The 71,467-nt window shown below is 45.4% G+C and overlaps 1 protein-coding gene and 1 long non-coding RNA gene across 2 annotated transcripts; one reads left to right on the top strand and one right to left on the bottom strand.

The window, feature by feature from the left end:
- Positions 1-23,648: 23,648 nt before the first annotated feature.
- Positions 23,649-41,453, top strand: C14H8orf48 (chromosome 14 C8orf48 homolog). Its single transcript, XM_071569518.1, has 7 exons — positions 23,649-23,753; positions 23,871-24,082; positions 26,258-26,374; positions 32,284-32,516; positions 35,139-35,291; positions 36,387-36,481; positions 41,221-41,453. Exons 1-7 carry the CDS (start codon positions 23,749-23,751, stop codon positions 41,222-41,224), a joined length of 819 nt encoding a protein of 272 aa, XP_071425619.1. The 5' UTR covers positions 23,649-23,748; the 3' UTR covers positions 41,225-41,453.
- LOC139678588 (uncharacterized) lies at positions 41,387-52,216 on the bottom strand. The gene is made up of 3 exons (XR_011699052.1): positions 52,051-52,216; positions 44,907-44,951; positions 41,387-43,473 (listed from the first exon to the last, which is right to left on the bottom strand). It is a non-coding gene; the product is annotated as an uncharacterized lncRNA (long non-coding RNA).
- Between the last annotated feature and the right edge of the window lie 19,251 nt (positions 52,217-71,467).

Raw genomic sequence — 71,467 nt, 5'->3', positions numbered from 1 at the left:
AGCGATGATCAGATCTCTGGAACACAAAAGCTGTGGCTCAAAGAGCACAGGCAGCTCCCAAACTGATTCTGCCCTGGGCAGGGAAAATAAACACAGGACTGCACCAGGACCCTGCCTTGCCAGGGCTTTGACCCACGAGCCGCTCAGCAGAACTCCATGGGGAGTCCATGGAAGGGCTTGGAGCTATTTCTGCAAGAATTCTGTCAGATTTTCCAGACATTTTCACTCTGGATCATGTGGCACTTCCAGGAGGGATTCACAGCAGCCAGCCCTGCACCACCCACTGCAAATCTGGGCTGCAATCTGGTGGAGCCCCGCTAATATCTCCTCTTGGTGAGGTCAGAGAGCAAAGTCCTGCCAAAGAACTTGGCTGTAACCAGGACAGGGGTGTTTATACCATTAATAATACTAATAAAAGTATTTGGGGGCTGCTGAGTGAATTCTGAACAGATCTGCAATCCAGGGCACAGGGATGGTGGTTCTAAGGGGAACAGGTACAACAGGAGCTCTGATGGCATGAGTGTTCAGGCCCTGCTCTGATTTTGAAGACACATTCCCACCTGTCATGACATGTCCTGATCATGGGCTGGGCAGCATCAGCTCAGCTGTAGCAGCTGAGGAAATCAGAGCATCAATAACATACAGCAGAATAAGCCAGGGGTGTTGAACCCCAAGAGCAGGAGGAAAAGCATCTTCCTGGGGCTCACAATCAAGTGGCCACTTTACAGACCCCACTGGGAGTTTGAGGAAGGGATTTCCAGTGGAATGTCAGCTGGATGTCTGCCAGCTGACAAAGATGGGGAATGACTTCTGTAGGACCTTTCCAAAATGAAGCTTTTTAATGAGCTCAGTGATCCGGATGCTTCACTTTTCCAATGAACATTCCATGGATAAAATCACAAATCGAACAAGCTTGTGCCACTTTGCACATTGTAATTTACACAGGAGCTGTGTAAATAGGGTATTATTCCATGGAAAAATGTATCCTTGTACATTCAGGAAGACACAAGGCTCTCTGGAGGCAGCTGCCCAGGGCTGTGCAGCATCTCCCCTGTCACACACAGGCAGGGTTTGCTTTTCCAGGTAACAGCATTTTCTTCTCATAGCTCCTCTTTCTCTATCATTCAAATGAAGATTTGGTGTTCAAAGCATCCAAGTTAGTTTTGAAATGACAGAATGAACACACACTGCTCAGTCCAGCTCCTGGAATTCCAGGGGTCTGCAGATGTCAGTCTCTGAGTCACTTGGCTGACAAAGAGAACCCACGCAGAGCCCAGAAATCCTGACAATAAACAGATGGATGCTTTTGATTGCCTCCAGAAGTGAGCAGATGTGCTTGCAAGCACAAACATATGCCTTGACTCAAATTAATCATACTATTCAGCTGAGGTTTGTCTCACGGTTTATCTCAAGCACATGAATTAAATATTTTCTGAGTGTTTAGGATGCTGTAGGTCAGTCTATGTCAGCTTTCAGGCTGGTTCCTCCAGTGATGAAGTGAACACCAAACCACATCCTGGCTTTGGGGGCAGCACCTTCAGGTCAACACAATTCATTTGTCTTGTTTTTAGCAAAGCCAAATAGTAACAAAATGAAGAACTGGCAACAAAACAGCTGCACCTCAGACTGCCATCAGCTGTGTAACTCAGAGCAGCACTTCAGCAAGGGGCTGGCTGGACAACAAACACCATTTGCACTCCTTTAATGGATAAATTAATCAGGATAGTGCTCCTGTATTGAAAAATAAACAGAACTCCATGGGGAGTCCATGGAAGGGCTTGGAGCTAATTCTGCCAAAATTCTGTCAGTTTTTCCAGACATTTTCACTCTGGATCATGTGGCACTTCCAGGAGGGATCCACAGCAGCCAGCCCTGCACCACCCCCTGCAAATCTGGGCTGCAATCTGGTGGAGCCCCACTAATATTTCCTCTCAGTGAGGTCAGAGATCGAAGAACTTGGCAGTAACCAGAGCAGAGGGGTTTATACTAGTAATAGTATTAATAATAAATGTCTTCTGAGGGCTGCTGAGTGAATTCTGAACAGACCTGCAGTGCAGACAGGGATGATGGTTCTGGGGAGCTGTGTGGGAACAGGTACAACAGGAGCTCTGGCAGGAGCAATGATTGCACACATTTTAATGTCACCTTAGTGCAAACCTGGACGAGCAGAGTGAAATGATTCATCTCTGCTCAGGTACAATGTCATGGTAAAACTGAAGACAGGTTAGAACCATCCTCCCATTTGCAACATGTGGGGCATGTAGACCCCAGTAGGATCACATCAGTGGCTGCCTGATAGTCTGGATGCTGATCCCAGCTCCTGAGGAAATTCCATGCATGCTCAGCCCTCCTTTCTCCAGGTGCTGCTGGAAATGATTTCATTTAACCACACATTACATTTCTCCTCTAAGCTTGTTCTGGAGGAAAATGTCAATGCACTGCTAAGAAAAGTCACACCAGCTTTGGGGAGTGCTGGGAAGATTGTAAAGGAATGGGAAAATTCCAGCAGCCCCTGTCGTAGGTACCCCCAGCTGGTGAAAGGCAGGATGCACTAATCAATGAAATACTTGGCACCCAGAAATCATACACAGAGATGATAAATCATACACAGCTACTCATGTGATGCCTTGAGAGACCGCAGAAAACTGGACTCTGAGCCCAGTTAGTGTGGGATAAGATAAAAAGGTAGATTCTTTGGTGTCACGCCTAGGGCCTTCAGTAATACCTGATGACACGCCCTCCAAACCCTGGTTTCCATGGTTTTCATAATATTGTTCACCCAATCCCTTCTTTACCCATCTCTTGGTCCAGCTCTGTCCTGCCTCTGGCACACCTCATCAGGATTTGAGTCTGGGGGACAGTGGGACCCCTTCTTCATCATCTTTCTTTTCTTTGTAGCATTCAGGAATACCTGGAGGTCTTCCAGTGTTCTGGCTTCAAGGTCGTTGGCTTATGTTTATGTCTTGTAGAACAGACCTAAAGATATTATTCAGCCTTCTACCTTGAAAAGAAGTCTAAATAACTAGTGGGATTTTAGGCATTGATATGGGATAGGGGTTAGAATACATAAATATTGAACTTAAGCTGCCAGAAATATTAACACACTAAATCTGCATTTTACTACAGTTACAAGTACTTCTAAAATCTTTAAAAATGAAAAAATCAAAAATCAAACCCCCCTGAGGCACCACATGTTTCAATAATAGAAGAATCCAGGAGCAAAGATACCCATCCAGTAGCCCTGATATTTGCCAGAGTTTCCCTGGGTGATAACAGAGCTGGCTGTCATAAAGGAAAACACATTTATTTCAGTGTCACAACCACAGAAAACAGCAGCAAAGGTCCCACATGTGCAGGAAGTGTTTTGCTAAGCAGAGTGTGTTATTTCTCCTGGGTTATAAGTGAGTTTTTGTCATCAGTGCTCCTGTTTCTTCTGCTGAATAAACAATCCCAGCTGATTTCCCTGCTCCAGATGATCTGTCCAAGCAAATAATCTTTTCATTTTTTTCCCCCTTGCCTAGAAGGAAATCTTTCCTTTCCATTAAAAGATGGTTTCGTGGGAATATTGGTCGATGGTCTATGAAATGAGAGGAGTGAGAAAGAAGCTCTTTGATGATAATTTAGGTATAGATTTATCTAGAGTCTTCTGCTTTATCCCCTCAGTGACTGTCACTTCACCAGACACAGAGAGAACAAGGTCATTGTCACCTGAGTGTGTCTGTGAACTGCTTCTTTCTGCTGGAGAGAATCAAAGCTGTTGATCTGTGTGTCACAAATGCTGTAATGACATAACCTCATGGAAATGTATCCCCTGATTATTGGGAAAGAATCCCCATTTGAGGGAGAAGGAGACTATTTTGGCATTTTAAGGCTCTGACTGAGCCCAGGGGACACACTGCTGACAGCTGTGAAGTGCCCAGAAAGCTACAAATGTGGTTCATTGTTAGCTGTCACTTTGAGGAGGAGCACAGGACCCTGTGGGTAACACCCCGAAAAGATGCTGAGACATATTCCAGGTTGGTCCCAAAAAAAGAGCTAGGCTGGCACAACTGAGGGGTGGAGCAGAGATGGGATAAGGCAGCTGGGCATGAGGGAAGGGGAGCTGTGTAAGCAGCTGTGTGGCAATGAACCCTTAGACATCCAGCCTGCCTTGGCTCTCTCCAGAGCCAGACTAAGGGCAGGGAAACCTCTGGAAGGTGATCTAAGACCCCAAGTTGTGCTGTTACCATGAGCCGCCCCCAGAGAATTGCACAGCCTTTGACCTCCTCAGAAGACCTGACATTTCACTAAATTAGGCCCTCAGGTTGAGCTGAATCTAAAGATGAAACTTCCCCCATCCCATAGCTCTGTACACTGCTGAGCCTGATGGGGTCCTGGTTCCCTTTCCCTCTGTGCTGGGGAATAATTACTATAAATATTAGACAAAACTTCAAAACTATGAGCAAGAACAATCTATTCTGAGCTCACATGAGTCCCAGATGATTATCAATATACTTCTTGTTTCGTAGGGAACAGGCATTCCAAGGTGCTGAGCTATTTAAGGCACCATCTCTTCCCATAACAAAGGAATGGGGGTGTCAGAAAGAGCAAAACAACAGCCTGCTGAAAAACAAGGTCTCTTTAAAACATCTCTGCTTAGCAACCCAGAGATGCATCCAAAGTCATTGCTGCAAGACATGCTGAGATCTTCTCCCTGATGGCAATGCTGGTGGATTCCTACCTTGCTTGTGCCCTGGTGATGAATCTCTAAGCAGACACAGGCAACTCGATAGTCCTTATCTTTTTATCCTCCCTATTCTTATTCATATGATTGTCTAATCCTTACTTGAAGCTCCCTAAGCTGTTTGCCTCAATAATTTAAGTTTTACTCATACTCTGGGGTTTGAAGAAGCAGAGCAGAGCATCTCCTGCAAGAAAAATCCAAAGGAGGTTTCTTTGTGGCTGAAATTCCTGGAATTCCACCTCTTCTGCGTGGGGCCTCTGCTCCCTGGTGCTTTTCTCACCAAAGGGGAGCTGAAAACAGAAGATATTTATGTGCAAGTGTGCGCCTAAAGGAATGCAAATCTGTGAAAACTTCTGAGTTCATCTAAAATGCTGATGGAATTATAGATTCCCCAGCCCGTGGAGCAGTCAACATGGTGGATACACTGTGCTCAATGCTCCTTCCCAGAGGAGGAATGTGGCTGTACATCTGTCCCATTTTCACAGTCAGCAAGGAGTGGACTTCACTTTTCGCTGTTGTTACGTGAAGAAAATGAAGAAAATGGGAATTTCATTGAGGGTGAGGGTGTGGATTCCATTCTTGATCTCTAGAGGTGTTAATTCTAGGTGTGGGGTGGTGCTCAGGTGGAAATACTCCAGCAGTCAGAGCACCCCTCCAGGTACCGAAAGGAGGGAGACAAAACTGAGCAGCACTGAGTCATATCACAGGGAACAGAGAGGAACATGGCAGAAACCTCCCACAGCTTCCAGGAAAATGGACATGGCAAGCTCTGCCAGGAGAGGAAAGATGTGCTGAGCAGGGACAGCTCTTGGGAGGAAGGGATCACAGCTGTGTGATCCTACAGGGAATACAGATCTGTGTGATCCCACAGGGAATAACAGCTGTGTGATCCCACAGGGAATACAGATCTGTGTGATCCCACAGGGAATACAGATCTATGTGATCCCACAGGGAATACAGATCTATGTGATCCCACAGGGAATACATGGATGTGTGATCCCACAGGGAATACATGGATGTGTGATCCCACAGGGAATACCAAACTGTGTGATCCCACAGGGAATACCAAACTGTGTGACCCCACAGGGAATACAGAGCTATGTGATCCCACAGGGAATACAGAGCTGTGTGATCCCACAGGGAATACAGATCTGTGTGATCCCACAGGGAATACGTGTCTGTGTGATCTCACAGGGAATACAGAGCTGTGATCCCACAGGGAATACAGAGCTGTGATCCCACAGGGAATACACAAGTGTGGGTTCCCACAGGGAATACCAAGCTGTGGAATCCATATCCACATGTGTGCACACCCAGCATTCACACACCCTTTCATTACCATAACTAATGAACTGCTCCTGTGCAAAGAGGGCTCTAAATGAAGTCATCTTTCAGGCAGCCTAATTGGACAGCTCTCCTCCTCACTGTACACCAAGGACAGGTTCTTTCTTTGCCCAGGGAAACAGGAGCAAGGGCCAAATGAGGTGTGACAGTGCAGCTCCTGCTTCTGTCTCTTACATCTCAATGACTCTGGGCAAGCTGGTCTTTTGTGTGTCTACTCCCCATTCTGGAAAATGGGCACATGGCCATCAAGAAAGTTTAACTAATTAACATTTTAAAGTAAAATAATTTTAAATGCCTCACAAAGACCTTCTGAAAGTCTTCTAGATGGAAATACTCTGCATTTCTTGGCTCCCTCCACCACAGGATATAAACTTGTTCAGATGTCACAAGAACAACTCCTAGTAAAGCACCTGCAGTGTAATGGCAAGGCCAGGACACAGAGAACCTGACCTCAGTACCCCTATAGAGCAGGAGCCCTGTTCCCACCACGATGTCATGGGGGTGAGAAAAGCAGGAAAAAAATCAGGAAGCCGGTCTGGAAAAATTTGATCCCAAAGATCAGATTATTCCTGAACCCTACACTGGTGAGCAGGGCAAGTAAAGGTTACACAGATCCACCCTCAACTCTGCACAAATCATAGAATTATGGAATTATGGGATGACTGGGGTTGGAAGGGACCTTAGAGATCACCCCCTGGGATACCTTCCACTATTCCAGTCTGTTCCAAGCCCCATCCAGCCTGGCCATGTCACTTCTCTTGGGCCAGCAAAGTGCTGTTAAAGCTCCTGAGCTGCTGTAGGAGAGGATCCTGACAGGCAAGTTAAGAGCTGGGGAGCTTGTTTACTGAATAACAGCCTGAGGTGAATTTGAGATCTCTCAGGAGGCCCCAGTCACATAATTGCAAATAGTTATTTTATCTGAACCTCATAAGTCTAAGTTGCAATGATTAAACTGAAATTCCCATCCCAGACCTGCTGGAAGACAAGTCCTAATAACAACTGCTAAATCTCAATATCACATTCAGCCACCTCAGTAATCTGCTTAAAAGAGCAAACATCTGCAATCACATTATCAACTAGCCTAGGGGCTGAAATCTCCCAAGTGGGTATGCTGAGTTAGAGAGAAATTTTGCTTAAAAAGGAAGCTCATATCATCAGGATGACAAATCCCAGCCAAAGAAAGCAATGATGTGCTGTAAAGCCACTGTGATGAACAGCAACCTTTTTGGTCTCTCTTCAATGCCTGAGCAATTAAAAAGCTTATAATGGATTATTTCTCTCCTAATTGCAGGTCCAGTCTGTTACTTAAAACAATTGCTTCAGGTTTATCACAATGAGCATAGAATTCTTCGTGACAAGTACAGCTAATAATAATAATTCTTATGTGGTTCTGGTAAACAAACTAAAATAATCCCCAACACTAACACAGCCTCCCATATTTCATTGTGATAACAATGCTCTGGAGCATCTTATCCATGTACAATCCTCATCCAAACAGTATCAGCCATCCCAGTGAGCCAGGGCAGGTTTTCTTCCTTAATGAATCAAGAGAGAGAAACCAAACATTGAAGCTGACCTTGCTGGAGGTTTCCAGGTGGCTGAACAGAACCCTCTCAGCACTATGTTACATCCATAAACAAACCAGAGGCAGGCTCAGTTTCCCGTGGCTCACAGCACTGCTTGGGCTTCAATTTCTTCTGTCAAGAAAAAGTTGCTTTGGAGGATGACAGGAAAGAGATTCTTTGCAATCAGCTTGGAAAGGTTTCTATGTCAGTGGGAACTTTGGTCAGAAGGGGGTAACTCAGTGGTTTAGGGAGAATTTGATCCTGAGTAGATGTCAAACCCAAAGACCTCTGACAAATGGGCAGTTGGGTGGAAAGGAAACAGAAACCGGCCTTGGGGGGAACGGCTTCTCAGAGAACACACCACAAACAATGTGGGGGTAAACCAAAAAGCCTTTATTCAGTGGGGGAGCAGATCTTTGAAGGGTCAGCTCGGGGAGGGGCTTGGAAGGGGGTGGAAACTTAGGAGGGATTGGGTCAGTAACGAATAACCTCTGAGGGACAGGGCTCAAGAACTCAGTTGCGATGGGTCCAGGGGCAGGGCAAACTCAATAATTGCCAACCTGAGTAGCAAATGGAGAAACACCCACCAGTAGTGGCTTAGGGATTGGGGCTGGATGTGCGGCAGAGACGGGCACAATTCCGTCAGACCACCAGTTGTGCCGGGGCTCCGGGAAGGCTCCCGTGGCTTGGATCTGCCGGTGGGCTCTGGGCGCCGCAGTCCCGGCGCACCGCCCGTGCCAACACCTCCGCTGCCGCCCGTGCCGTTCGCGCCGCATGGTGTAGGCACTGTGGTGCTCCCCGGCTGTCGCTGGGTGAGGGGCGTGCAGCCGCCTGTCGCGGCAGTGGTGGGACTTGGGGGATCCCACAGAGGGGGACATGCCCCAACGGAACTGATCCAGCCCTGCAGAGGTGGCACTGGCGACTCCAGGTGTCGAGGGTTGTCAGGTGAAACTGCAGGGGGACACGCAGGGGAAGAAGGAACATGGGGGATGATACAGAAACCACAGGGAGAAACTGTGCAAAATCTTTCAACAGTTAAACTCTGTGAGCTTCAAATTCAAATTCAATTCCCGCCTATTCTGCTGCTTCTCTTTCCTCCTCCAGCCATTGCCTGTAGCACTGTTCCCATTCTTCATATAACATTTGGTTCCCTGCAGAAAGGGAAGGGGCAGAAGGCACAGGGATACTGCTTTGCCCACTCCACAGAGTCTCTGCTCAGTGTGGCTGCTCCAGGCAGGACAGGGATCTCCATGTGATGTTCCCTGTGATGCTGCAGTTTGTCTGGGTTGGGCCTCCACACTCAGGTTGTTTTAAACGAGGTCTCAAAATCTGTGGTGAGAGGTTCAGTTACAAATTCCAGCAGGCTCAGCAACACTACCAAGTTATAGGAGTTCAGCAAGTTTCCCATCCCTGAAAGTGTCCAAGGCCAGTTTGGATAGGGCTTGGAGCAGCCTAGTCTAGTGGAAGGTGTCCCTGCCCATGGCAGGGGTGGAATGAGATGAGCTTTAAGGTCCCTTCCAGCCCAACCATTCTGTGGTTCCCTGATTATATGTTGCCACCTTTCAGCTGGACTAGAGGCACTGTATGTGCCCACACAGAGGTGAGGTCATGTGGTTCAAACTACATCCAAATGGTCTGATATCACTTGGATTACTTCCTCAAAGGCACCTGACATTTAACCTTCATCCCAACCACTTCTGTTTTGGTATTGGATGGTGAAGGTGCAGCACACACAGGTCAGTGGCCAGCTCCAGGCCTAATGCCTCATTATCTTTTTGATAAATGACACTCATTAACCCTACCATGTCTCTGCAACTTCAAAGGATCATGAAGATGTGGACAATCCAGGACTGCAAAGCACATTTTCAAGGACTCAGTTTCACAACTTCAGTTCCCTATTGTTTTTCAGTGGCTGTGAAATACAGAATGAGGGGGCTCTACATAAGAGAAGCAATTGAAGCCTTAATGCACACTTGGCTGAGTAAATTACCCACCAACTCTTCTGAGCATCCATCTAGAGACGGGCAGAGATGAAGCACAGAGAGCAGCACAGCAATAGATCTTTCTGTAACAAAATTTAAGACTCTCGGTGGGAAGCAGGATGATTAAAGCTTCAGAAGCACTGGTTTCCTTCCTATCAGAAATGCATTGGCAGGAGAAGGGATGCTTACAATTAAACTGTTGTTCATATGTTGTAGTTAATAATACACATGGATTGAAGTTTCAGCAATAAAAGTTGGCTATGAGAGAATATGGGGTTGTTTAAATCTGGGGTTTTACTTTAGCAGGCTGTAACAGACAGCTCAGAACCGATTCTGGCTTTCAAATATGGAATTTCTCATGTGCACAGGGAGTAATTATAGATGATGGAGAGGTGTCCTGTGAACAGAGTAGATTAGTAAATCATGTTCTGTTACTGACTTCTCCTTACACACTTCTCCTGGGTGTGCTGGTGTAAAGGTAAACTGGCAGGAGAATTGAACCCAGCTCAGGAGAGATTATAAGTCAGAGTTACAATTTAATAAAAATATTATAATAAATAAAATGACACAAAGAGAAATTGCTTTTAACTCACAAAACCCAGAAGTGTAACCCAGTGCCCTGGGGCACAAACACAAAGGGGGTTTGTTGGCCCCTGTGCTGAGCCCCACGTGGTTCTCCTGAGTCCAAAGCAAAAGGAGGTAAAAAACCTGTTGGTGCAGATGATGTCACAGTCTGGTAAAGAGTGGTATTCACAGTCTGATTGAGAGTGGTGGCCTTCTGCAGTCAAGGTTCTGGTCCTCCTCTGGATCCGACAAGTGGTTCCCCAAGGACTTCAAACCCCAAGATTATGTACTCTCCAGCCAAGGTGGGAGCCCCCAGTACCTCCCCCAGGGCAGGGAGTTCCACACTGGGTGATCTGACTCTGTGAGTCAGGGGGTATTTTGGAATTGTTGGTGGCCCATGAGCAGACATGATACCTCAGGCTGGGTGTGAAGGTGCTAACAACTCCCTGGAGGGGAGTTATCACAGCTCTTATCTCACGGGTGTCTTTCACACCCAGCTCACAGCCTGAGGAGTCGGGTGTGCCCTGGGCAGCTGCTGCAAATGGTTCATTGGGAACAGTTCTTGGGAAATGAATAGAGGGTGTGGAATACATAGCTTTGGTCATCCACACAGTGATAAACTGGTCCCACCTGCTAAACTAGGACACTGGGAAGTTCCCTTCATCTCCCTTGCACAGTCCACGGCTCTGTAAACCAGGTCACTTTGGATGTGTTGCTAAACCAGAGCTTGCATCAGGACACTGATCTCTTTATGCTCTCACTGGGTCTAAGACCAAAGACAGTTGCCTTTTTTAGCCCTAAACCTGGCCCAGGTGGTCTGGAATAGCCTGACACATCTTTCCTCCTGCACCAATCCTGCATCAGCATCACAGGCACACAGGCACCCCCAAAATTCCTGATCCTCTTTACAAACAAGGATAATGAGCTCTTTAGTGACAATGTTTGTGACCAAGAGCCAGCCCAGGACAGCCCCAGGGACATCAGCTCTGTTCTGGGCTGGGGTTGGGCCAGAGCAAAACAGGTTCTAAATGGGAACACCACAAGGCTTCCCACATCCACCAGGCCTCCCAAAGCAAGCCATGCCTGTTACACGTATTAAAAGTCAGGAATTATTGCAAAAATGCTGGATAAAGGGCTGGCCATGGACTGCTACAATGACTTCTGCTAAAAACATGCTGCAGGTCAGCTACAGCTCTGTTTTGCCATAAGAACAGAAACAGTAGGTAATTTTAAATGACTTTTTTACCATTAGGACAGTGTGTTATATCCCAGGAGGTGAACACAGATGGCTCTCAAGACCTTTGTAATATTTTCTCATCAAACCAGCAGAATAACAAGCACTCAAACTGAATAATAAAGAGATACTGGAAGCCCTGTCCACAAGCAACACTTTGTTACTTGCTGTCGCTCTTGTGATAAATATAAATTTAATTCGTGTCAAGAACATAACGAGACATTCTGTGTAGCTTGATGCAGTAAAGATTTAGCAACAGAATGTCTATGAGCTTATCAAATAATGCATAAAAAGTAGAAAAAGAAAAGAGCTAAAGTTAATAACTGAGTAGCCTTTCAAAGTAAAATAAATACAGTGCAGACCAAAGATAATCCAAGAATACCTAAATACAATAGAGAAGTAAACACAATCAGGATAAGGAAGGCAACGAGATAAGGCTTAACTAACAAGATTGTCTCTAGTTAAATTTTAAGTTAAGAATCAAACCAAAGAAGACCCCAGCTCCCATGACCACCAAGAAGTAACACGCAGAATCAGATGAAAGGATCTCAAAGCAAAGAAAGAAGAAAATAATTTATAGGAACTGGTTAAAAATAAACCTGCTTTGACTGTATAAAAAAGGAGCCTGTGAGCTCAAATGGGTGTCACTGATGGAGAAGAGACTCCCAGTGTACCCAGCGCTGTGCTCTTCACTCTGTAGCTTTCATTACTTATAAAATTAAACTACCCTTTATACCGAATGATTGGCTACTTGGGTGGTCGTTTATAACACTCTATGAGTCAATTTTCCTTTATAAATAAAAGACACTAAAATGTATTTTTTTGTAGTAGTAAGACTGACTCCATTATTGCAGCAGTGGCAAGAGGCCTGGCAGTGGTATGAGGTCTGACAGGACCACTTTGGTCAGGAAGAATTCCAGGGCAAGTGTTTTAGGGATGGCTGCAAAGGTCATAATTGCCAGCTGTGCCTGTGGAAATATCTTGCCAAGCCTGGCAATACATAGGGAACACCAAGACAACACAGAGTATCTCACATGGGCACTGCACTCCAGAGCAGGGGCTGTAATTGCAACAAGAAGAAAGGTTCCCCACAGTCCAGCTCCCCATGCCATTTTGGGAAAAGATCCCAGCACTGGAAAGAAATGAAAAACTTAAATTCTTGAGTTATTTCCATCTGTACACCAAGTGGAAAGTGTTCACAGTGACTTGGCAAAAACACTCCTCTGAAAACCAAGAGGGAAGGTTGAGTTAGTGCTGGAAGTTGTTGGCATGGCTGAGGAGAGACAGGAAATCCTGCCTTTGGTACCAACTCCAGGCTGGAGTGGGCACCAGCTGTGCCAGCCCCACCACCTGCAGTCCCAAGCCAGGGCCTTGGGGAATCAGGCTTTCTGTGAAACAGCCTTTGAGCAAAGCAAGAGATGACAGAAATTTTACTGGACTGGATGGTCTTGGAGTTCTCTTCCAACTGTGATGATTCTGTGGTTGGGACCCACAAAGAGGATAACACTGGGAGGAGCTGCTGACTCCCTGGAAGGCAGGGAGGCCCTGCAGGGACACCTCAGCAAATTCCAGGGCTGGGCAATCACCCTGGGCACTCCTTGAGGGGCAGCATGTGAGGGCACTTGGTGTGTCCAACTGGAGAAGAGGAGACTGAGGGGAGACCTCATCACAGGTACAACTTCCTTGGCAGGGACAGAGGAGGGGCAGGCACTGAGCTCTGCTCTGTGGGACCAGGGACAGCACCCAGGGAATGGCTGGAGCTGTGCCAGGGCAGGGACAGCACCCAGGGAATGGCTGGAGCTGTGCCAGGACAGGGTTTGGTTGGATCTCAGGAAAAGGCTCTTCCCCCAGAGAGTGGTGGGCACTGACCAGGCTCCCCAGGGCAGTGGGCACAGCCCCAAGGCTGCCAGAGCTCCAGGAGTGTTTGGATGATCCTCTGGGACACAGGGTGTGACTCTTGGGGATGGTCCTGTGCAGGCTGAGGGTTGGACTTGATGATCCTGGTGGGTCCCTCCCTGCTCAGCATATTCTGTGATCCTGTGACTCTGTGAAAGCAGTGCTGGTGGAAAACAGTCTCAGCCTGTCCTTCTATGGGCAGCACCTACAAGAGTGGCACCTCAGAGAGACCCACAGCAAGGGTGGCCCTGCCAGGAAGGAAGCCCCTGATGGAGGCACCCTCAGCTGACACATCATCCAGCCAGCCAAGAGATTTTGTCAATATTTCATTTGCCTGGGGAGGGAAGAGAATCAAGTTTAAATAACAGCCTAACTTTTAGGTGTTAATAAAGCTTCTGGAACTCCTGGGAGTCTCCCAGCCTGGATCAAGGTCATCTTATCTAGACTTTTTAGTTTTATACATGAGCCTGCTCTTGTGTTTAATGTTTCCCTGGTGCTGCCAAGGACTAAAGTGATAACCCCTGCTGCAAGGACAAGCAATTTTCTTCAGGCAGAATACATTTAAACACACATAACAACTTCTCTTACATGCTAATGGTGCCACAGTTTCACTGCCTCATCTTACTCTGTCAACTTGGGGGCTGAATTATGGTTTTAATATCTTGGTCTCTGCTCTGACTATGATTTGTTCTTTGTTGTTTTTCTGATCTGCACTTTGGAGTAATACATTGCTAGAGACACTTGGGCTTGTTAGAGCAGAGCTTTGCAAACAGAAAATCTCTTCACTCTTACAAATGATGAGTATCTGGGGCTGTACGTGATCTAACCATGTCCAGAATCTGTGAATCTTTCAGAGCATTTGAGTATAAATTCCTGACAGAGTAAAATTACAACTTTACACTTCATTTTTTAATTAAAACCATCAGCATATCCCAGTATGTTTTCCTCACTTACATAATTTCATTACAACCTTCTTTCAAAATGCATCTTCCATCCATTCTTTACAATTATTTTGCTTTGAATATTTCATGATAAACACACAAAATGCAACACTGGCTCCATTTGGCCCTTATTTCATAAGTTATTCCCAAGGGACTACACACATGGATACAGCTCCACACATAAATAAGAATGCAGGAGATCAGAGTCTGGATTATTATTATTCATAACCAAGAGAGGACTATAAATGTACTTTGCTTTTCAAAATTCAGCAACAATCGAGCAGAGTCTTCTGAGTTATCACAGGACTCAGCAGGTGTCCTGTGAATGAATTTGAAAGCTCAAGGCCCCACATCTTTAAGAGTTCCTTGGTTTGGAGAAGCTATAAAGGTAAATAGGAGAAAGAAGTAATAATGGAAAATTCCCTTTAATACAAGACAAAGCAGGGCATGTGTGGGGATACTCTTAATGAAGGGAATAAAGCTTGACAAGGAGCTGAGAACCAGCCAAAACCTTCAGTGCTTCTGGGCACACAACTTTCTCCAGCTGAATCCACCCATGGATTGTGCAAATCATCAGGGGTGAGAAAATGAAGACACCAAATCCAATGGTAATCTGGCTGTGGAAAGGTAAATGCTTAGAAGTTAAAATGGAAAATAACTAAGGCTACAAGTTTTTAGAGCTCTCCAGCTTAAGTACAATTTTTGGAAGTATGTTTTGTTCAGGTAACCAAAACTTTAATGACACTTCACCCATTAGGTATTAAGAAGACCAGTCCATTTGCTTCAGTTGTTTTTAACAACTGAGGAGTCATTCTGGCTTTTTTTCTGGTGTAAACACATCACATCCCACACTGTTTCATTTCCTTAAAGATTTGCTTTGCCTGTTCCTAATTTTATGCAGACTTTAACTTCCAAGTGTTGAAATCAGCAACGAGAGAAAAAAGATCATCTTAGAATGTAATGGGATCAATTCAAACTATATTTTAACTTTATGACTGTTCATTTTCTTATGCTGACAATTCCCAGTTACCAATCTCAGGCAAGACAACCTGACATTTTTAACCATCTAAATACTATCATTTTGAAATAACTAAGGGCTTCTGCTTGTTATTGCTTAAGATTCAACAGAGGATGCCTCATAAATGAGCCTTTAAGGAAACTAAGTCTATTATTCCTGCTAGCTGGGGCAATGACAACCATCATGAAAGTAAAATTACTGCCATTAAATCAAGAAAGTAATTAGAATCAAATCATCAAGTTCATTTTCTGCTGGAGCCTTGGTCTACTGGCATGGGATAGAGTGATTTACTGCAGAGTATGTGCCAGGGCTGAGCCAGGGCTGTGGGTTCAGGGCAGTACTGACACTGGAGCTGCCTGAAAGCAGCTCAGGGGGGCTCAGTGGCACTTGTGGAGCTGGGTCTGGATCTGGGCTGGGAACACAAATCAGCAAATCTGGCTCATGCCTATGTCTGGAGTCAAAAGGAATCAGATCTAATCCAAGCAGACCTGGAACCTTCAGGTGAATGTATCAAACACAAAAGGCCTGGCTTTGATTCCCCCTTCCTTCTTCCAGAGCCCTCCATCTCCAAGCTCTGACAGCAAAGATCAGTCTGACATCAAATGGAAAGGACTATGAGTGTGATTATGCTCAAGCATCTAAAACAGAGAGAGAATGAATCTCTGCAGTTCCCATAATGAGACATTAACTCCATTTGACAGTATTTGTGAGTTGCTCTGAATGCTGAAAAGCCTCTTTCATACGCAGACACTGGAAATCTCCTGGGCATGTCATCACTTAACCTGTCTGCCAAACTCAATGGCAGCTTCCTGCTGTCAATCTTCTCCCTCTGTAGGTGGCTCAGCAACTCAAATGGGGCATAATTATTTCATAAACATCCATCAGTGAGCTTATTGAAGCTGGGGAGAAAAAGCACAGGACTTTCAAAGTTCTGATCTTGTACTTGAGGGTGCTGTGAAATGGTGATGCACTCCAAGTGGTAACAGAAGCAATTAGGCCATTTTTCATTATCAGAGTTTAATAACAAAAAAGATAATGAATAACAAGATGCCTCTTGTCACAGCAAGGAGTGCCACGATGAGAATGCAGGAATCCCAGCTGTCACTCTGTCTGACCTCAGAGGAGTCATTTGCTCTTTATGTCTCTGATCCCCCACCTAGAGTGTGGCAGCACTAATCCTCATTTTATCTGTCTTTGGAGAGTAATCAATGTTTTGAATGTTCTTCAAAACTGTAGGTTGAGTCAGTACCAAATGTGGTCCCATGCCTACACTTAATAAGGACATTTTAGCCACATGCTTGCTTGTATGTCTAATAGGAAGTTTTAAAAGCCCAAAATAATTTGAGATTAAAAAAATAGCTCACCAGAATTTACACATGAGGGCCATTCTATTAATGGAATTTCAGAGTTAGCAATTTTACAATTGTGTTTTCTTTGTAACCAACACACACTAGAGGGAATGATAAATTTTCTCAATAGCTGCAGAATTATTCAGCACAGAGTCTTGAGAAATGTTCCAGAAAGCACCAAGAGGTTTCTCTTTTACCTCCAGCTCCCTGATGTTCCACAGGAGCTGGAGACACTATCCATGTTTCAAGATAGTTGTTGTTAAGAATATGGACAGGTTGACCAATACAGTGAAAATTTAAGATTATAGAGGAGATAATTTATTGAGCCCTGTCTTAGACTAGGACATGGAAGTCCTCAAACACAGAGGGAAGAGGCACAAACTGGCTGCCAAACTTCAGATGTGTCTATTTTCTCAGTTCTCAAACAGTCTCAGAAAACGAAGAAGGAAGTTTTTTCTCCAAAGCTACAATGACCCAAAGCAATTCAACCCCTTACCAATGAGGAAATGCTCAGAGCAACATTGATGTTCCTTTTTCCAGGACCACGATATTTCTCAGAAACAACTTGAACTGCAGAGACTGTAAAGGTCCTCTGAACAAACCACAAAATCACTCCACCTTCTCCAGTAGAAATAATATTCCATGAATAAAGAATTAGGAGGAAAACAGAAAAAGCCTTGCTAATTTGACCACAGCACGTGCAGGGCACTCCAGTGCTGTAATGAGTGGGATCACAACAGCTCTCTAAGGAATGAATAAATCTTGTGTTTTCACAACATGATGGGTTAAACAGTGTCAACATGAAAAGCTGCAATTTCTAAATTAAAGCATTTTCTGAACTGTCAAAATAACTCATCAATTGATAGCATATTCTGAAAGATTCCCAAAAGAAACAACTTATCACCAAAGAAAAATTATTAATAAGTCTAGTATTGATCTGCTAAAAGCCTTTAGCATTCCCTTTGAAAGCTCTCCCCACAGCAACACACTGGGAATTCACCAGTATGGCCCCCAGGGAAATCATTAAAGCAAAAATAATAAAAGGAGAGAAGAAAATGAGGAAAATCTCAAGCATTCACTCTATGGATTTCTGAGTTCTCCTCTTTCACGTGAATTAATGTGATGTTCAGGAAAAGAAAAAAGCAAGCTGTCCATCTAAGGGAATGCATTATTCCTTGGAAGCACAGGGATAAACCACTGGTCTCCAACACCCAACTATTTAAAGCACCTACAACAACCCTTCCTGGGGAAAAACTCCAATGAACTCATGCAAATCTGCACACAAAGATCCAGGATTAAACCCCACCACCTTTGTGTGGCCCTTAAAGGAAGAACTGGGAACTTTCCTATGCTCAGATTACTGTTATAAGCAGCACTGGATTTATTCAGACACAAAAGATGCAGACTGTTGTGAGAGATGTGATGTGGAGATTCAGTCCCAGCCCACGTGTCTCTGGTGAGGAGTTTGGATGATTCCACATAAATGGAAATACATCAGTGTGAACAGATATTTGCTAATGCTGCCTAAGGGAACTTTGTTGCATTTTCTGGTGTTCTCCCATAAGGTTATTGGAATTCTTGCTGCTGAAAGGAGAGGGGACTCACAAGGAAAGCTGCAGTTTGCACTGGAAGGCACCAGCATGGGAGGGTGGACATTTGCTCTTTCCTACCTCATCAGGACTCAGGTGAGGAAGAAGATTTCTCCATCTGAAAGCACAGGGCAAAATCAGGAAGGCAGAGTGTGGTCATAGGAACTGTAATGTAGCTAATTGTGGTTTCCAACATCATAATTAACTACAGCTGCCTACAAATATAAATTCTACACCCCACTCCCCCCTCCTGTCTAAAACTCAGTGGGCAGTTTTACCAATTCATTTGTATGCAGAGTTGTGGTCTGCCGTGGACACCTGCCAATCTCCAGCAACTTCAGGCAAAGACCAACCCATTTTCTAATTAGAGGTGGGAGTTAATGGAAGCTGAAATGACCTCTTTAAATACAGGAGGCCTCAAACAATGACTTCCTGGGATGCTGCATGGCCCAGAGCTTTTCCTTTGTACTCTTTGCACATCCTCCAGCTCACGGATGATTTATGGTGTCTCGGTGCTCCTTGGCAGTACTTCCAATGTCTGTGCTGATAAAGAGGAAAACCTTTAGTATATCTTGAACTTGCTTTCAAATTTTGTAAGAGTTCTTGAATTTGTCCTTTATAGTTACAGATTAAAAAAATAGAACCTCAAAATACCTTTTCCTACAGGATAATGAAATGAGTATCTCATTAATGAGTCACATGGACTTCCTGCACCATCAGAAGAAGCTTAACTCCACTGGCCTCACTCCACAATTCCCTGACTGGATACCAAACCTCCTTGTGACAGCCCAATTACTTCTGCTGGCAACATTAATGAGAGGATGGTTACTTGAGAAACACACCTTGCAAGTATGAATTCCATGCAGTCCTCTGGTTAAAAGGGATATTACAGCTTTAATAGGAGACATCAAAAAGCACTTCCCCACACAAAGGAATTCAGCAATTGTGTTTAAATTTAATATCACATATGATAAAGAGATGAGCTGGAGTAAAAGTCTATCACTGCTTCTCACACAATATTATTTATGGCTCTATATGGGCCTAGCTCCATGACATTAGCAGACAGAAACCTTAATACCTTGTGACACAACTGGGTTGAGCCATCTAATATCTCCCACAAATCCTTTAAAAACAAATACTCCTTCAAATAATTATGCTGTTCCAACATATTAACTTCCCAGACACCAGTAAGGGGAACAGTAATAAAATGTCCTGTTTTAGGGAAGGCCAGTGAAAAGACTTGTCTCTATTCTGGGCTTCAAATCAAAAGCCTTTAATATTAGGATCACACCCTGCACTGAATAAATGTCAGAGAAATACACTTGATGGAACAATGTATTTTCCATGCTCTAAAATTATGAAATTTAAAAAAGGACCTAGAACAGGAAACTACAAAGTTGTTAAACTCTAGGAGTGGGAAAAATCAAATACCAACCAAGTCACTAATAATTTAATGTCAACTGTTTCCAAAAAAATGGAAAATGCTAAATAATCAAGTATGAAGCTGTCAGGGAGGTATTCAGTGGGAACTGTGAGGACCTTGGTTATTCTCTGTGTATGTTTATTAGAATTTTAAAGACAAGGTAATGTTTCTCTCAACACTATTTCCCCACTATTTATCACCCAGAGTGTGAAATCTGTCAGCCTGCCTCTCAGATCCTTCCCAGATCCTCATCTCACTCAGCTCTGGGTTCCTGAGAAGGAAAAGAAACCATATCAATGCAAGGTGAATCTCTGGGTTGGAGAGGTTTAGTACAAAACGCAGTCCCTGATCATTGCTATCATTTGTATGGATGGAAAATGTTACAGAAATGTTTATCATCTGTAAATTATTCTAATTTCTTGTAGCAAACTAGAAGAAAAGGGCCAGGCCCAAGCAGCCACTGTGCAGAAGAATCTTAAAACACGTGAACAATGTGTAGGCAGAGCTGATTATTCTGCTTTGCTTTACACTCCACTGCATCAATGCATTTATTTCCTCTCCTGCAGCACTGTGGATGTAGCTAATTATGCTGGCCAGTCGTTCTTTGTATTTTATGTGCAGATGCAGTACAGAGTTCTCTCTTTCAAGAGACATGAGATTACTGCTAATATCATGTGCTGCACTTCATGAAATGTGAGAAAGACAAGACCTGTCCTAAAGATTTCTGCCAAGCTCAACCTTGGCCAGTCAGCCCAAATACTGCAGGAGGTGCTTAGGAGGCTAAAACACCTCAGTGACCTACCTGTGCCAGGTAACACCTCAAGATTAATCTTTCTTGCCAAAAAGAGCTTCACTCAAAGAAAAAAAACTGAAATAGGAATATTAAAGCAACATCCCAGGATACAGGGGAGCTGCTTTTATCATGATGTAACCTATGGAAATTACACCTGAAAATACAGGTGGATTTCATGCCCTGAATAACAAACTTTTTTTCCTTTATTTCCATGAAGTGCCACAGAACAACAGCACCCCAAACCAAGGGTACTTCAGCTCAGGCAGCACCTGCAGCATCACAACACCTCCATCACAGGATCATCAAGGCTGGAAGAGACCTTTCAGACCATCCAGTCCAACCATCAACCCAGCACTACCACTGGAACCACTGAGCATCCAAACCACATCACCCAGCGCCAGATCCAGATGTCTCTTAAACACCTTCGGGGTGGTGACTTCCAATGCCTGACCACATGCACAGCACAGTTTTGTTCTAATATCCAATCTGAATCTCGCCAGTCTCAGTTTAAGGCCATTCCCTCCTCTTTCTCACTGCAGGCACAGAGAACAGACCAGACCCATCTCACCACAACCTGCTGATGGGGAGCTACAGAGAACAGTCCTGTTGCTTTGGAAAGAAGGAATTGCAGGTATCTTGAGAGCCACCCGTGCTCATCTTCTGGAATATAATACACTGTCCTAATGGTAAAAAATGCTATTTAAAAATGACCTGCTGTTTCTCCTCTCTTTTCTGTTCTAATGGCAAACCAGAGCTGCAGCTGACCTGTGGCATGTGATGTTTTTAGCAGGATTGCAACGCTCCATGGCCAACCCTTCAGTGTTTTGCAATGATTTCTGAGTTTTAACATGTGCTGTTGCGATGACAGTGATCACTCCCAGCTCGCTCAGGCACTCCTCACAGGACAAGTGTTTCGAGCCTTTCAGGAGGTTCATTTCCCTCCTCTGGACACGCTTCAGCCTCAATGTCCCTTTTGGAGTGCGAGCCCAGCGCTGGGCGAGGTGCAGCAGGGGCACAGCTCCGTAACGCCGGGAATGCTGCACAGAAGGACCGGCACCGCAGGCGCGGGACGGCCCGGGCTCCCCGCTCCATCCGGGCTCCGGCCCGTTCCCATCCCGGCTCCCATCCCCGCTCCATCCCGGCTGCCGTCCCCGCCCCATCCCGGCTCCCATCCCCGACCCTTCCCCGCTCCCATCCCCGCTCCATCCCCGCTTTCATACCCGAGCCTTCGCCGCTCTCATCCCGTCCCATCCCCGCTCCCATCCCCGCCCCATCCCGGCTCCCATCCCCGACCCTTCGCCGCTCTCATCCCGTCCCATCCCCGCTCCCATCCCATCCCCGTCCCGTCCCGTCCCATCCCCGCCCCATCCCCGTGTCATTCCCGTTCTATCCCCGCCCCATCCCCGCCCCATCCCCGTTCCATTCCCGTTCTATCCCCGCCCCTTCCCCGCCCCTCCCGGCCGGGGCCGCCCCTTCCCGTCCCAGGTGACGCGGGTCAGGCCGTGCCGGGGTGAGGAGCTTTCCCTGACGGGGTGAGGCGGGGAAGAGGGGCCGGAGCAGCTCCCGGATCCCGGCCCGGGCTGTGCGGAGTTCTCGGACACGGAGCGGCTGGTGCGGGACGGGGGGAGGACACGGAGATGCTCCGGAGCTGGAGCTGCACTGGAGCCGGGCTGAGGAGGCTCACCTGCAGAGGAGAAGGCTTCAGGGAGACCTGAGAGCCCCTGCCAGGGCCTGAAGGGGCTCCAGGAGAGCTGGACAGGGACTTGGGACAAGGCATGGAGGGACAGGACAAGGGGAATGACTTCCCAGTGCGAGAGGGTGGAGTTAGATGGGATATTGGGAAGAAATCATTCCCAGTGAGGGTGGGCAGGCCCTGGCACAGGTTGCCCAGAGAAGCTGTGGCTGCCCCATCCCTGGGAGTGTCCAAGGCCAGGCTGGGAGCAGCCTGGGACAGTGGAAGGTGTCCCTGCCCATGGCATCCTGGCATGGATGAGCTTTAAGGTCCTTCCAACCCCCCTGAATGAGCTTTAAGGACACTTCCACCAGCCCAGGTTGCTCAGTGATTACAGCAGATACAGCTTTAAAGCTGTCTGTCAGCAGTTTTATTTGATACTTACCATTTAGTACAGTTGTCTGTTGGTATTTTGACAAACAGCTGTTTTCACTGTGCAAATGAGTATCACATCAGATATTATGAAGCATTTCTAGCTCAGCCTGTTATTATTACTCACTGAAATTAATTTTCTTACTCCTTAACCATCCCTGTGCTGCTGGTGCAGCTGCCACTTGGGTCAGCTGGGGCTGGAGAACTTAATTGACCCTGTTTGCTATTCCTGTTGTTTTCTCCAGTAAACCTGACCTTAATAACCCCTGACTCAGCAGTGGTGTGATGAACCAAAACTTTGTGGTTTTTAATATCTCAAGTTTAGATCAGAACAATTCTTTTAATTTTTGGCACCAGAAAACCTTTGGGCCTAGAGATTTGGGACTGCAGCTGAGTTTTGGAAGTCTGGCCTTAGGAAGGAAGGTGGGAATTTGTTTTAGGGGCAGAAGGTCTTTCCAGAATGTGCAGAAGGACTTTGACAGTAATGGGGCAGGTAAAACAGGCAGCAGAGCATGTGCAGTTCAGTAGGACAGTGGCCAAAGACAGCACCTTTAAAACAAAGCTGCCTAAACTCCAAGCACAGGACAGAAGGTGCCTTTTTCCACCTCCTGTTACCACGTGGGGTTCCCATCTCTCTTGTGAAGGAGCTGTGACCTCTGCCAGCATCTTTCCAGAAGGATCTTGCCCCTGTATTTATTCTCCTTACTTAATGAGAGTGGGGAAGAAATTCGAGCAAAATTATTTGGTATGAAATTATTTAGATCCTTAAACTCACAGGAAGAAGGGATGAAATAAATCTATTACATGATAGGTTTCTGTCTGAGGCCTGTTTTGTGCCTGGAGCCTGTATCTGGAGAACTTTATCCCTCTTTTTACTTTGGGAGCTTGACTCTTCATTTGAGAGCACCAGCTGAGTTATGCTTCTTGTGTTTTGTCTTTTATTTTCTAGAAGAAATCTAGGCAGAGCAAGGAAGTTTTGTATTTTGGAGTGATGAGAGGCTTCAAAATCTGAATACAAATTAAAATTTTTTTTAAAGATGAATGATTGTGTCCAAGTGTTAGTGTAATTCCCTACAGGTTTGAAGGGAATGCTGCTCAGGACTCATGGCTAGTGCCATGATTGTCACTGTGCACTTACCCTGTGGATCTGAATGTGTGCTCTGGAGGTGTTGCCTGGATCCAGGGACTGAGGTGGGACTTTATCCACCTGTTCTGGCAGCTAAATGAGGTGTGAGCTGAGCTGTGACACCCCTCCTTATGTCCCATGTTGCTGTGAGAAATGCTGTCACTCCCCCTGGGAAATTCAACTTGTTTGCTTTTGGTTTTATTTGCAATGTCACCCCAGGGCAACTCTTCCTTCAGAGAGCTCTGGGAGCCATGAGAAGGGGTGGATGGAGTTGAGCCAGAGTTACAGCAGCTCTGATTTGGACTATTCAGAAGATACTTTTGAGTCCTTCAGCGAGGAGGAGGAGAGTAAACCATCTGGGTCCTGCTGTCCCACAGAGGGCTTGGAGGGCTCTGCTGTGTCAGAAAGCACCACAGGCCAAAGCCATGAAGGTATGCAGAGCTTTCCCTGCTTGAGACCTCTGTTCCACAGCTTCAGGTCTGTGTATTTGGCACTTGAGTCAGCAAAAATAAACGTGTGAAAACTGCACACAGTGTTCCTGCTGTGCAAAGCAACAGACCCTCGGTGTGCTCCCCACATTTGCCAGATGTGTGGAATGATTTGACCTTGGAAACCCTTCCTTTGTAAACTTGTGATGCTGAAACTCTGTTGCCATCTTAAAAAAAATACTCTGCATGTTTTCTTGACTGGCTTACCACATACAAAAAGTAGCTGGGCCATAAAATAATTTTTCCAAGGGAAAGTTCCAGGATTTAAAATACTGAGGAGGGCTGGATTCCCCATCCAGCCTGGCCTTGAACACTTCCAGCTCCTGTGGGCAATGAAGAGGCTGCATCAGATGAGGGATAAAGCAGCAGGACAGCAGCTAAATGCCTTGTTAGGTTTTCTTTCCTTTCGGTGGGGTTCTCTGTCATGCTTCTATGTTGTCCTTTTCTCCAAGTTTGGTCTGGTGAATATTGGGAGCACTTGAAGGGATGAATAATTTTTTAATTTAGTTTAGGAGCTTGCAGCAGAAGCCACTTTATGGCTTTAAAGATTAGCTACAACACTTTTTATGTATTTTTAAAGGTAGTGTAAACAAGATATGTTTTAATGTCTGTTAATTTTGTGATCTCATTCTGTTCAGTTCAGCTTGATCAGCTGGCATATACCAATATATAATTAACCTTATCTGTATTTTAAAATTGGAAAGCTATTTCTTTTCCTACTATAGACAAGTCCTATTCCTCATCTATCCATTTTACTGTGGATTGGGGTTTTTTTCACCCTGCAGCACCTTCACCATTAGGAACACCCAGCACCATTATCATTAGGAATCCTTTTAAAGTACTGCTTAGGCTTGAAATTTCAGCCATAGAGGCCAAACTTTGCTGTTAAATACACAGGCATGAATGTAAACCCTGCTTATAATAGCACAGGATTCAACCTTAGATATCAGTGCTTCAAAAATCTGAATAAAGAGGTGATCCTTGTATTGGTGTCAGTTCATGATACATTCCTATAATTGAACAGTGGCTGATAGATTTGTGTTTTGCTTAAAATTTTTGTAGTTTTAGAAATTATATGTTTTAATCCCTTTTTTTTCCCCCAGAGATATAACAAGATTCTTTAAATTATTCCATGTCTAACGATTAAAATCCTTATTTCTGACATCAAGGAACACATGCCAGGAGGAGTCCTTGCTGTGTGCACAGAGGGTTTCTTTAATGAGTGTTACCACTTTTTATCTTTCCAAGGTTAATATTTCATAAAATCATGGACTCTTCGGAATACTCTCAGTTAAATGAGAAACTAGGGAATAATTCACAGATAATTATTTTTGGAAGTTGGTTGCTCTGTTTTACTGAGAACAGCATATATAAATAATAAAACCCACAGAAAGCCTGTGATGCTGCTGTTCCCATAGGGACACGTTATTTCCTTGTCTAAGCCCATGGAATTTGCTGTTAGTACCCACAAAACAGAGCAGAGAAGTGAAGAGCTCCTTAAGTATTTTGAGCATTGTGCCCCTTGCTGTCACTGGCAGGGACTTCTCAGACCTTTCAAGTATTTTGTCTTTTTCTTCCACATCTTTCTGGTTTCCTCAGTTCCTGCAGAACTGGAGTTCTCAAAATGTCAGAGTATTCTGGATTGGAAGGGACCCACAAGGATCGTCAAGTCCAACTGGAACAAGCTGGAAAACAGGGAGCTGTTACAGATTTTTATTTCCTTTGTGCCACATCGTTTTCCACTTGCATCAATACCCTGAGACAGGTCACCTGAGCTCCCAAGAGTGTGTGGCCACAAACAAAGAGCTTGTGCAGGGCTGGAAATAACTGATCGGGCTGAAGGAGGAAGGAGATAGGTGAGATTAAGTTGTCCCTACAGATCAAATTGAATGTGTTAGCAGACTCTTTTCTCACTGGATCCTGGTTCAATGGGATGATTAGGAATGAGGTATTTTATGGGACAGAAGCTTGCTCAGCTGACATTCCTGGTCTCCTCTGTAGTCCTGTGGCTCAGGGTTTCTTTTCCTTTGAAAGGAGGATTATTTGCCTCCCACTTTGCTTTTCTGCAGTCCTGCTTTCCTCACAACGTATGTTCAAAGTTGCCTTTTTTCACTGCAGAGTCTGAAGGAGTGGATTCTGCAGCTGTGGCAGGAGATGCCTTGGGAAAATGGAGTGATCTGAAAAATAAAACAGCTGAGGTTAAGCAAGAGAAATCTGTTATCACAACACATGCTGGTGAGTTCAGTAACTTCAGCAGAGGTTGTTTTTGTTCCTTTTGAGAGGGAGTGTAAACTTTCAACTACACCTAAATTTTATAGACAGGCTATTAAGCCAGATAATTAGCCCAGCTTAATTAGCCATGTAATTAAATAGTTTCAGGCTTTCTTGGAAAGCAGTTTGTTTTCCATACACACATGGCTTTGCTGCTCCTGATGTAGTGACGTTATCCTAGTGATGCATTATCACAAAATATGGATAAATACATTAAAAAACATATCCATATTTTATATTTAACTACAATCCTCAAAATTTCACTGGACTGTAAAGTTTTTTTTTTCTCTCCAGCTTTCTCTTTCAGTTCCAGTGCCAGTAGAGATACTAGAAGTATGGAATTTATTGTGTGAAGTGTTTTACCCCCTGTCAATCAAGTGTGTTGGTTATTAAATTATCTGTTTGCCCTGTTTTAGTTCCTTTCCCGAGCTGAGGGAGGCAGCAGGGCACCGGTTTTGGCAAGAACAATGGAAGAGCTTTAACCAACACAATGAGGGAGTGGGAGGAGGAGGAGGAGGGGAAGGGAGGAAGGAAGAGGAGCCTTTCCATATACTGGTTACACAAGCAACTGTGAGAGCAGATGGTGGGATGTAAGTCCTGCTAAAGTCTCTCTCAAAAGTGTGTCAGAGATGCTATTTTTAATTAAAAAAAGAGCAAGAAAGCTGTAATTGAGCAAAAAAATAATGGAAGCAGACGGGGAATCTTCCTCAGTCTGTGTGTTCATGGGAAGGGAACAAGCTCAGAACTTTGTAGGTCACCTCTAGGACTGATTAACCAGGAGATCCTCCTGCCTGGCCACTTTGTGGCACAAGCATCCTCAAACCACCCATGTATCCTAGAAAAACAGGCCCTAAGGTTGTTTTTTTAGGCTATTCTTAATTGTTTAGCTCATTGCTAGCAGTGGTGAGTCAATGCTGCGAGTTCCTGACTCATCTTCTGCATTTGTCTTTGTGCTCCTGGTTTCCCAGGGCTGCCATGCAGGCAAGTGAGAAACCTCTTAGGAGAGCAGCTCATGCGTAGTAGAGAAGCTTCTCCTGGCCAGCTCCTCAGAGCTGGGATTCCTAAAATACATCAGAATCCTGTGACTGATTCATGGAGAAACTGGAAGGGCCCTGATGAGTTCAGAGTCAATGAATGAGTGACGAACCACAGTCTAAGGCTGAGGATGTTTTCCAACTCCACAGGGCTTTCCCTTGAAAGTTGCACTTCGGTTTTATTCATAGAATCACTCAGATTTTTGTGGTTCTGCACAAGGGAATGATCTGCCTTTGGTTTATGGATGTTGCTGGGCAAGGAGAGTCAGAGCAGCAAGTTCTGTTCTGTTCTCTTATGCTGATGTGTGAAGACATGTGCTGTCTTCTTCCTGTCCTGTCACTTGTCACTGTACCAGCAGTGCTCCCAACCACTCTCAACATGAAGAGCACAAACTATGGTTCATGCTCATCCATGTTATCCCCAAATTCATCAGCATCAATGATTCTTAGCCGTGCACTACGTTTATTGTAGAATATCAACATAGGAATCAAACAAGCACAGCAGCTTTTGTGTGCTGGTGTCTATAAATGCCTCCTTCTCTTTGACTTAATCATTCAGTGCTCAGTAGCACTGATCTTACTGCTAATAGGGTTAAATATGAGTGGAAAAAATAGTTCTGGTTAGCCTCAGGGAATGTCCTGGAATGTGATTCTTATTCTTCCTAGTTGTTTTTTTGGGGGGCTGAAAGAAAAAAAACCCTGAATTCTGGTCTTGAGAGGAGGGAGGAATTATTGTCATAGTTCTCATTGTCTTTCTTTTCTCTGTCCTTCTACCCCAGAGTTATCAGACAAAATGCATCACAATATGACTATAAATCACCAATTCCATATAGATTATCCCAAAGATCATTAGCCATCTTTAAAATCTACACAGGGAACTGCAAAATTCTTTAACTGGAGCTACCTGAAAATTCCAGTGGGGCTTTTGAACCCCATGACTGGTGCTCTGTTCACAGGTTTGCTCTCATCTGTGGAATGTGTCTACATTAAATGCTTTGCTTGTTTATTTTCCTGCAGTGTCACCACTGCTCTGTTGCTGTTGAAAGTGTTAAAAAAAGCCTTGGCTGTTAATGTGTGTTATTTGGAGGCAAAGAAATGTTTGAGCAGCATCAGTTTTGTGGCTGAAATACAGTTCAGTCACTATTATTTAATCATTATTGTTACTAGGATAATGGTGTCAAACTAAAAGAGGCCTTGAGATTGCAAACTTGTCTGCTGATTCTGTGGTTAAGTAGAATTAATGCAGGCTAGACGTGGAATTTCCAACCAGCAACACCTAAATGGAAGCCCTGCTTGTAAAGGGAGCTCAAGGAGGTCATTAATGCTTTGATGGAACTGGGAAGGAACAAGTTTCTTCCAAAAGACCTGGATTCTGCAGGGATCTTCCCAATGCCTTCTCACTAGTGCTGCTGGAAAGTGAGGATACCCTTGCCTGGCAACTCACAGCCCAGAGCTCCCTGTGCCATGGGCAGAAGGGCAGGGGGGGATTCTGCCCCTTTTACCCCTCAGGTGAGACCCACCTGCAGAGCTGCCCCAGCCCTGGGGAACAACAGAAAAGTATGTGGAGCTGCTGGAGAGTCCTGAGGAGGCCACAGAGATGCTCCAAGGGCTGGAGCCCTTCTTCTCTGGAGCCAGGCTGGGAGAGCTGGGATGGGTCACTTGGACAAGAGGAGGCTCCAGGGAGACCTGAGAGCCCCTTCCAGTGCCTAAAGGAGGGGGTCCAGGAGAGCTGGAGAGGGACTTGGGACAAAGCCTGGAGGGACAGGACAAGGGGAATGGCTTCCCAGTGCCAGAGTGCAGGGATAAATGGGATATTGGGAAGGAATTCCTGGCTGTAATGATGGGCAGACCCTGGCACAGGGTGCCCAGAGAAGCTGTGGCTGCCCCATCCCTGAAAGTGTCCAAGGCCAGGTTGGACAGGGCTTGGAGCAGTTTGGGCTGGTGAAGTGTGTCCCTGTCCAGGACAGGGGGTGGAGCTGGATGAGCCTTAAGGTCCCTCCCCATCCAAACCATTCCCTGATTCTATGATGATTCATAGATGCTGGAGGAGCTTTATTTGCTTTAAATTGCTGTTTGTGATAGTCTGACATTTCAGGCTGTTGATGTCAGTTCTGTGTCACCTGCAGGGCTCTTCCACACACAGTTTGCTGCTGAGGCTCTCAGTGTGTTCCCCTGCACTGCTGCACTCAGCTTGGACAGATCAGTTTGAATAATCCTGGAGATGTTATCTTGAGATGCAGAGGCAAACTCTGAGTACTGCCTTTCACAATTATCTCTTTCTCCTTTTTTTCTTTTAAAAGAGAGTATTAGTAGAGCATAACAACAACAAAATGCCTGCCAGTTTTCCTGTTAAATCAGAGTTAGTTTCAAAAGGAAAAGTCAAGACTTTGACTCCCTCCCCTGACAGATTTAAAATGTCATACTTAGGGATGGGAGTTGTGCACAGAAAGCAAAGTCTATGTAGGTCACTTAGTTACCAACCTTCCTGCAGGGCTCGGGATGCAGACAAGGGGATTAACTTATCTCTTGGTACACACCGAGGGTTCTGTCACCACAGCAGCTTCTCAGTCCACTTTGGGGCTTTGCTTCCTGAATAACTCCATGTTTTGTGACCTTGCAGCTATGTGAGATGTGGCTCTCACTTGAAGCCTGTCTTGGTGTCACTTCTGCTGCTCGTGTCACCTGTTCTGCCTCCTTCCTCTCAATGGAGAGAGTGTGGGAATGCTGGATTCAGGGCAGCAGGAAAATGTTCTTCTGGGTCAGTAATGGGCACTGGGGGCATTCTCTGGGCACAGGGCAGTGACACTGAAATCTGCCACCACAAGTGGAGCAGGAGAATGTCTGGACCAGGGATGGAAAGGAGGGAGTATATGAGAGGCAGCAGAAGTAAGACCAACCAATGCAGGGAGCTCCTGCACCTGGGAGAAAATCTGAAACTGTGGTCAGTGTGCAGAGAAAAGGCAAAACTGTTCACAGGTTAACTGTGTGCTGAATTTTCTCTTTTTTGTTTTGTTTTGTTCTTGTTTCAGTAAAATTATAGTCCTTGATAATTTTTATTCTTTTTAAGCTTACTGTTAAACAGGAATTCATATTAAAAAGTACCTTCAGGACTGAGTCGTGCAGCGAGGCTTAAAAATTGCTGTTCTCTTTGCTTGTGTTTCTTCTGGTGTCTGTGGGTGCAGATGAGCAGATGGGTGGGTGTGTGGCAGCACAGAATTCAAGCATTATTAGAAACCAATTCTTCATAAAAGTGCACTTCTGGATGTCAGAAGAACCTTAAAGGAATTAATTAGTCTGGGATTAAGTTGTCACAGACCCCCAAGGGTTTTATGGGTTTGAGCACTGAAATGCTTTTGTTGTGGGTTCCCCCCCCTGCACAATGCTAACTTTTTTATTTTTTTATTAACTCTATGTGCAGCATAAATAAACATGCCCCTGTTTTATTAGTGTTTAAACCCAAAAAGATTTACACTGTTGTACAGGGATTCCACATTGCAAGTGTAAGGAAAGTCACCTGATGGCTGAAATGGTGGTTCTCACTCAAATGTTTATGATCCTACAAAGAAAATTTGGTTTCATTAAATTGCATTTGAAGGTATTGCTGATTCTTATTCATGTGTTTATAAATTATCAGTGTCTTTATCTTCAGTCAATTTGATGCAGCATCTTTTGAGGAGGAGTAAGTTGCTCTGAGATGTACTCAAAAGATACATTTTCCGTGTTCTCCATGGAGCAAAACTCACAGATTCCTGCTTTGCTTGGTTTTAACTGTGGATCTCCCTGTCCTTTATAAACATCAGCTGCATTTCTGGAGAGATGCTGAGTTTCCCTGCAGAATTCCACAGCTCTATCTTGCCTGCTCAGGACTAAATTCATCACAGTGCATTTAGGGGAAGTTTTACTTTCATATTTTTGCAAGGATTTGTGTTGGAGTTATGCCAAGGTGTCCCATGGGACTGGAATGGGAATGGCTGTCAGACAAACACCATGAAATCTGCAGTGCTTGTCTAGGAAAAATGAGTTTAAACCTGGAAAGGAGTAAAACAGACAGTGTGGAGGGATTGTTTAAATTATATTATCAGGCCATCATTCTGTGCTGATGCCCATGAAACACTGTATTGATTTTGGTTTAAGCCTGTGGAAAATCCCCCACAAAGCACTGAATGAAATTGGAAATCCATCCTAACCCACCCATCTGAAGTGTATTTATTTTTATATGCCGATGGGAAGGATAAGAAAAGATGAAGGAGGGAAAGATGGTTTTTAAACAGGATCTTATAAAGAATTCAGGAAATGATCATTGAAGCTTTAGGGGAAAGTATTTTGCAATGTAGTTGCATTTCCTCAAAAAAAAAAAAGTGTCTGGCTGTAGATTGGAGAATCTGTTTGAGGTGTTTCCACAGTGACTTCAATGGACACTGCCTCTAATTTTTCTTCTGGATTGGTCCTCAGAGTTCCCAGATGAAGAGCTCTCTTTAAGTGCTAATTCATTATGGTTTAGCAAGTTGCAGTTCCAGGTAGGAGGAAGCTGAATCTGTATTGGGCAGTTATTGAAAGTCAGCTTATTTAATGTCACAGTATTTAACTACTAATATTTAACCTGAATAATTAGTAGCCTAATTCTTTCAGGTTCTTATCTCCTCCCCTCTTTGGAGCATATTCATAGTGATTTACTGTGCAAGTTCCTGCAGTCCCCATCCAGATTTGTGTTTAATTGCTGTTGTTGCAGCCTCTGGGCCTGACACTGGGCTTGGGTTCACACAGAGAGAGGAGCAGGAATTCTTCTCTTTCCTTGATGCAGTAATTGATGGGTTTGTTTTGCTGATTTATGCCTGACAGAAATTCCTGAATCATTTGATGAGGAACTTGATGCTCTCAGGTCTTTTTGCACCAGGAAGATAAAGAGGATGAGCCAGCAGCTGAGCTCTGAGCAGGACAACAGGGGCAAGGCAAGGGAGCTGCAGAGTGAAGCCCCAGCGAGGGAAACTGGGACAGGAGATTGGAGCTGTATTGTTCCCAGTGGGCTGATGAACAGAATCCTCCTGGAAAACACCAGGGAGACTGTGAAACAGGTACTGCTGGGGAGAAAAATGTACATTTTGGCTAAACCACTGAGTAAAAGTGTCCTAGTTCAGCAGGTGGGACCAGTTTATCACTGTGTGGGTGTGACCAAAGCTGTGTATTCCACACCCTCTACTCATTTCCCATGAACTGTTATCAATGGACCATTTGCAGCAGCTGCCCAGGGCACACCTGACCCCTCAGGCTGGGAGCTGGGTGTGAAAGACACCTGTGAGATAAGAGCTGTGATAACTCCCCTCCAGGAAGTCATTAGCACCTTCACACCCACCTGAGGGGTCATGTCTGCTCATGGGCCGTCAATGATTCCAAATCCCCCCTGACTCCCAGAGTGAGATCACTCATTGTGTAATTCCCCGCCTTGGGGGAGGTACTGGGTGCTCCCACCTGGACCTGAGGGGATATAGTCTTGGGAGTCTGGGGACTTGGAGGACCAGAACCTGGACAGGAGGAGACCACTACCGGACTGTGACATCATTTGCACCAACAGGTTTCTCACTTCCTTTCCCTTTGGGGAACCACGTGGGGCTCAGCACAGGGGCCAACAAACCCCACTGTGTTTGTGTCCCCGGGGGCTGGGTTACACTGTTGGGTTTGGGGGTTAAAACCAATTTTTGTTTGTGCCATTGCATTTATTGTCTTTTTTTTAATTAAATTGTAACTGATTTATAATCTTTTTTGTGTTGGGTTTGTTTCTCCTGCTGGTTTACCTTTAAACCAGCACAAAGAGCCACAATGCAGGGATCAAATCAGGCCTCTGAAAGAGGTTTGGAGTTAATATCCCAAGATTTACCTTTTTCAGGCACTGCTGCAGAACTGTTGCTAGTAAATAATCAAATCATCATAGAATACTGTCTGGTGATAAAATAATGATTTGTGTGACTGAGCAAGTCTGGGATCACCAGTTATTGCACACACAGCAAGCCCTGGATCAACTGAAGAAAAAAGTCTTGTCTTCTGGTTATGTTTGCATCAGTTACTTACCAAATTATGCTGCATATTATTTGCTGGGAAATGTTTGTGACTCTGAGATTAGAAGATTCCAAAGGCTCTGCTCCCAGCTTTCTTGGATATTAGGGAATATTAAGAATTAAATCAGATTCAGTAAAATCTTGGTGACCTCAGTCCCTTGATTAACAAACATCTGTATCATCTTTCCCCAATTCCAAGTGCTTTTCTTTTCCACCAGCCCAGGGGTTTTTCTCACCACAGGACAGGTTTTTTCCCCACAGCTCCTCCCCTCAGCTCTGCACTTAAGAGTAACACTTGAAATTCAGTTCTAGTGTGAAGATTTTTTTTCTGTTTAAATTGTTTCGAAATTTCATCAATCTGCCTTTTTTTCATTGCATTATTGTTAACCTACCTTCCAGACTTTGTAGACTTTTTTACTGCTTCTTTATTTGTCTGTCTGGGGTTGAGCTGGCAAAATGGCAGCTGCCCCATACAGAGTCAGAGTTCTTTCCTCCTGCCAAGGAAAGGGAGAAAACCCCCCAACTTCTGGACACTTAAAACTTGAACTTCACTTGTTGTATACTTATACAGAACAGAGAAAATGAAAAGGAGACTACAATGTAACACACACACAAGTTAGAAATAACAAACAGTAACTCCCCACTCCTCATCCAACACAAATCCCACTATTCTAGCTGCAAATCACCCAAGAGAACTCAGTCCCCTAAGGAACAGACCCAAATGGAGAGAAGACGAAGACTAAATATTTTACCTTCCTAAGATACCATAGCAGCAAGCAATGATGGGGCCTGGCCCAGGGAAACAACATCCTATGTCTGTCCCAGACGAGCAGCCATGAGGAACTGAGAGAACTCCTCCTGCTCTACTGTATTTATATGTCAGTTTGCATCTTCTGGTATGGAATATTCCTTTGGTTGCTTAAGTCAGGTGACACCTGTCCCTCTGCTGAACTGAGGCCTAACTAAAACTACCACATTCTCTTATAGTGTGGTAATATATTTTCTAAGGAAGGTGACTGCTCTGTCTGTTTGCTTCTGTGTTTAATTGCTTACAATAACATTTTTATGCAGAGCAGGTCAAGGAAGAAGACAACAGAGAGGCTTGAGAGGTGACTTGGTAGGATTGAATGCACTGATTTTGTAGCAACTGACTGTGTTTCTGTAGCCAGATGGAATCAGTGTGAATGCAATCAGATAAACCCATTTATATTTTATAAAAGCACCATCACTGGGAGTTGTGTAATGCTATTAAATACACTTCAGATTTCATGGTGGCTGAACTAGCACAGGAATTATTAAATAGCACTGTTTATCTCCCAAAGAGAACTGTAGGATTTTGTTTGTGTTCTGACTCAGGGCTGCATATTTGGACTAATTGCTTCAGAGTTTATTTGCCTCTTAGAATTTGTGAACATAATCATGACCTCTGTGGGTGTTATTCAAGGCCTCATGAACACTGTCAGCACAGGGACAAGCAGTTAGAGAGGGTGGAATTATTGCTGACTATGAGATGTTTTGCAGCTGCCTAAAAAGCCAGTTTTTGTCTCTAGATGGTACCTCCATCTGCACTTTCATTGATTGTTCTTAAGGGGTGGGACACACTGGGGCAGCCATTGCTCATTTCACCAAACTCTCCTCTTCCAGGTGACAGAAGCTCAAATCCACAAGTCTTCAGCATGCCCTGACTGCCAGAAGAAGGAAGCAGAGCTGGCCAAGATTGCCTTTCTCCGTCAAAAAAAGACTCTTATGGAAAGTGCTTTGATGCAAGAGAAACTGGAAGAACAGATTTACTCCAGAGTAAGCAAATACTGTTAAAAAAAAAGTGGTGGTACATTTTATAGGTACTGTAGATCAAGGGTCTCTAAGTCAGATTTCCCCTGATTGATGGCACTGAGATCAGAGTGACCTGAATGCAGGGCAAGGCAAAATAGGGTTTGGCTCCATATCACTAATAAAATGCTTTGGGACCAACATACTGATCAAGTCATGTCAGCCTTCCTGAGTTATAGAAGCTGAAGGTGATTCCCAGGATGTCCTGAAATTGGTTCTTGGTCCCTCTTGGTTATTTCTCCACAGTTCACTTTCTGGTGGGCTGTCCAAGACAAAATGGTAAATACATGATGTGATAGCAGGTAACTGTGCCCAGACTGGTCCTCCTTGCTCATCCTTTGGTGTAAGAATCTTGGAATAGGACCCTGATGCCTTCTGGATACCCTGAGATTTCTTCTTGGGCAAACTGTTTCCTTTCTGTGCCAGTGTCACAAAAGTTGAAGCTTTATTGTTGGGAAGGGCCTCTAGAGCACATGGTAGGCCATGCAGCTGAAAGGTGCAGAATTCCTTGGGTCTTCTGTGGCTGCTCCTCAGGGTGGTCTTCCTGAAGGAAGAACTCTTCTGCCCCTCCCTGAAAGGGAGTCAGATTGAAGGCACGTTGTTCCTGAGCAGGGAATGAGCTTCCAGAAGCTTTCCTTCTCTTTTCATGCTTCTGAGCAGGGTGGGAATTTGTGCTGTACCATACTCTCTTTTCCCCCAATAAATCCAGTCTCCTGAGTTTTGACTCCCTCAATCCATACCTGAAATTTAATGACTTCAGTGTCAAGCTTCACTTCTTTGCTCTTTGCTTCTTTCCCTGCTTCCCTCAAAGTCCAGCTGCTTTTCCCTCTCCCTTCTTAGGGAAGAAACCTGCTTTGTGGGGGCAGGTCACTGGCCATGCAGCTCCACAGAGTTTTAAACTAGGACACTTTACCACCCCACCAAAGGGTGCTGGTGAGTGCTGCCAACCCAGCTGCTTTGGAGGGACTGGATGTAGCTGCCAGAGGTAGATCTATGGCACAGAACATGAGAAATGCCAGGAATCCAAACCCAATTAATTTCCATGTTTCCCTTCTATTTCAGGACGTGCTTACCATTCTAGAAGAAGCATTCAGAAGCTTCCCCAGACCTTCAGAGGATCCCAGTGACTTATGGCAAAGGCTGAAAGACCAGAAAGTGTAAGGCCTGAAAGTGGCAAACATGACTCAATGACATAAAGAACTGGGAGAGTTGCACATGGAATACCAACCATTATGGATATAACTTGCTCTGGCAGTGATGAATTGGGTGGTGATTTAATACTCCTGCAGGTGGAACCAGATATGCCCAGTGTGTTGTGTCAGGGTTGGGAGTCAGCTCTCATTCTTCCTAAATGCAAATGTAACACACTGTAATCCATCTCGATGCATTTTTCAAATTACAGAAGCCAACAGTTTGTATTATTAATCTGGCAAGCAGTAAGTGGTGGTGGTGGTGGTGGGATTGCTGTGGGATTTCAGGGCAGCTCACAGCTGCTTCCATCCGTAAGAAAAATAAATGATTCCGTTTGTCGGAGCAGGGAGGTGTAATTACTGCATTTCAGCTCAATCTTTGCCCACTGTCTCATGTGAAATTGCAAGTGAGGGCCCCAGGTGGAGGAGGGAAAAAAGCAGGTTGCAAAGTAACTATAGAAAGCAGTAAAACGAAATGGGGTATTTATAAAGTGAAATAATGAGGCTATAACAGAAATTAATCAGCAAGACTCCGGATGCCAATGGGACGAGAAATTATAATAAATTAATCCTGGGATCTATACAGGAGAGGTGTCCAGGGGAATAAAAACAACATGGATGAAAATTGGAATAAGGTGCTAAATAATATTTTTGACTGGTTTTTTTTGGATATCCTTTGGAATTCGTGGTAATTTTCTGTAGTTCTTCAAGATGACAAAGCTGCAGTCTTTGAAAGAATATATCTGGGGCTTGGTGCACATCCCAGTAAAATGGCTTTGTGCTGGGAATCCTAGTGAGTTAGACAAGGAAATCATCTTCATTGTGGCCTCAAAAGCCTTATACTGATTTGTGAGCATGACTGCAGCCCAGCTTTGTGATCAGTGCTGACAGAAAGAGCTCCTCTCATCTCTCCTGCTGCTCCTTGTGGTCTTGGGTGAGTCACAGAGTTACTGACTCCCATCACTCTCCAGCTTCCTGACTTTCTGCACATTTAGATCTTTGGAAATCTTCAAGGGATATCCTTATCTATGAACTCTCCCTGACCTTTTGTTGCAAAGCAAAGAGGATTAAATCTTCCTGTTGCCTTTATTTTTGGGGCAGGAAAACACGTTGTTGAAATTGGGTTTGTATTTTATCCCCATGTAGTTGTTGCCTTTTGTGCACTCTGTGTTTATAAGAGTGCTTGAGGGCTGCTTAGCCTCTTGTTTTCACTTCCCACAAACCAGTGGAAGACCTGAAGAGAAGTGCTGGATATGGCAGTAGATGTTGGCAAAGTTTTGCCTTTTAGTGCTTAAAAAACCTGCTGGGAATGTTGATGCTGAGTGGGTCAAGCCCCAAGTGAACACACAGCACAGCCCTCAGTTATTCAATGTGGATTGTTCTTGCTGCTTCCTCAGCTGCTTGTTCTGGTTTCTTGCAGAAACAGTCCATCAGAAATACTCCCCTAAGCTTGGCTTTCCCTTTGGACTGTTGCTGCAGGTTATGTTGCTACCTGGGTAATGAGTAAACTCTGCTTGTTTCTTCCACTTACTCTGTAATCCTTAGGAATGTTTAAATCCCTCCATCCTCCTGCCTTCCAGTCTCCCAAACCTTTTCTTTGTAGATGCTCCACCTCTGTTCTTTATATCCTTTGGTCTGCACTCCCTGTTTCTCCTGAGCCTTTGGAATTCTTTGATCTGCAAACATGAGGCAAAAGACACCCAGAACCCAGGTGGAGTCTCACAAGGGCTGGCAGGTGAAGGAGCTGAATCCTTTAAAATATAATTTGGGTTTGGTTTTTTTTAAGGTTTCATCCCTCACAAAACTCACAAAATGTGAGTTCCAGGAGCCTTAAAAATAATCCATATATTTTGGTATTTTTCTTTTCAGTACACAGAGGCTTTGTAGTGACACCACAATATTTCTTTGCAGCTCCTGTGGAGCCTTTATGTAAATGCATTGAACTGTGAGTTATTTGGGTTAGGTGTCTGACAATATTTGTCTGCAGAGCAGTTTTTCTGCTCACACACAGTGACTGCACAGTTCTCATTTGTTTGTATAAATGTTACAAACACAACTCAGGTACCTCCTGTGGAAATCAAAGCATGTTTTGCTGCTCTCTCTTGAATGCATTTCCTGCTGCTCACTACAGTTGTTTCATTTTTTCATTGGGAATGACACCAAGATCTGAGTGTTTGTCTCCTGTTTTCTTGTAGCAGCTCCCAGGGATGTACTGTGGGATGAATGATCCAGGCCTCTAAATAATTTATTTTATAATCCTGCAGTTTTGGAGGCTGGAGATCCAACCTCTCTGACAGGGAGGATGTGGGAAAGAGCGTGGATCATCTCTTTTCCTTTGTTGCCTTACAGGAGCTCCCCCCCAGCAGCAGATTTTTCTTCTGATCTCAAGAAACACTCTAAAACTCTGATCAAGGGATATTGATTCATCTGTTGCCTTGGTTGTGCTTGCTGGGGTATAAAAGGAGCTGGTGGCTCAAGGGGGATTCATATGGAAAGCAGCTGTGGCTCAGAAACAAATCAATCTGCCTGGTGGAAGTGCTTTGGAGCTCTGACTTCCTGCCTTTCATGCCACACAGAGTTGCATTATTTAATCTTCTGAATGATTGGTGATGATGTAGAGTTTACTGCTGTGAACTTTGTGCAAACAGAGGAGGTTTATCATCTGTAGCTGGTTTACATTATGTGTATGCTGATAACCACTTTTGTGATGTTATGCTTTATAACTGACCCTTTGGATAAAATTATATTCTTCAAATTAAAATTGGTTTCCTGGACTGCAGCAAGGGAATTTTCACTCCCATTTGTCCTTGCTTTTGGTATGAAAAAAATTAACCTGGCTGCAAGGCACAGTCATTACTTGGTCTCATTCCTGTCCATCTCTTGGGCCATGAAAGAGAAAAGAGACCAAAAGACACCTAGTTTGGTGAAGTTTCTAATTCTGCTCTGCAAAATGTTGTTTGCACAGCACAGCCAGTGAACAGCTTGGAGTCCCTAAATTGCTTTGTTCTAGTACCTACCATTTAGTAATTTTAGAGACCAGTGTACCATGAGTTAAAAAGTCATACATTAAACTAAGCTAGACATTTCCATAGGATGAAATGGTAAAGATCCAAGATTTTGCAGAGTTGAAGCCAAGGTTTTACAAGTTTTACAGGTCATGTCATCAAATAAAGAAAAGCCAAAGTCCAACAGTGATGAAGACACTTCAAGACCACCCTGAGGGATGAAGTCAGGAGACCACTACCCAAATTTGAAGCCAAAAGGAAAGCTCTGCCCAAGATTCTGCCTAGTCATTAATATGGAAATTAGAAGCTGTTAACTATGAACTTAAGACTATAAATGACTCATTTTCCACAAACAAGTTAGGCAAGTTTTTGCCCAGTATGAACTGGCTGTGCCTCCAACGTTGTCAGTAAATCCCTTTGCTGCTAAAAAAAAACAACCCCTTCTCTTAGCAGTTCTTTTTACAGCGTTTTCGCTCATCAGGCCACCTCCTTGTATCTCCTCTAGGATAAACTTCCATCTCAATTCCAGTAGGCCTCTGGCACAGCTCTGGATGGGAATGAAGGTTTAGTGTAATCAGCTTGCCCGGATCTGAGCTGGGAACAAAGATAAACATATTCGAAGATGAACTGGGCTAGTGGAAGGTGTCCTTGCCCATGGCAGGGGGTTGGAACTGGATGAGCTTTGAGGTCCCTCCCAACCCAAACCATCCTGGGATTCTGTGATACTTGAATAATGATTTCCAGCTATTGAGGAAACATGTGGTCCCAGGGGTCCAGTGTAGGATCATAGAACAGTATGGGTTGGGAGGGACCTTAAAGCTCATCTAGTCCCACCCCTTGAAGTGGACAGGGACAACTTCCACTAGCCCAGGTTGCTCCAAGTCCCATCCAACCTGGCCTTGGGCACTTCCAGGGATGTAGGTCCTGTTCCAAAGCTGAAAGGACACACAAATGTTTCCCTGGAGCCTTCTCCTCTCCTCTCCAGACTGGACAATCCCAACTCTCTCACCCTTTCCTCGTGGGAGAGCTGCTCCAGCCCTCCAACCATCTTCCTGACCTCCTTACGTTAATCTTGAACCTTTTCTCTGAACTTTTACTCAAAGCTGAAGCACTTCAGGCCCCCCCTGGGCTCACTCACTGCCCTTTCATAAATCCATCTGCACTCCTTGGGTTGGGCTGTGGGGGCAGTCAGGTATTTCTCTGTTTACCATAGCCTGTTTGATCAGCTTCCAAGAAGAGGAGCTGAACCCATTTACTCATACTGGGAGCTTGACAAAAAAGTCAGGCTGGTGGCACTGAGGATGAGGTTTTGCTGCTGGAAGGGACGGTGTTCAGCAGAATTGTCGCTGACACAGCACCCAGCTCTTCCTCAGCAAACCCCTGAGCTGCAGTTCTCCCAAACCATCCATAGATCCTTCAGCAAGGGCTGGAGTGCTTCCAGCCCTGTGTTTTTTGAAGCATTTTCACATTCTTCAACGTGTGATTTTATTACCCTTTGGTTTGGTTTCTGCAGGATGTGTTTTTATTGTCTGCCCTCAGTGAGAACTCAGCAGACAGTGTGTGCAGAGCACTGCCTGCACCAGGGCTGCTCCTCTGAATGCCCCTGGCTTTAAAACATGGGCTGTAATCTGGCCAAAAATACTCATAAATACTACATATGCATTGTTTCCATGCAACTAACTGTGTCTTTCTCCTCCACAGCTGATTCTGGAGATCTTTGGCTGTGCTAACAGGATGGGAGAGGCTGGGAGATGAGTGAGGGTGGTTCCCTCCTGGCAATAAGATACAAAATCCTCTTCCAGCTTTCAAATTACCTGTAGAATTGAGCAGGGTAATTTAAAAAACCCAAACATCTTCCAGCTTCTGGGTATGGATATTCACTGCTTGTTTATTCATTTCTTTATTTTGTAATAAAATAGTACTGTTCTCACAGACTGGTGTGTATGACCCATAAATACCTTTGTAAAATATATCTGTAGCATGGAACAGAATCTGTAGAGTACTCTGTGGAAATTAATATTTTAAGTTGATAGCACTTTCAGAACATTTACATCCCTCACCCTGACATTTTTAAATAGAACATTTTTTGCCTACAGAAGCAAGTTTACAGCATCATCACAGCATTATAGCTTGTTTAAAAATACCTACAGCATCACTGGCAATGCAAGCAAGCGAGATCCTTGAGCAGGGGGCTTGGGGGGAACTTTGCATGGTTTCTACTTTGTAAAACAATGACATATATTAATATTACAGCCATCACTTTGTTAGAAAATATTACTTCTATAGGCTACTCACAATAGATCTGTTGTTTCTCTGTGGCATTGATATTACAGGCTATGAAAATAGAAACACACTGTTGTATCCTTGGTTTAAAAATAATCAGAAGTTAAATAGTTACTTGAAAAATGAGTGGTAGGCTTGCTCTTCCCTTGGGAAGTTGGGTTCCACCAGTGCTGAGTGTCCTTAATCCACCTGTGGCTGCAATGCCATGAGCACCTTGGAGCACTGAACGCTGCACAAAGAATATCCTGACTTAAATTTCAGGCTTGGTCCTGCTTGGAGTGTCTTTGAAGACATGAGCAGTTCCTCAAGAACAGGCTGGCAGGACCAGGCTGCTGTTGAGCATCTGGGGATCTGATTTACTCAAGGCTCCAGTTGGATTTCATCCCCTTCAGCCCGTGATTAGGTCAGTGTAAGAAAACACAACTCCACTGGTTTGTATCAGTTGGTTTGCATTGACCAAATCATGACCTTTTACCTTTCAGTGGATTTTTGAAAGGGACTGAGCAACAGCTTTGAATTTACTATTTTAGTACAACAGAGAATAATGGTTAGAATTAGGCAGGACCTCAAAGCCCATCCAGTCCCACCCATGCCATGGGCAGAGACACTTTCCACCAGCTCAGGTCTCTTCAAGCCCTGTCCAACCTGGCCTTGGACACTCCCAGGGATGGGGAAGCCACAGCTTCTCTGCCCAACCTGTGCCAGGGCCTCCCATAGTAAAGAGTCATTGATAGAGGTTGCCCAGACAGGTTGTGGAGAGATTAAAATGACAAAAGAGATTAAAAATACACGATTGTGTTGGGTTTACTCCACACAAATGAGACTAAATATATATATATGTATATATATATGCATAATAAAGCTGTAGGAAATCTCCAAACGGCTAACAACTCTTAGAAATGAGATAAAATGAGGATGCATTTGCTTGGAAATTTCACAGTTGCAGTTCTTTCATTATATTCATCTCCAGGTAATTCAAGAGTTCTTCACGGTGGATCCCTTTTTCCCTTTTTTATGAAACAGGTACAGGTGTGCTTTGGCAAATGCTCTTTTCATGGTCTTTCTGGTACTCCTCCTGTGCTTTCTGCAGTATTTTCCCTCTCAGTTTCCACTTGTGAAAGCAGTAGGTGAGTAGGGATGTCACGACCAAGGAGAAGATGATGGTCAGCACGACAACCAGCGCGATGGTGGACGACAGGGACCCCTCCAGCTGCTCACCTTCAGCGTCTCTGCTGGTGTTGAGTTTAGCAAAGTTTTCATAGTCTGGCGAGGCCAAAAGAGCAGGTCCAGGAACCTCCTTGAACTTGGGCCTCATTGGGATCCAGTGGCTGTCCTCAGTATTCCCAAAGAAGTCAGAACTAGGATTCCCTTGCCACCTGTGTCACCCAGGGGACACTTTTCTGCTCGGCCTCTCCAGGCATGGGTGGGGCTCAGGAATGGTCTTGCTTTACTCAGCCAGGGGGTTCACAATATGTTCACAGAGTCAGAAAGAACTGTGGATTTTAAAGGAAGTTTGAAAATCAGGTTTTACTGTAATTGAGGTGTTTGTAAAGTTCCCCAAGTTCCCAGCACAGCTCCTCTGTATCCCACGTGTAGAGCTCAGCAATGTGTTTTCTTCATCAAGGGGCAGGAGGAAGCTCAGCCTTGCGTCAGTTTGGGATTCTTTGTGTTCTAGAAGAGATAATTGGAGAAAATCAAATCAATTTTCCATGACATTGTGGTGGCAGAGCTTATCATCAGCCTTCAAGCACTGCAACGAGTGTACTTTATATTTTAGGAGTTGTTTCAGTGAAAAGGGTTTTTTTTTCTCCTCCCAGGTATTCCCAAAAGAGAGTGAAATCTAAGACACGTTCTGTGACTGAGGGCAGGCTTGGTTTTGCTCACAGCACACACATCAACCAAATCAGCTGCAAACAGGAGCTCTCACATTAACAAAGGGGTTTCATTTCCCCTTCTCTTTGATATCTTCTCTGAGACTGGGCTTGTCTGGAGAGAGTTTGGGGTGTTTGTCCTCCTTATCCTGGACTTGGGGAGGTGCCTTCCCTGTCTGCAAATCTGGAGTGTGGAAAAGGGCCCTGGGTGAAAAACGACACAGGATTATTGAAGAGCTCCCCTACAGGCACTGAGCTGTAATCTAAAATTTAAAACCCCTACTCTTTCTGAATTCTGATGGAATTTCAAACACATTTAAGTCATTTGGCTTTGATATGTGCTGTGTGTGACAAATCCAAAAAATTTACTCAACTGAGCAATTCTCAGGAGCTGCTGTGCCCTCCCCCTGATCCAAATCCCATTTCAGAGTTAAATGTGAGGAGGATCAAGGCTGGGCTGCTCTTCATTCCTGCTTCCACTCAGGACTTGGCTCCAGGATATTTTACTCTGAGGAGCTCTAAGCAGGTTCAGGGCTATTTATTTCAATCAACAGCCTGTTCTAAACCCCCTCCACCCTCCTCCCAAATGCTTGGAGGGCAAAATTAGGTTTCAGAGATCTTGGAGGGTAATTGTTCAGAGATGCTCTGTTTGATGGGCTGCAGTTGTAACTCACCCTCTTTATAGAAATGTGAGGTTCATCCCACTCAGGCTAGCAGAGAACTGAGGGTCTCTCTTGCTAATTAACAGCACATTCTTGGTAGCAATAACGACTGTTTATGTAGATTAGCATTCTGTTGATGGTAAAGGATGTAAATAGCAGTTCTTGCCAGTTTGGAACAATATGTTCACAGACTCAGAAAGAACTGTGGGGTTTAAAGCAAGTTGGAAAATCAGATTTTACTGTAATTGAGGGGTTTCTAAATCTGATTGAAAGTTCATTTCACATGAGGGACCAAGTGCAACGTAGCACATCCTTGATGGATGTCTACATGTTGCACTGCTGGCAAGTCATAGATCAGGAGGGGATGACAACAGAATATTTTAGTGCTACTTGGCTACATATTCAACATCTTTCTCAAGTAGCCTAAAGGAAGAAACTGCAATAAAGGAACCTCAGAAGCTGAGAAATGCCCCTGTGATTTATGGAGCAGCCAAGTGTCTTCTGCCCACATGGAAGTCCATGAGCATGGAATGTCTCAATGTGAAGAGAAATCAGATGGTGTCATACTTGCCTGAACCTGTGTCTCATATCATCTGTATCCACAGCCCTCAGGTTCCTGTGGGGAAAGTAAAATATAAAGGGTCAGAAGTCATTAGGCAGCTGGAACTGGACTGGACTGCTCAGGAGGTGCAGGGATGTCATTTGTAACTCCATCTCCATCAGTTCAGGGATGTGGATTTTCAAAAACAGAACAGGAATGCTTTGAAAATCTTACATCTGCAAAGTACTGCTTGTGCTCCAGCTGCCTTTTGGGGTAGGAGGCTGCTTTTGGGGAGGAATCCCTTCCAAACCATGTCTGAGTGTTGTGTTGGTGGCTCTGCTGCAGATCCTGCCTAGCTGTGACCAAACCTCAGCAGTGCCACCACCACTTGCTGCTCTGCCTGTGCTTCCTGAGGGCAAAGAGTGCTCCCTTCTGCTGCTTGGGCATGGATGTGATGCCTTGGATTGCAAATCCCTGTGAAGCAAGACACACTTAAGACAAATTAATGGAGAAAGATATAGGGTTTTATTAGAAGAAGCTTCCACGTTTAAACCGAGGGGGTTTGACCCTCAGGTCAGGAAGTTACAAGGTTTATATACCTGCTTTTAACATCCAATCAGAATTCTCATTTCTTTTTAATGCCCACCCAAAAGTTCTGCCAATGTACCCCCTTCATCCCGGGGAGGGGGGGCAGTTGGGCCTTCTCCTGTTGTTTGTCTTTGTTATCTTGCAGGTGTCTGCTGAAAAACAGCTCAGCCTTGACAAGGTCTGCCAGCTCATGAGAAAGGCACTTTAATATTCACACTTAAGATCAGAGCAACTCAGCAGGGACTATATAATTCTAAAACCTTCTAAAATTACATTAAATTCTTAGACATCAGATGAGTGAGCCAGGATGGCAAAAAGGGTGAGAGAAAACTCCAAAACTGCCGACTGTGCCTGGAGGGACCCACCTCCTGTGTCTGCCACACAGGAAGGAAGTTTTGTGGGAGAACTCCTGCTTTTTCCTGGGAATCAACATGCCTGGGTGTCACTTGGAAGTGATGGGGGCAGAAGAGTGGACGAGGAGCTCCTGACACAAGTCCAGCATGGAAAGGAATCCTGCAGGGACAGTGACTGCAGGGCTGGAGAGGAACCGTGGGAAGTTCAGCCAGGGGATGTGCAAAGAGAAGGAGACTTTGCATTAAAAAAAAGAACCTCAAAGTGTTCTTCCTTGCCTGGGCTCTAATTTAATTCAAAGAGCAGAGAATAAACAATTCTCCCATTGTTTTGTTGGTTTTGTGTGAGTCATAATTTTTTGGTGTATTTGGCCTGAGCATTGCAAACATGCAAACCAGGATTTCAGGCCTGTGCACATTTAATTCCCATTAACATTTAGTAAAATACTTTAGAAAGATTCAGGTATTGACAAAAATGATGGGAGTGAATTGTGTGTGTGTGTCTGAAAATACTGATTTGCCAGAATAAACTTTCTGTCAAAGCCCATTAGAATATGTGGAAGTTATATTTTTAAACCTTTTAATGAAATAGTGGTGTTGGATATTTATATAAGCTCAGGCTCTTGGTGTAGCACATCCTTTCCCAGGGATGGACTTTCTCACCCTGGCTCTGTTTCCATGTCTTTTTGTCTTAGCAAGATATAAAGTTCAACTCAGTATAAGGCAGGGAGGACGAAATCTGCTCCTTGGTTTGTAATATCCTTAGTACAGGGATTGTCTTTCCTTTTATTCTCCAGGCTTGACCTCTGTGCCTCTGAGTGCTCCAGCAAGGAAAGAGAAACAGATTTTTCAGGGGGTTTTGTAGTTTTTGAGGGTGGAAAGTAAGAGTGGGTTGGATGCAATTTATGTGGGAGGAACAAAGCAAATTACAGCAACAAAAATCAGTGTCTTAAGGATTAATTCTGGTTATTGACATCTGTCAAATCCTGAATTACTGAAAGGAGATAAAAATGTTCATCAACACCTTTTTGATCTCACTGAGATTCCTCCCTTTCCATAAGGGCAAGCTTTGCCAGAACCTTGGTACTAATGATGTTATCAGTGTTACATCAAAGAGAGTAACAGCATTTGCATTGTAGCCCTAAAATAAACAAATAAAAACCTCAAAATACCCTGTGAGAGACCAGACCGACATGAAATTTTAGTTGGACGTGGTTTGGGGGTTTTATATTGTTGGGATGACTCTGCTTTGTGATTCTGTGTTCAAAGGAAGGCCTGAGTTTGGTGCATGTCTGGGATCTTCAGCTTCATCAGCAGGATGAAGGCCAGGAATCACACAGGAGCTCCTGCAGGTCCTTGTTCTACTGGGAAGCTGATTGTAAATGCCTGACCTTGGCTGACTCAGACCTCCTTGGCCCTCCTGGTGCTGATGATTAAGGATGTTTGAGAAGGTCCATAGAGGTTGATAAGGACATATCAACCAGCAGCAAGTGAGGAAAAGGTCCAATACTCTTCTCAAAGGAACAGAAAAAACATCTTTCCAAAGTAAAGGTGACTGACCTGAAAATATAAAAAAATCTCTTTGATATCAGTAGCAGGAGAATCTTGGTTTCTGTCCCATGTTCATGTCCCTACATTCACTGTGCCAATGCTGAATTACTTCTACCATTTATATAACCCTAAATATATATTGATTTTTTAATATAGTCCCAGGCTTTCTTTCTTTTTGCCTTCAGTCTTCTTGTAAATCTCCCTGCTGCCTTTCAAATTGTCTCTTCCATTTTAATTGCTCTAGAGGAGAATGTGGCTCCTTTCCTGAAATTTGCATCCTTTTGATGTGCAAACATTTGGACAAAGGGTCTCCATCGTCTTGCTGGAAACCTCAGATGTAAATGGCTCTTCCTTCCCCAGAGCTGTGCAGCAAGACATCAGCTTAGGCACTTGTACTGCAGATAAAAGGCAGAGTGGGAGCAAATGGGAGTGGGGGCAAGGAAGAGGGAACGGAGGAGGAAGGAACGGCAGACGCAGAAAAGGCTTTGGAAAACACACAAGGAGGTTTTCAGCCTTGCTGCATCTTCTGGAAACCCATGTGTAAGAACAAAGGGCCAGCGTTTAGGAGTATTTTAAATATGTACCTCTTTATACAGAAGTGTTTATCTTTGGCTTCTTGAAGTACTTTTGGAAATCTTAAGGTTTCAAGGTGCTCAGCTTTCAGCCAGGCTTCCTCCTCCTTTGTAGGATCTGTATCTTTGGGGTCTGGGATGTTCCCCTTTAGGGATATTTGTAGTGTCACCACATTTGTAGGTGTTAAGTGCCATAAATTTATCTGGAAGGTCCTCAAATCAAACAAACCTCTTTATCCTTTTTCTTTAATATTGTTAATCTCAAAACAAAAGAGGAAAAAATTATCTGTATTAGATTTTTACACATGGTCAGCCTTGGAAATGGAATTTGCATAAGCCCCTTGTGATTACCTCCAGTGCTGTAACTGGCAGCTTAGATAAAGGTTTAAGCAAGTCAATTAATCTTTTAATTAAGTGTACAAAATTCCAGCCCTGGTCTCTCACTTTAGACCAGTTTTATCCAGGAGTACAAGAAAATTCTGCTCTTAGCAGTTGTTCACCTGTTCCATCTTTGTTATACCTGAGGTTTTCTTATGCAAGAAGACGAAAAGGCTGCAGGTTTTGGAAGCACTTGTGGTAACTCCTTCCAGTGTTGGCCAGACCTGTGAACCAAGGAAAGTTCAGTTCCTACCAAAGGAACTCTGTCTGGTGGGATCCTGATGCTCCTTGAAGCTGCTCTGGGCTTGGATAACTCAGGGATTCTTTGGTGGATGAGAAAACCAAGTAATTTTAGGGCAGAACCTGATCCCATCTCCAGTCTGCCTTGAAAGATGCTGAGCAAAGCAGCTTCCATGATTTAGCTGGAAGTTGTAGGACCTGCCACTTCTTAGGAATCTGGTTTTGGGTTCCAGCAGAGCTCTTGGAGCCAGAAACAGAAGGTAGTGCTTTCCTGGATATTCAGTTTACAGAGGAGCCACATGGAGCTAATTCTGGTTTTAAGGCTTTAACTCTAATTAATTAATCCCTGAAGCATGGATTAATTGAAGCAACAGCTGTGCTGTGTTTAGATTCAGGCTCTCTCTGAAGGTGATACTCATCCCACTGGTTTTACTGGTGACTTCTGGTAGTATAAGATGTTAATTTAGTATAACTGTGATTTGATTATCAGAGCAGCTTTTTAGGTGTGATTACAGCCTGCCTGGAAGTGCCTGTTTTGGCAGATCTTTGAGCTCTACAAAGCCCAGATCCTTATGGAAGTTGCTCCTGCTTTTTACCAGGAACAAACTGCATGTGAGTCAGGTTTTAAAGTGACACCTGATGGATACTCTCCCTAACCCAGTGTCACTAAAAGGTGCCTGTGATTCATGTTTTAGCCTTCTTGTCTATCTAATGGGCAAAGTTTATTATTCTGAGCAGTGAAATCCTTGGATGACATTTCTAGGGTAGCTTTTATTAAGTGCTCCCCATAGGTGTGTGGACTGAGCTTTAGACATGGACAGAAACATGTGAGGGAGAGACAATGAGGCCTATTCCTTTCACAGGCTTATATTTAGGAAAGGCTTTGGCTTTTTTTAGCTTTGAAACTTGGAAAACAGTGCTGGATCAAAGTGCTACTCTCTAAGTAGTTCTTTCATGGTGTTCACTTCAAAATAGGCTTCACTGCCTCTTAAAAACTCTGATGAGACTGTTTTCCTCAAAACAGCACCACCATCCTTCTTTTTGGAGGGAGGATTTTCCTGATAAGCCGTTCCTGCTAAAGGCTTAGATCATCAGCTAAAAAATGTGCCCTGTGAAATGGGGATTCTTTTTCCCTTTGAATTTTGTTTTTCTTTTCTATTTCAGTTCATACTTATTTTTGATGCTGTTCCTCCCTTCCAAAATCAGAGGCAGTTACATCCTGTGATTACAGGGGTGACCTGGGAATTTTCTCCTTGGTCTCTATTTCAAATGTTATTCTGTGAAAATACGAGCCCTGGTGCTTAAACCTGCTCAGGGATTTTTCCCCCTTTGCCTGTGTCTAGGCTCAGTTTGCACCAATGCTCTGGGTTATATTCTGGAGCCAGAACAAGGACTTAGCAGTGCAGATAGAGGTGGATGTTTAATTGTTCCCTTGAGTTAGGGGGTAAATGAAAACTGAAAGCTGTTTAGAGCTGAATTCAAATGAACAAACCCAAAACCTAAGAACAAAAATGTTCTTTTTCCTATATTTTCATTTTCTGTGCAGGTGAAGGAGGGTTCTGATTCTGGGCTGATTGTGATGGGGATGTGCACATTAGATCGGTTTTTATGTCCCCCTCCTTATTTCATCTCTATTTCATCTCTCCTTTCCCTATTTCTCCTTCCCTTCCATATGGATGGGAGGCTCTGCAGCCTTTCTCTTGGGTCTAAAATCTGCCAAGATTAAAACTCCTGCAGGGATAACTTTTTTTTTTTTTTAATATACCAAAGAGCAAAAGATATTTTAAACATTCAAGTTTTCATCCAACTCATTTAAAAAGAAAACTCTCCTTCCTGCCACTGTGGCTGTTCCTGATGAAGAGGCACAATCTAAGACTGCCATATATTCAGCACTCAGGGAATTTCACCTTCCAAATTGCACAAAGAAAATAATAATGGGAGAGTGGGAGGGAGCAGGGGCTGAGAGGGGGAGTGATGAATGTCACTTTAGAGGTAGCTCCTACATGTCTAAACATTTCTGGAATACGATCCCATTTCTATTCCCACAACACGGATTGGGAATAGTCTGTGTGTGATTTGGGAGTTGTAGGTGAGCAAGAAGCACCTTCCCTCCTTCTCACTGCCCTCCTCTCCCCGGCTGAAGCCCAGGAACCTGGGACTGGTGTGGCTGAACTGGTGTACAAGGAACTGGTCCCAGCACTGAGGCTGAAAGAGTAGGCGAGGGGACAGAAGGGAATTAAGATCTCCAGCATTCGGTGCTTACAGCAGAGACTTTCCTTTTAGCTCCAAATCACATTCCAAATGGGAAAAGTTCTGTGAAAATGCCTTTCAGATCAGCTAACGTGTCAGAGTCACCACGCAGATGCCAGAGTGGATGGGATGGGGTGGGATGGGATGGAGGGGTGAAAGGTTCATTCAAGCACAGGGAGCAGGACAAGGTGTGGGATGGAGGGGAAGGACGGAGGGGTCTCTGGAGCCATGGTGGGCATGGAGAGGAGGATGCACAACACAGGAGAGGAGGGGGAAGGGATGTTACAGGGTGCTCAGCACACCTTTGTGCTGGGAGAGGATGATGGACCTCTTTGGGAAGGGAGTGTGGAAAGCTCTGGCATCCAGGGGAGGAGGGTCACACCTTGGACTAGAGCAGGACACCCAGCGGGAACCACAAATGGCCCTGGGCCGGGCTGCGGGGCAGCAGGGTGAGCAGGGGAACCCTGGACCCTGCTCAGGGATCCTGCCAGTGTGGCACACTGGGGCGGTGCCCTGCCAGCCTTGCACATGGGTATCACACTGCTGTGCCATGGCAGCCTGCACGCTGGTACTGTGCTGTGCCGTGCCAGCCTCTCAAACTGTGTATCATGGTGCCATGCCATGCCAACCTGCAGCCTAGCACCATGCTGCCTGGTGCCATGCCGTGCCAGTCCTGTACACAGATATCACAGTGCCGTGCCAGTCCTGCACGCTGGTATCGTACCATGCAGTGCCATGCCATGTCAGTCTGTACACTGGTACAGTGCCATGCCAGCCTGGCACGGGGCTATCGCTGTGCAGAGCCGTGCCATGCCAGCCTATACACTGGTACCGTGCCGTGTTAGCCGCGCACGTCAGAGCCAGCCGTGCCCTGCCAGTCCCTGTTACGCTCGGGGTTGTGCCAGCGCCGTGTGCCGGGTCCTCGCCGTGTGCTCGGCCGGAGGGCTGCAGGGGCTGGAGCAGCACCGCAGGATGCAGCGGAGCATCCCCCGCGCTCTGCCCGTGCCCGGCCCGGGCGGCCCCTCTGCCGCAGGCGCTGCCCGTCCCCGCGCCGGGAAAACGGGCTTTGCTGGGAATCAGCGCATCGGGCAGATCCCTTGGGAAAGGCGCTCGGCGGGGAAGGGAACAAGCCTTTTGGACGAGTCCATTTAGAAAATTGCCCTCGCTGCCCCCTCCCAGCTCTGTCTCCCAGTGAGCCGCCGGCTCCACACAAAGGATCCATCCATCGCATCCACGCACACTCACCTGCTCCGGCCACATCCTGCGCGACTCACCGGGTCCTTCCCAGGGGCCAGCGGGCCGGGCAAGCTCCCAGCCTGGAGCCCCAAAGCCCCGGCGGCGGCGGCTCTCCCGGTGCGGGGCCGGCGCTGCGGATGCGGAGGGTGGACCAGCTCCGCACCCCCTCAGCAGCACTCTGGGCACAGCCAGATTTATCAACTTTATTTAGGGGGAAGAATGGATCACATGGGGAGCTCCGCCGAACTGGGAGGAGCGTGTCAGTGCAGAATCAGGTCACTAACAAAAACCCGGAGTTGGTCCCAGACACCCAGATTAATAGTGTGAGCATGAGCCAGGCTTAGAGAGCAGGCTGAGACAAAGGCGAGAGATACTGATGGGAATTTAATGCTTCTGTTTTTCTCCCTTATCTGTGTCATTAAACAGGGTAATTTCGTGCTCCTTTTGTCGGCTGAGTTTGGCTAATCGAGTAAGAAATAGAGTAGAATGTGAAGGAAATGTTTTCAGCTTCCCAGTGCTTTTGAGCACACTCTTCCTGATGTCGAGCATTTTACAGCCTTTTATTTTCAACATTTCTGAAATGCTTTGTGTCAGTCCTGCTGTGTTGTATTGATTCAGTCCCAGATAAGAGATGCTACAGACCCACCCCAAAACATTCCCATGACCACATAGACAGTCTCCAGGTTGAATAATCACCTCTGACTCCAATCTTTAATTTGCATCTCCTGCTCAGACAAAGGCTGCTGGCTGATCCCTATTGTCCCACTGGCTGAGAAATCATTGTGGAATTCAGTTTCTACAGCACCTTTTTGTGTTCTCTGTCATTCATTAATAGATGGCAAAGCTCCCAAGGTAAGCCAAAAGCTGTCCCTGAATGCCAAGGAACTGGCGGCTGCCAGGACCGCAGCAGGATCCCTCTGACTTTTAATATCCCTGCTGATCAGCCAAACATTCCAAAAGAGCTGAGATGGGTTTAGGTTATTTAGAGGCCAAAATTCAAATGTAGATTCCTAAATATGGATCCCTAAATACACACATCTCTTGTGAAGAAGTGGGCCTGACTTTTATAGGTGCTAAGCAACTGTTCTTCTGCATTTCCATCTGCTTTTAAGTCACATCCCACCCTCTGCCACCTTCCTCATGTCCACACTTTGAGATAGAAATTAGCTTTGGAAAGTAGGCTACCTCCTTCCTCTGCTTACAGAAGCATCCTGCCCAAAGGAAGCTCCATCCTGCCCAAAGGAAGCTCCATCCTGCCCAAAAGAAACTCCATCCTAAAACGTGGTTCTAGATGGAAAGGAACTGGGAAACAGAGGAATTGCCACAACAAATGAAGAGGCCTAATATGTCCAGTTAGCATGAAAGTACAGGGAGGCATGTCTGCTGCACACTCAAAAGTGACTCAAACAGTCCTGGAACAAGTGGCAACTGCCTACAGAGTGACTCTCCTTCCTTCAGCTTGCAGGTTAACCAGCTTTGGCAATTAAAGCTGAAACAGTCAAAATGTTGATTCTTGGCAACTTCTTAATGCAGCGCCTCTGGATCAGAGATGATTTAAATCAGGATATCCCACCAGGAAAGGAACCTGCATGTCAGTGTGCATGAAGATGCCTTTCTGAATGCTTTGATGTGCAGTGAAGGGCTTGTGAAGAATAATTTCCCACCCCTTCCTCCCCATTCTCCAGCAAAGGGAGAACCTGTGCCTGTTCCAGCTCCTGCTTACCGTGGTCCCAAAGGAATCAGGGCAGTGCAGCTGCTCATGCTGGAACGGACAAGGATTGTACCTGCAATTGGTTGTTTTGTAGGGCAGATCAATGGAGTGCAGAAAAAGCACTTTGCATCTTTACTACAATACAGGCCCACTGAAAACCCAGGCAGAGCTTTCCTCTTCTTCACACCAAACATGGGATATTTCTCAGCCATTCTGGAAGTAAAGCAGGGCTTTATTACCTGGGGACTGAGCCTGAGGTGGAACTTCCATTTCAGATGTTTTCAGCAGTTGTATCCTCTCTGTAGGTACAACTTGAAATATTTTCTTTGGGTTTATTTTTTCTGTATTGCCAGGCAGCAACAGCAGGTAAAGAACAATCCTGACAATGACTTTCACAGGCCTGGTTGCCCCCTATTTATATTTCATCCACAAGGTCTTTTTTCCTGACTGACTGAAGTTTTCTGTGTTCTGCATTTCATAAAACTTTCATTTCATATTTTTATACACCCTTCTTCCTGAAGTGTCTTATGTCAACTGAAAAAGCTATATATAATGTGTGTGTACATGCATATTTATATATATGCACACATATACATATGCAAAGGCCCAGGGATACAAATTTCCACCAGTTTGCACTGGTGCAAGGGGAATTTTTCCTCCATTTTTATGATATTGAAATCTCCCCAGCACTTTGCCTATGAACTCATAAATAAGCCAATAAGGAATGTCTGACAATATTCTGATACCTTTTTATGCTACATTTAATGTTTTCTTCAACTACTTGTTCTTAATCCAGTGTGACTAATACACTGACTCCTCACACTATCAAATTTGCCACTTCATGATTCTTCTGGATTTTAAGGCTTGTGACAGGTCAGAACTGGATCAGTCAGTTGAGACTGTGGCTCCCAGGGGGCTGTTGACCAGGGACAGGAACAGTGTTTATAAGGTACAGCCTCATGTCCTCCAGGAAAACTTACAGGGAGATTCAGTAAGGACTTGATTTCAGCAAGACTTCAGGGAAAAATCCTTCCCTGGGAGGGTGGACAGACCCTGGCACAGGGTGCCCAGAGAATCTGTGGCTGCCCCATCCCTGGAAGTGTCCAAGGCCAGGCTGGAGCAACCTGGGACAGTGGAAGGTTTCCCTGCCCATGGCAGGGCGTGGAATGAGATGAGCTCAAGGTCCCTTCCAACCCAAACCAGTCTGGAATTCTACAGTTCCATGATTTAGCCCAAAGTGCCTCTGTGCTCATGATCTCTGGACAGGAAGTGCTGTTCCACATTCATGGGCACTGTTAGAAGGATCATGGTATGTTCTGATGACCATTGAAGGCCCAGAAGGAAAATGAACATTTCTAACGCTTTGAGAAGTTCTTCAAGCTTTGAAAAATGATCCAAAGCTTCTCTCTCAGCCTGCACCGAAACATTCTTTATTCATCATTGCTAAAATCCCTGGTGTCCCAGTCAGACTGTAGATATTCCCATTGCTGCTTCTATTTTAAATGGTATAATTAGGAATTTTTCACACTTCCAGATTGTCCTTTCTCTTTGTAATTTAAGCTGCCAGCAGTGGCAGATTAAAGCACATTGGACACCCCTGTGATGCAGGTGTGTGATGCAAGAGGATCACTCCCACGGTGAGGTTTGCTCCTCCTCTCCCTTCCAGTGTTGTCAAGGTGTGCTTCTCATGTGGAGACTGAAACAGGATCCCCATTCCACACTGGTGCAGTGAGGAAGGAATACGGGTTTTCCTTAGCCAGAACAGAGCAGGAAGGCAGTAAAAATAAGAGTTATTAAGAGCAAAGTTTCTCCTCAAACCAGGCCATCAAATTCCTCTCCCTTTGCTCAAGTTATAAATATTAACTACAGGGGAAGAAGAAAATTTAGAGCCAATCAGAATGAAATGAAATCCTGTTATTCAGAAAGTTTCAGTGCTTGTGTGGAGTTGTTCTTCTCTTCCATCATAACTGGAAGGTTTGCTTTTATTGGGAGAGATAAAATTTACTTAATAAAAAAATCAGTTACCAGTCTATTCCTGGATGAGCACGTAGTGTAGAAATGGCTTAGCCAAGCCCTGCTGATGTATCAGTCTCTCTAATTTTAATTGCATGCAGCCTGATCATAAAACATGCAATGAGGTTTGAGGTTTCCGAGGCATTGTTGGAATTATCAGACTGTTCCACTATCTCTGAAATGGCTCCTGGAGAAGACTGACAGTTCCTGAATTCTTTATTCCAGAGGGAAGGCAGGTAAAGGTGGGAGGATAGTGGGAGTATATTATTATATAAACCTGAGGAAAGAGGTCAGACTTTCCTAATTAATCTGCCATTTTTGAGAGTAAAGAGAAATTCAGTGGAATTGAAAGGCACCCCAGGTAATATTAATGGAATTAAATGTTTCTGGGCAGAGCACCGGATTCTCCTATGGAAATCAGTTGAGCAGGTGTGCACAGAGGTTGAAAGCCTTGAAGGATTTCTGGGAAGGTGGCAGTGTCCATGTGGGAATAAGAGCACCCAGAATGTTCAGCAGTATTTTTTACTGTGGCCTGGGGCTGTGAGATACACACTCAGCACCTGGGATGAGGAAATTCCCTTTTGGGGCAGATTTCCTCTGTTAATCCTTCTCTGTAAATGTAAAAGCTGTTCTAAAAGCATCTGGGACTGACCAGTCTCAGAAGCCTGGGCCACATAAACATGTTTGATGCTGTACAGTGACTTTTCTCACCATAAACCAGTCCTGCTTTCATGTCTGCTAGGTGAGGAATAAATTCTGCTGCAGCAACAGCACTATAAATCTAGATCTTTCCCCTGAGGTCAACTCCTTCTGTACATATCTACATAAATTTCTAGTCCTAGCACTGGTGACCAGAGAGATGTTTCTCTTTTACCAGATCAAAAATCTCCTGAAAAAAAAAGCTTGACTCAAGGAACGAACATTCTGGAAATGTGGAATAAAATGCAGGTAGGACAGGTATGTCTGGTTTTACAGTGCTTGCTTTGCAACAAAGGTCAGAGCTCTTAGAGAAGCTGACGTGTTCTTTGAAATGACCCTGAGGAATCCCAGAATAGATCCCTGCCAACGTCAGGCTTGGCTTTTCTGGGATTTCCTTTAGTCCCCTCATTTGCCTTTCCCAGGGAGGTGGTTAAATGTGAGCACCGGTGGTGTCTCTGGCAGCTTCTCCATTCACAGAACAATTGGATGGTCTCAGGAGCTGTACAGCCCCTCCTGTGTTCTGTGCCTGAGGTCCTTTCTTCCAACCTCTGATTTTCCCTCAAAATGGAAATGCAGCAGCTCTGGGAGCACAGAGCCCCATTCAGCAGCTTCCAGACCTGAGGGCAACAGCGTCTTGTTTTGTGGATTAAGTTGTGGCTGCCCCATCCCTGCAAGGGTCCAAGGCCAGGTTGGATGGGGCTTGGAGAAACCTGGGTTGGTGGAAGGTGTCCCTACACAAGGCAGAGGTGGGGCTGGATGGGCCTTAAGGTCACTTTCAGCCCAAACCATTCCATGATCTGTGATTCTGTGACAGTCTGCACCCAGAAACCCCATATTTTCCACTTTCCTGTGCATTCCATCCCATGCCAAAAGATCTTTATTGGCTCCTCTTCTCTCAGCTGCAACTGCTTTGTGGACAGTTTGCCAGACAGCTCTGTGTGTCTCAGGGTTCTCATTCTTCCCCTCTGAGATATTATTGCTTCCAGTCCAGAAATGGGGAACTAGAACCTGAGATGGAATTTGGCACCTTTAGTAGGTTTTTTCCCTCTTTATTAAAATTTATCCAGGTTTGGCCAAGTTATCAATGCAGGGCAGCCTGTGAGCTGCTCAGAGAAGTTAAGGTTAATCTGTGACAATAAACTCCTCCAAGTCATGTAAGACAAGGTCTCCCTCAGAGGGCAGTTGAAGGGACACCACCAATTCAGGAATTGTGGATTCTCACCTCTGGGAAGTAGCAGGGAGTTCAGGAATGCAGGTTTCCCAGGGTAGCCTTGGGGACAGTGCATCCTGAAACCCAAGGACCTGCAGATTCCATCTCCACAGACCATGCAGTGGCCTGGGTCAGGAGAGGTCTGCTTGGATTGGGAGCCTGGAATTTGGCAGGCTGAGTTGTCCTGGGAGGAGAGGGAAGAGGAGGGTGAGCCAGGACTGAGCAGCAAAGAGACTGGCAATGGAAGGGAGGAAATTCTGTGTTTCCTTAAGGACTTTGTAAAAGGTGGAGAGTCAGAACATGTAGGGAGGGTGGAAGGATATGTTTAGGGAATGTCCTTCTCCAGGATGGGGAGCAACTGGCTGGGGAGGATCTAGGAGGGAGCAGCATGTCCAAGAGCTGTTATGGGAGTGACTGCAGAGACTGGAACAGTGACTTGGACACTGGAGAGTACCTGGTGAGGAAATGGGAAAGATAATGGGATCAAGAAGCAGGACTGGGGCAGATACAGTTAGGCAGAGATGGAAATGGAAGAGACCTGAAGGAAATAGGAAATGGGCTCTGAACACTTGCCCTTCCAGAGCACAGTGTAGAACCAGGGACCCCTCACCACTCCCTGCCAGCTGAAAGCACTGGCAGAGAGTGTCACCCCTCCTTGAGCTGGTCCACACAAAGCTCACCAGTTTAGGGATAAACTGGAAGCCTGGCAGGCTTTGTTGTCATAAAGTCTCTGACTCTTCTATGCAGCTTCAATGGCTGCAGAAGTTTGGAAATACAGATCACATAAGGATTGCAAGCACAGGATAAATGGTCCCACCAGGAGTGTGTCTGACACTTGTCTTGGTGGGAGGAGAGAAACGAGTCCCCTTCTCCTGGTGGCTGTAGGGGCTTCTCCCTCTCTTCCTCCTGGTTTTCTGGAGTGGCCCTTGAGCCTTTGGGGTCTTGGCTTTGGGTGCATTTGCCCAGCTCAGCCTGTTGAGACCCCAACACTGGGTTTTGGGCTTACACAGCTCTGAAACTTAATTTAATTTCTGCCTTCACTGCTGAGTTTCTAAGGCCAAGTTACTGCAAATGAAACCTTTTTATGAAGTGTCCATTAACTGGATGTTCCTCAGTTTGAGGCAATAGCTGATCTGCAACAGCACTGTGCACTTGGGGCTACAGCTGGGCCTGAGTTTGCAGCATTTCAAGCCCCATATAACACTAAGCACTCTGCAAAAAGGGTGATCTGGCTTTCTAAATTGGATATACTGAATTTATGGACACTTTTACAAAGCTGAAACATTGTAATAATTTTTTTACCACTCAGTCTAGATAAAATGGAAGTGCTGGGACAATAAGTTAATCAAAAATGTATTTGTAATGTGAGCCTTTAAAAAGCTAGGAATAAATTAATCACATGTGCTCGGAGCAGAACCTGAGTTTGGTGAAGTGGGTTAAACTAAGCAGAGCTGAAAAACGAGCTTGTTCTGTAATAAAACATTCAATCAGGGAACTGTTCAGCTGTTTCCCAGTAACCCCTGAGGAGGGAAACCATCAGAAATGGGCTGCACACTGAACAACAAGAGCAAACAAATACTAAATAGCTGCTCATTAATTTGGAATCATCCACCCTCTCCTCTGAGTGGGACAAAGTCCTGCAGAAAACATTGTGATGGGAGGGATTGCATCACACCAGACACTCCAATTAACATTGCACAGGCCCCTTAATCCTGGAATTTCTTAATTTGTGAATCCTTACCTTTGCATTTTCAGTAATTTCTTTTAACTTGGAATATTGTGTGTAATACTTATATATATATATCTCTAAACGTTGTTTTTCACTAAAGCTGGTCTGGCTCCAAGTCGTGTCATTCTCACACTGCCTGCTGTCACCGGCGCTGAGGCAGAAGCAGCTGGTGTGCTAAAACAAGTTGTGGACTTTGAAATCCTGCAGGGTTAGGAACTGAGGGGTTGGAGGCAGGTATTCACACAAATGTCAACTTTTTTGGCTGGCTGCATTTTCCCCCCACTCTTTTCCCCACCCTGCTTTATGGAGCAAAGAGGAAACATTTGCTTTGAAGTGTTGTGTGGTTCTGGTGCTGCAGTAGCTCCAGGGGGTTCTGGGGTGGCTGTTTCTCAGTGGCTTCTCTATCTGAGAGTCTTTCTAAATAGAAAGTTGGGGTTCTTCATAATTTCCAGCTGCAGCTTATTGTGGTGCCTGGGAGTCAGACTGAGCTCTCATGGCTCAAACAGGAGCTGCTCTAGGAGCAGAACTGGGTTTACTGGGCTCTTTTGGCGGGAGGACAGAGCCCAGCTCTACCCTGCAAAATACCAGTGTGGGTTAATCCCCTTAACTGAGCAAGGGCATATCTGACTGCAGGAAACAGGCCTAGTAAATAGGAACTTGTGGGGTTTCGTTATTTACCTGGAAACAAATGAGATTTTAGGATGTGACTTTAGTTGAGACAGTTGCAATGCTGGAGTATTTCTGGTTTGTTTCTCCACAGTTACATGAAGTGTAAATGAAAAGGGATTATTTCCCTTCACCTCATAATCTTGGCACAAAGCAAGAGCAATAGGTTTAACTCCTGAGGAAGACCATCAGATATAACACTGCAGCTAGGCATGAAAATCAATGACTTACAGGTGAGGGGGGTTTATTAATCTCCCATTTAATAGTGGGGTATCAGGGCTCAAACAGCTCTTCCAGAGTTGCTTGCTCCTGGCAGTGATACAAGTTGTTCAGGAGTAGGAAGAGCCAGAAGGAATGTTTTGCCCAGTACACAAAATTATCTGGCTGAATGTGTGAGGTTGATGGTTTATCTTCCTCTAGTAGCATTTTATAATCTGTGATAAAACCTTCCAGTGCCTAAAGGGGCTACAGGAGAGCTGGAGAGGGACTTGGGACAAGGGATGGAGGGGCAGGACAAGGGGAATGGCTTCCCACTGCCAGAGGGCAGGGTTGGATGGGATATTGGGAAGGAATTTTTGCCTGTGAGGATGGGGAGACCTTGGCACAGGTTGCCCAGAGAAGCTGTGCTTGCCCCATCCCTGGAAGTGTCCAAAGCCACCTGGGACAGTGGAAGGTGTCCCTGCCCATGGCAGGGGGTGGAATGGAATGGGCTTTAAGGTCCCTTCAAACCCAAACTATTCCATGATTCCATGACAAGATACCAGGGAAGTATAACCAGCCTCAGACCCTCACATCAAGATGATGGTGATATCGTCAAAACAATCTTGATCAGGGTGGGACAAGAACTGAGTGATCAGTGCACACCTTACTCTGTCAGCTGAAACAAATACTCCATCCTGACCCTTTCTAGGCTGTTCTTTGAGCAATGGGGGATGTTTGTTGGGCTTTTGCTGGAGGGAATCTCTTGCCTTTGCTACTGGGATTCTGGGTGTCAACACTGGATTGCTGTAGCAGCCTCAATGCTCACACCCTGAGACAGGAATTTTGTCCAGAGAGAATCAAAAATATAGCTAGAGAGATGAGGTTTGGAGCCTCACAAATTGCCTGCGCTGCCTTGGGCTGATCTGTGGGCACTGATATCCCAGGGAAGGAGAATTCTTGAAAGAGCTGCTTTCCTGAGCCATGTCCCACTTCAGGGGTATTGACCAAGAACTGCCACAGGTGTTTGTGAGGAACCAGGAAGGACTCCCAGTGGAGCCCCATGGCTCAGCTTCTGCCAGTAGCATTCCATACCAGGAGTTCTTAACAATATTTTCCCTGGTTTGCCTCATTTTTAGGCACTAGTGGAATTAACGTGGAGTTTCACCACAACAGAAGAGGCATTCCCTGCTTATGAGATGTTAGAACAGATTTAAAGGACATGCTGAGATCATCCTTCTGTTCCATCAGGCTCTGTTGGTAGGGCTGGATTTGAGATGAAGGTCACTCAAGCCACAACACAATCTTATCCCACGTTTCTGTGGAGAGTTTTTTTAAGGCAAAGGATGACCTTTCATCCCCCACTCGTGTGAGTCAGCAGGGGATTGCGAAGGAGCCAACACTGATTCCCTTCTCTTAGTCACAAGAGGTTGCTTAAGGAGACTGGGACTGGTTCTTTGTTCTACCCAGACTCTTTTTTCATTAAACACAATTTTTTCTGGGCTCTTCTGAAATTGGATTTGAGTTGGCCAATGGCTTCAGAAGTTACAGGATCCCAGAATGGTTTGGGTTGGAAGGACCTTAAAGCCCACCCAGTGCCACTCCCTGCCATGGGCAGGAACACCTTCCACCAGCCCACGTTGCTCCAACCCCCATGCAACCTGGCCCTGAACACTTCCAGGGATGGGACAGCCACAGCTTCTCTGGGCATTTGACCACCTGAGGAAACAGAACTGAAAACACAAAATGGACTAAACCTGAGTGTTCCTCAGAGAGGGGTGGAAGGATATCTGAGTCCTGCATTCCAGTGTGATCCTCCCTTGGACTCTCCCTGCCCTTTCTGCTGTGTGATCCATAACCACACTCCCAGTAGGATTTCTGGCCACTTGTGTTCAGCTCTGCTACACAAAGATCAGGGTGTTGCAGCAGTGAATTTCCATTTCTCCTTCCACAGCAGTACTTGTGACCCTGGGAAACATGGCAAGTATGGTAACTTTTTGATTCATTTCTGCTTTGGTTTTGTTTTTCCCAACAGTTGTTCTAAAACTCCTGCATTGCTGTTTAGATATGAAGCTTTACTGTTGGTTTTTTGTTCTTATTAATTCCTAAGTGCTTGCTGTTTATACCTTATATCTGCAAAAGTCTTGGAGCTCCTGTGCCTGCATGTGTCTCAGTCTGTGGACACTCAATTCTTGGGTTAAAAAACCCAGCAACTTCACACCTGTGCTGGTGGTGTCACTTGGGAGAAGTTTGTTGGCTCATCTGTGCATCTCTCAGTTGTTCCCTTGCACAGACCCCACTGTTTCTCCCCCCTCAGGTTTATTCTGAAGAACTTTGTTGCTGCTGATCCACACACCAGATGCCACTGTATTTTCTGGATGCCTGAACTCTCCACTCAAAACCTGTTGTGTGGCTGTTCTGTGGAGCTCACAGTGTATCAGAGAATCAAGGGACTGTTAAGGTTGGAAAAGATGTCCAAGATCATCAAGTCCAACAGTTGACCAGCACCGTGTTCACCACTAAACCATGTTCTGAAGTGCCACTTCCACGTTTTCTGAACACTTCCAGGCATGGGGACCCCACCACTTCCATCCCAATGCTTTACAACCCTTTCCATGAAGAACTTTTCCCCAGTATCCAACCTGCCCCTCCCCTAGCACAGCCTGATGCTGTTCCCTCTCCTCCTGTCCCTGTTCCCTGGAGCAGAGCCCAACCCCGTGCCAGCTCCCCATCAGGGGAGTTGCAGAGAGTGGGAAGGTCTCCCCGGAGTCTCCTTTTCTCCAGGCTGAGCCCCCCCAGCTCCCTCAGGAGTTCTCCAGGCACTTTCCCAGCTCTGTTCCCTTCCCTGAACATGCTTCAGTCCCTCAATGTCTTGTCTGAGGGGCCCAGAACTGCCCCCAGGGCTGGAGGTACCTCAGCAGTGCCAGAACAGGGATGGGCACTGCCAACATCCTGTGGCCACACTGGGACTGATCCAAGCCAGGTGCCCTTGGCTTTGCCCACGTGGGCACACCTGGGCTCATGTCCCCAGCACCCCCAGGGCCTTTCCCACCAGGCACCTTCCAGCTGCTCTTCCCCTTTATTCCTCGGGGCTGTGGTGACCCAAGAGCACGACATGGCCCTGTGTCTCTCCACGGTGTGACTGGTTCATTCTTTTGATTTTGCCTGTAGAAACTCTCCTACAATTGCCTTTGTGCTGGCAAAACCCAGTGTTTTCACTGCTGTAGCTAATGAGTCCTGCCCAGGAGCTTTCTGAGAACTGTGTTGCTCAGGCACAGGAAGAGACGTGTGATGCCAAAGCCCGTATGTCAGCAAATCTCCTTGTTCTGTGGCATGTGCTTTCCCTCAGCAGACACTTTGATTATATTTGTACAGAGCAGATCCTTCCTGGTGCAGTTTCCCTCCCTCTGTGCCAGCAAGAGAAGCTCTAATCCTACCTCAGCAAGTGGTGCCAGGATAGGGTTGACCTTAGGAACACTCCTCAGTGGGAAAGCTGAAAAATGAATCTGTACTTGAGAGCTTTGCTGACTTTAACATCAACAAGTTCTCCTCAAGGTAGAATTAATGCCAATGAAAGGAGCCTTTGGACAGCTGGGAAATTGGGTTGAGATTGGGGAATGAAGTGTCCCCTCCATGAAAGGCAGTGGGCTAACACTGACAGCTGTTAATAGGCATATATTACATTTTTATTAATTATTACTGCTACTGATAAAAATAATGAAATATATTAATTCAATAAGACTGGGATAAATCCTTTATCTGTTAAAGGCCAGACTGTACCTAGAGTAGAAAAATCTACTTTTTCAGAATATTTTAGAAATCAGAAGTGACACTGAGAAATTTTATCCAAACCTGCAGCACATTAGAATTCAGATCCAGCACTTTTCAAGGCAAGCTCCAGCAAACAAAAATTAATGGTTTTAAAAGAAAAAATCCTGTCAAAATGCCACGTCTCAGAAGGCTGTTTTGCCAACCTTCTGTTGGAGTGGTTTGAAGATTTATTAGAAGCTAAGGCAGGCTTCCTCATGACAGAGCAGCTTAAGCTGGCATTTCACATGCCTAGTACATGCCTCAGCATCTGCTGAGCACCCAAAATAAATGATCTTCAAGGTCAGCTCTTGGAACCTGAATCAGAGGCTTTCTGAGCAGATCTGGTGCTCTTCTTGTTCCTCAGTGGCAAGAGGTAGAAGCCTTTAAGCTGTTCAAACTCCTGCTTCCCACTGCCCCACTCTGAATTAAATTACCTGACAGCAACTGGCACGTCCCCAGTGCCTGGAGCTCTCACCCTTCCAGTGATCTCCAAGCAAACGAACTGATAACCCAAGCCAGGGAGCAGCTCAATGAGAGCTGACTGGAGCAGGCGGAGGGTCAAAGCACAACGCTGGAAGACAACTTCTGAGGTGCTAATGACTCCTGATACCTTTAAAAGGAGAAAATGCCCTGTCGTATTCTGAGTATTTAAAGAGAAACGCGGTGGGGAGGTGCGGCCGATCGGATTTGGACTGAGCAAACCAGGGAGGAAGCTTGGAAGTGGCTCGAGTGATTTAGGGAAACCCCAGCCCAAACCTAACAGAGACCCAGGTGTGGTTGGTGGCGGCTCTGAATTGTGCCTGCCTCACTCATTGAGCCAGCAAAACGCGTTCCTGCTTTCCTCCCTTCCCATCAGGAAAGGACCAGCAGCCCCGGGCAGTGAGTCAGGATCCAGCCTTTGCAGGAGACCAGCTGAGCCCGGGCAAAGTCAGCCCCAAAGGTGCCTACCTGGCTGGGGGTGAGGACTCTGACCAGAAGAAACCGAACCCTTAATCACAGGTGCCCAAGGAGAGCCCAGCTGGTCCCCTCTGCCGTACACAAAACTACACCCTTTTGTTTGCTCACTAGGTTTGAGACCCTGCTCGAGGCACAGGAAACGCAAACCCTTTCCCTTCCCCTCCTCTTCAAAGCCACTCCAGCTTCTGGAGTGGCTTTTCCTCTCCCGCCGTCACTCCTCATCATCCCCTCCCTTGTCTCTGCTCCCTCTAGTGTTCCCAAGCAGATGCTGGTTCGCTCTCCTGCTCAAGGCAGGGACAAGTATTAAACGCTGGATTTATTTTCCCTGCGTTGCGCGTAAGGTGGGAATGCCATCAGCCTACCTGTCACCCCTTGGAAGAGAAAATAATTCAGAATCTCTGCAACCTTCACTTCAGCTCCTTGTGCTATCCCAGCTCCTGGAGGCCAACTCCAAATTCATTTGCTTTTCAAACCCACCTCTTTATCTTTCTGGTTTCATTCTCAGTTCATGATTTTGGGATTACTTTTACAACCATTAAAGTTTCTTTCTAATTCAGTCAGCTGGAAATTTGCTGGGATATGACACCTGGGATTTTGGTAACACTGCAACAACATCCACTGCACCTAAATATTGTGCTCTGGTTCACTTTTGACTCTTTGGTTCAGTCTAGATTTGTTTAATTTGTTTTTTAATTCATTTAAGTCTACCAAAGCTCTCATAGCCATGAGATGTGCTGTCCCACTTATTGGCTGGAAATCAGAAAATAGGAAAGGGAACTGGAAATCTGTATCTGAGAATCACTGGGTCACTGCTGCCAGGAGAACATTCCTTCAAAAATGGAGCACAGGAAAAGATTCTTGACAGAGTTGTTACTGAAACATAACTGTTTGAGGTGCTCTGAACCTCAGGGTTATATAATATATAGATTCCATTTGCATGGGATTATCTGGAAGAGACCTTTGGGATCATCAAGTCCAACCACCAACCAGCACCACCACCATGTTCACCACTAAACCCCATCCTCAAGTGCCATATCCACACTCCCAGGAATGGGGTCTCCACCACTGTCCTGGGCGGCTGTACCAGCGTTTCACAACCTTTTCCATTAGGAAATGTTCCCTAATATCTAATCTAAACCTAATATTCCTAATGTCCACAGAATCATGAAGGTGGGAAGAAACCTCCAGGATCATCTAGTCCAGCTGTCAACCCAGCACCACAACAACCACCCCTAATCCATGTCCCCAGGAGCCACATCCAGACACCTCTTGAACACTTCCAGGGATGGTGACCCCACCACCTCCCTGGGCACTAGTTTGTCCTACTAGTACTAGATTTAGTGTAAAAATAAAAGCTGGAACAATTTGAAAATGAGTCCAGCAAAAAGGATTCAGATGGCATGACATTAAATTTCTGTGGAGCACTCAGCACCCTGCTGCTGAATTCTGCCATGGTCTTTGGTTGGGATTCACAGCTGTGAGGAGGGGACAGAGTCACAGAATGTTAAGGGGTTTGGGTGGACCTGAAAACTCATCTTGTCTCAACTCCCCCTGCCATGGACAGGGATGCCTTCCACTGTCCCAGGTTGCTCTAAGCCCCATCCAGCCTAGCCTTGGACACTCCCAGGGATGAGGCAACCACAGCTTCCCTGGGCACCCTGTGCCAGGGTTTGCCCACCCTCTCAGGGAAGGATTTCCTCCTAATATTAATGGAAACTTCCACTCCTTCAGTTTGCACCCATTGCTCCATGTCCCATCCCTACATTCCTGATGAACCCCTGAGATCCCCCTGCCACTGGGCACAGCCGGAGTTGAACACTCAGGGACAAGGATTCCTCTGCTCTTGGAGGAGAGTGAAGCAGAAGAGTTTTCCTCCCAGGTGCCCATTTGCACATGATGAGCAGGGATGCTCTCCATGAGACAGGAATGTTTGCCAAAAGCTCCTGGCAGTGGGTGAGTGACAGCTGAAGGCTGAGCCCATGGTGAGCAGCAGATCTAATTGCCACCTTCCCCCACCAACCTAATTACCACCTCCCCCCCTCTCACTCTTTCACCCAGCCACTTCCTGAGAGCTGTTTTGAAGGAGTTGGGATTTTTGGCACTCAGCATTGGGCTGCAGCACAGCACAGCTTGTCACTTTGTCCTACGTGTGCTTGTGGTGTCCGCAATTGGACCCTACATGCTGGAAAATAACGTGGTTATGGTGGGATTTCACTCTCCAGCCTCCCTCCAGCACAGCCTTCCCTCTGTGCCACCAGCACAGAGCAGAGCTGGGAGCTGGAGTTGGGTGTCTGTTGCTTCAGGGAAATAGAACAAATGATTAACAGCCCATATAAACCTAAAAAAATGCTTCTCCAGGAATACTTCGACCTGTTGCTTGCAGCTCAATGGAGCAACGTTCCTTGGTGGCAGACACTTCCTCACATGCAGAAGAAAAGTGGAAACCCAGTGCTTTTTAGAAGCCCAAAATATTCCTCTCTAGCATATGGCACCCAGGAGATGAGTACACTTGTACTTCCCTCTTCTCTTGGGCTTCCTGTGGTAGGTTGAAGGTGTTGCTTTGGGATTTTTAGTGCTGGGGTCCCTGCAGGGCAAGGGAAGTGTTTTCTACCCTGTCATCTGTGAAGGAAAAACAGATACTCTGTTAACTCCTCAGAGACTGAGCTGCAGTAGTCTGGGACTAATAGGACTGGATGTGGAGATCTATGGGGTGACTTGGTTCCAAAAGACCTAAGTCAGGGAGTGCAGCTCACTTCTGGTGGCCCTGGTGAGCTCCAGGGTGAGCTGAACACTGATCATGTTGCTGCAGACCAGGAGGAGCCAGAAACCTTCTCCCATCCACAGCCTCCTAAAACAGCACCCCTGGTCCACAGCCCTTCCCACATCCAGGCCTGTGGAGCTCAGGATAGGGCAGCTGGTGAAAGCTGCCAGGAATTTCTTCCATGTTAGCAAATGTGGAGAGAAAAATTCCTGGACTTCAAGGGCTTGGAGTGACAGGACAGAAGAAATGGCTTCCCACCTCCATAGGGCAGGGATAGATGGGATAATGGGGAGAAATCCTTCCATGTGAGGGTGGGCAGGCCCTGGCACAGGTTCCCCAGAAAAGCTGTGGCTGCCCCATACCTGGAAGTGTCCAAGGCCAGGCTGGACAGGGCTTGGAGTAACCTGGGCTAATGGAAGGTGTCCCTGCCCATGGCAGGAGTTGGAACAAGATGATCTTTAAGGTCCCTTCCAACCCAAACCAGTCTGGGATTCCATGATTTGTTCTCCCATCTCCCGGTTTTCACAACACTGCATATCCAACAGAATTCCTCCTAATTTCCCAGATAAAATGAGAGGAAAACCAAGCTTTTCCTACTGTTTGGTGACATTTCCTGACTCTTTCTGTAGGTTTGTAACTACCCCAGCAAATCTGAGCTCATTGTTGCACTGAGCTGGGATGTGGCTTGGCATTGCTGAAGGCACCCTTTGTGCAACTCTTCTCCCAGTGGAACGGGGATGTGTGGTAATTTTGGCTTTAGTTTTTACCTAGGCCTCAGTTTCAGCAGGCCCAGAGAGTCTACATAGATTAGAGGGGTCAAGCATCACCTGACTTAAACAACCAAAAAAATATTTCATATTTTTTGATGCAAAACCGAGATATAAGTACAGTAGAGTAGGAGGTGTTTGTCAGTTCCCATCATGGTTGCAGTAGAGACAGGACACGCTGCCACTGTCCTGCTGTGCTGGGCCTTGCTGCTGCTGCCACTACGTCACATTTTGTTTTAATTGGGGGAAGTAAACATTTTATTGTTATTCCTTCTTTCTGTTCCTTATTGGGTGTCTTTTGGGGTACTTTATAGGTGCAGAGTGATGGGATCTGTCTTCAGTGGGAAGTAGAAAAATTGTTATATCTAACTTGTGTAAGTGTGTGTTACATTGTAATTTTCTTTTAATTTTCTCTTTTCTGTATAAATAGATATAATTAGTTTAAGTTTAAATCTTAGACTTTACAGTTTTTTTCCTCCCTTTTCTCGGTGGGGGGAGAGAAGCTCTGACAGTCTGTATTGGGCAGAAAGCATTTTGCCAGCTCAACCCAAGACAGGATGTCTGTAAGATTTTTGGGGAGCCTGTTCTGGAAAGCAGAAATTCCAGATTGCATCAAGGACAATGTCTGTTCCAGGCCTGACTGTGGAGGTTTGGACTTGGAGTGAAACAACCAGCTGCTAATAGTCCATGAGGTCTCTGCTTCCCAACAGCTTCCAGAAAGGAGCACCTGCAGCATGGAATGACAGTGCTAAGCCAGGAATGTCTCCTTGTCTGATGAGCAGGGATACACAATTCCCCCTCACTGCTGCCCCCTCAAAGAACATGCTCAGCACAAGGTGCTTTAGGGGTTAAGGGGGTTATTTCCAACCTCACCAATGTTCCAGCAGATTCCATTGTCATCCTGTCAGTGGGAAAGGAAGGCAGCAAAAGTGCTGCACCTTTTTTTCCACCCAGGTGATGCCAATTGGTGACCTCATTAATGACACCTTCGTTAAAAGTAGTCAATAGCAAACTATTGCCTTTCCTTGGCTGTTCATTCCCACATCCCTTTATCCAGTGTCACTGTGGGGGGTTGACACAAATTGCTGTGCTGTCAGCGCAGCTGCCCTGCATCATTCGTGGTTGCATAAAGTTAGAATTAATGATTTTAACAACTATCAGGGCTGGGATATTGGTAATATGCCTCTCTAATGAGCCTCGTCTGTTCCAAACCTCATTGCAGTGAAAGGATCCAGGGAGTCTGTGGAAGAATAAACCTTAACCACTATAACTGGAACTCTTAACTGGTAGCTGTGGGAGAATCTTTGGTGGCACTAATGCACCCCTGAGCCAGTGGGTCCCATCTAGGAAAGAGAACATTTATGGTGTCCCTTTATTCTTTGGAAAGTGCTTTTGTTGCTCACTGAGAGTATTCCAGAGCTTTGGAATCACATCCAGAACAAGCAAGCCAGGTCTAGGGATGCAGAGCTTGCACTCTGAAAAACCTAGAGGAGGCTGCAGCAAAATGTAGAAACAGCAGCTAAACCAATATTTATATTTTCCACTCCTGATTAACAGAAACAACATGGAAAGAAGAGGGTGTGAGAGGAGATTTTGATTCATTTGGTGCTGCCAAGTACTGAGAAAGAGAAATCAGACATGTTTTAAGATCAGGGGTTCTTTTTCTTCTTTAAACATAAGGAAATAACAATTCAAGGAATCTGGCTTTGTTTTGCTACATCTGAGTTTTACTAGACCACAGAGAAATAGCAGAAGCAGTTTTACTGATTTGGAGTTTAAGCCAAAGCTCAACAGCTGTGACTCAGAAGGCCCAAGGGAAGGGGGAGAGCCAATGGATGCAGTGAAAAAGGTGACTTATTGTCGATGTCCAGTCGAGGAATTTGCAGAACTTGTGTCTTCCATCCCCAGAACAGCTGAGCACAATATTGTCATTTTGTGAAGAGTTTTGTTGTTGCTGTTGCTGGTTAATCCTGGAGCGTTGTTTCAAAAGCTCTGCTGGTGGGACTGGAAGGACTTCTGGGCACTGACACTTCACAGGGTTCACACTTTTGCTCTCCAGGGCCTCTGAGTCTGATCCCACATGGGAAGCCTTTTTTTGTAGTCATGCACGAGCAAGTTAGTGCTCAGGAGGAAGAGGAGAGGGGGAGAGAGTGAAGTTCAAGCTGGTGAAAAGGTGCTGTAAAGGTCCTAAGAAAAGTAAGTAATGCCGGTGAGTTTCATTGCAAAGTGACCATTAGCAGGACCCCTGGATCCACAGCAGTGGGACTGAAAGCAGTGGTTCCAGAGGAAGGAGAGTCTCTGCCTGAACTGCTTTATGTATCAGCAACAGCCAGACAAACCCTGCAGATACATCAAGAGGGAATTCAGAGCCTTTTGATCCACCTTCAAGCACTTTGTTGAAGGGGAGACCAGGGTGGTACCTGTTCATCAACCAGCACAAACCAGCCCCAACTTGGGAGCACCAGGTGTGCAGCCCGTTCTCCTCTGGGACCTGGGCACTTCTGTCTGAGGCAGTAACTTCGAGTTTGGGGTTCTCTGCAAAGCAGTCCTGCAGTCCCTGTGTTGGAGAGGGTGGTTCAAAAGGTCTGGTTGTTCCCTGGTGCCACCCCTGAATCCTCCCAATGGACATGGAAAGGCAGAAAGCATACCTGAGGGAGGGAGGGAGGTAGAACCAGCTATGTAAAAAGATCTCCTCTCTCTCTCCTTTTGCCCAACACCTTAGTTCCCTTCAATGCAGGTGCCCCTTAACTCTGCAGTTGGGTAGTTTGAGTTCAGCTTTTGGCAGAGGCTGAGCCATTTCTAAATCTGATCCTCAGGGAGATAGGAAAGGGTGCTCTGGGGCACAAGACAGATCACAAGAGAGAGGAAAAATATCCAAAGCCACAGGCGGATTCCTATGCAGCTA

Source organism: Pithys albifrons, chromosome 14, assembly GCF_047495875.1.
Source record: "Pithys albifrons albifrons isolate INPA30051 chromosome 14, PitAlb_v1, whole genome shotgun sequence".
Taxonomy (NCBI): domain Eukaryota; kingdom Metazoa; phylum Chordata; class Aves; order Passeriformes; family Thamnophilidae; genus Pithys; species Pithys albifrons.
The sequence above is the reverse complement of the archived record's forward strand: the minus strand, read 5'-3'. Positions and strand labels throughout refer to the sequence as shown.

Excerpts from the sequence above, each read along its gene's own strand:
- C14H8orf48 (XM_071569518.1), top strand. Across the intron at positions 24,083-26,257 it reads CACAGGCCAAAGCCATGAAG|AGTCTGAAGGAGTGGATTCT; the intron begins GTATGCAGAGCT and ends TTTTCACTGCAG. Across the intron at positions 26,375-32,283 it reads TGTTATCACAACACATGCTG|AAATTCCTGAATCATTTGAT; the intron begins GTGAGTTCAGTA and ends TATGCCTGACAG.